Source organism: Peromyscus leucopus, chromosome 2 (assembly GCF_004664715.2).
Source record: "Peromyscus leucopus breed LL Stock chromosome 2, UCI_PerLeu_2.1, whole genome shotgun sequence".
Lineage (NCBI taxonomy): Eukaryota > Metazoa > Chordata > Mammalia > Rodentia > Cricetidae > Peromyscus > Peromyscus leucopus.
The window spans coordinates 92,015,674-92,087,762 of NC_051064.1; the positions used below are offsets into that span (position 1 = coordinate 92,015,674).

At 41.2% G+C, this 72,089-nt stretch overlaps 7 protein-coding genes across 7 annotated transcripts; all 7 read left to right on the top strand.

The window, feature by feature from the left end:
* The first annotated feature begins 3,176 nt into the window (after positions 1-3,176).
* Positions 3,177-6,485, top strand: LOC114688453 (interferon alpha-12-like). The gene has a single exon (XM_037202704.1). The coding sequence runs from the start codon at positions 5,709-5,711 to the stop codon at positions 6,357-6,359; it is 651 nt and encodes a 216-aa protein (XP_037058599.1). The 5' UTR covers positions 3,177-5,708; the 3' UTR covers positions 6,360-6,485.
* Positions 6,486-26,503: 20,018 nt separating this feature from the next.
* Positions 26,504-27,357, top strand: LOC114688460 (interferon alpha-12-like). The gene has a single exon (XM_028863059.2). It carries the CDS (start codon positions 26,711-26,713, stop codon positions 27,281-27,283), a length of 573 nt encoding a protein of 190 aa, XP_028718892.1. The 5' UTR covers positions 26,504-26,710; the 3' UTR covers positions 27,284-27,357.
* Positions 27,358-39,752: 12,395 nt separating this feature from the next.
* LOC114688463 (interferon alpha-12-like) lies at positions 39,753-40,375 on the top strand. The gene has a single exon (XM_028863063.2). The coding sequence runs from the start codon at positions 39,803-39,805 to the stop codon at positions 40,373-40,375; it is 573 nt and encodes a 190-aa protein (XP_028718896.1). The 5' UTR covers positions 39,753-39,802.
* An 8,744-nt stretch (positions 40,376-49,119) lies between these two features.
* LOC114688454 (interferon alpha-12-like) lies at positions 49,120-49,881 on the top strand. Its single transcript, XM_028863054.1, has one exon. It carries the CDS (start codon positions 49,253-49,255, stop codon positions 49,823-49,825), a length of 573 nt encoding a protein of 190 aa, XP_028718887.1. The 5' UTR covers positions 49,120-49,252; the 3' UTR covers positions 49,826-49,881.
* A 9,791-nt stretch (positions 49,882-59,672) lies between these two features.
* LOC114688459 (interferon alpha-13-like) lies at positions 59,673-60,245 on the top strand. Its single transcript, XM_028863058.1, has one exon. The coding sequence runs from the start codon at positions 59,673-59,675 to the stop codon at positions 60,243-60,245; it is 573 nt and encodes a 190-aa protein (XP_028718891.1).
* Positions 60,246-66,182: 5,937 nt separating this feature from the next.
* Positions 66,183-66,755, top strand: LOC114688462 (interferon alpha-12-like). Its single transcript, XM_028863062.1, has one exon. The coding sequence runs from the start codon at positions 66,183-66,185 to the stop codon at positions 66,753-66,755; it is 573 nt and encodes a 190-aa protein (XP_028718895.1).
* A 4,602-nt stretch (positions 66,756-71,357) lies between these two features.
* Positions 71,358-71,992, top strand: LOC114688461 (interferon alpha-12-like). The gene has a single exon (XM_028863060.1). The coding sequence runs from the start codon at positions 71,420-71,422 to the stop codon at positions 71,990-71,992; it is 573 nt and encodes a 190-aa protein (XP_028718893.1). The 5' UTR covers positions 71,358-71,419.
* Positions 71,993-72,089: the final 97 nt, after the last annotated feature.

The following is a 72,089-nucleotide window of genomic DNA, read 5'->3' on the forward strand; positions in this document are numbered from 1 at the left end:
AGCACTCATGAGTAAGAGAGACATTTGGGTGGTGATTGCCCTCAGGGAGCACAGAGGTCATGACTCTGACTAATTAAACACTAGCGTGCTCAGTGTAGTTTGGTACTTACTGTTAATAAAGAAAGAAAGTGGGCTTTCTATGTATGAAACCATTTTGTTGCCAAGAGGCATACTTTGACCTCATCCCTCATGGTATGCCTTTCATGACTTTCTGTTAGCAAATTGCTTTGACTGCAATTGCTACTAAGTGCTGTGAGACTCACCGATGTCGGGTTCCTGGTTCCCCTTCTTCCCTATTCAGTGTGCTGTTGTGTTGCTGGCTTTGGACATACTATATAGAGACTTTATTGTGTTGAGATAGAATCTTTATCTCTATATCTTTCTTTTTTGTTTGTTTGTTTTTGAGACAGGGTTTCCTGTGTAGCCCTGGCTGTCCTGGAACTCACTCTAGACCAGGCTGAACTTGAACTTAGAGATTCACCTACCCCTGCCTCCCAAGTGCTAGGATTAAAGGCAGGTGCCTCCACTGCCTGGGATATATTTCTTTCAGAGTTTATTTTAGAAGTGTGTGTATGTGTGGTATATACAAATGTGGGTGTTCATTTATTTCCATATGTTTATGAGTGGGCTAGAGAGGCTGACATCATCTGTCCTTACTATTGTTCTCTCCACCTTATTTTTTAAGACAGGATGCTCACTGAACCTGGAGCTCTCTCAGCTAGACTGACTGGCCAAGAAGCCCCCAAGATCTTCTATTGCCTTCCTGGGCCAGTATAGGACATACAAGTGCATGCCACAGTGCCTGGCCCTGACATAGATGCTGGGGATATGAACTCAGTTCTTATGCTTGTGCAGCAACCTCTTTATCTACTGAGTCAAGTCCGTAGCCCTTGTTTATAGAGCTTTTATCATATCTTTTTTTCTGAAACTTGATTTTTATCTTCCACCCTATTTTATGATACACTTATTGGTTACCATATGCTGAATTATCTTTGTTTTTCTGGAATGAAACCAAAACACTTTTTTATAATAATCATGATCCATCTGAAAACTGGAAGGGGAGAACTTCCTCCATTTCCATATTTCTTTTCTTCCAAAATACCTTTCACCCCTGCAAATGTATCCACCTTTCACCCCAAGCTTTTTTTGATATGTCCTGACATCAGCCATTAGTTGGGCCCAGTTCATCAAAGCAAAACCTTAACCAGCAGTGAATTTGACCAGGCTACTGACCAGAAACTCCAGACACCAAAGAGTTGGCAAGCTGGGTGACTGAGTCTTTTGCCTTCTTGTCTTGTTTTCTCTTCCATATCAGTCATCTTTCGGGTGCCCCTTCCAGGAGGGAGCTCTTAGCTTAGCTCACCAATTTAGTTCTGATTCAGTGCTTAGGCTTGTCAATGAGGATTGAAAGTCTTTAAATAGCTAAATAAGTCAATAGGAATATGTCATTTTTAAAAGAGGTATTTCAAATATGCACCTAGAGTACACAAGTATTCTACAAATATATGGAAGCCTATGAAAATTGAAGATAAAGAAGACAAAAACTGCTTATAGGATAAGAAAAGGGAGCTGAAGCAGTCTCTGCCAAAGTTTGGGCAGAACACTACTGGAGTCCGTGGATCAGCTTAGAATCAACTTTTCATGGCAGGAAGCCCAGAGAGGCGGGAAGGGCCGAGGGCTCAAAGTAGAATTTCTCTGTGTGCTGGCTGTGGTTCTACATGCCGAAAGCTCCATGTGCTTTTCATTGTTTCTTCCTAAATGAGCTTACAGCAGAAAATTACACTGCTTTACATACTCATATCTCCAGTGACTTAATTAGTCTGGGAATATGGTAGAGCCTGAAAGTTAGGGAAAATGAGGGAATTCTTTGTGGACTAAATTAAGGATTGATTTAACTTTTTTTTAATTTTTTATGTGTACAGATATTTTGCCTATATATATGTGTGTGTGTGTGTGTGTGTGTGTGTGTGTGTGTGTGCAACATGTGTGTCCCTGGTACCCATGGAAGCCAAGAGAGAACATCAGATTCCCTGGGATTGGAGTTACAGATGGTTGTGAGCCACCATGTGGGTGCTGGGAATCAAATGCAGGTCCTCTGGAAGAACAGCCAGCACTATCTCAACCATCTGTCCAGCCTCAAGGATTGTTTTTTTCTTTTTTTTTTTTTTTAAGTTCTGAGAACTATGTCTGACCGGTGATTAACACACTATACAATACACATGTGCTATTTCTTTATTAGTATTACCTTTACTATTTGAAACTATTATGTTGGAGAGATATTCTTTGAACTTACTGTTTTCAGTCAGACATGAGAAATACACTGATTTCCAAGTTTTCTGATGTAGTCTCACTTGATGCAGTGAACTTGATGAAGTCAACACTAGTCAGCTGAGAGCGCAGCTGGGTCTCTGCTGTATGCAGTCTTTTGGTGTTGGGCAGCATGACTTCCTTGAGCTCTGTGAAGGCTGGATTCAGGGCTAGGGACTGATTGCTTTGAGGCCTTCTGTGCTTGGTACCTTGAGCTCTGAGCTTCAACCATCTTTCTTCTGCTCTACCTTATGATCTCCACTCTCCATCTTGCTGGCTAGTTACAGCTTATCACTATTTCCCAGTGGGATGTCACTTCCTTTGGTTTATTTTTTTCATTACATTTATCCATACTTTGTTTTCTTTTTGTTCTTAATCATTGGGGTGCAAAGGAGTTTGCTTTCTGTGAAAGAGGGGGGTAAGGAAGAATGCTACACCTACATGCTGCATAGGGTGACTGTGGTGATATTGTATCCCCCAATATATTGTGCACCCTAATAAACTTATCTGGGGTCAGAGAACAGAACAGCCACTAGGTAGACATAGAGGCCAGAAAATGGTGGCACACACACCTTTAATCCTATCACTTGTGAGGCAGAGATCCATCCAGATCTCTGTGAGTTCAAGGCCACACTGGAAACAGCCAGGCAGGGTGACTCACGCCTTTAATCCCAGGAAGTGATGGCAGGAAGCAGAAAGGTATATAAGGCATGAGGACCAGGAACTAAAGGCTTTTAAGCTTTCAGGCTTTTCAGCAGCAGTTCAGCTGAGATCCATTTGGATGAGGACTCAGAGACACCCAGTTTGAGGAAACAGGATTGGCTGAGAAGTTGGTGAGGTGAGGTTAGCTGTGGCTTGTTCTGCTTCTCTGATCTTTCAGAATTCACCCCAGTATCTGCATCCGGGTTTTTTATTATTAAGACCATTTAGAAATTCATGTTGCAGGTGACTATGCAGCTATTTACCTTGCTGTATTAGCATCCCATTATTGGCATTTAGCATTAATACCACTTTTCTTATTTATAAAGAATTAACTAGGAATTGCTTTCTGAAAACTCAGAGAAATGTTAATGCAATTTGAAAAGTTCAGTAAGATATCACTATTGTATATTTTCGTTGGGGAGTAATATTGTTTCCATATAATAGAAGATTGGTTTGTGGGAATGTAAAAATAATCTAGGCTATTATAATGATTGATAGACCACTAAAACTCAACTCTAACACAATCTTATTCTTTTTTACTTGTTTTACATTTTTCTTGTATATCCTATTAGAATCATCAACACTGAACTCATAGAACATAACTAAAGTATATGCAAGATTAATGCTACAAGCCACAAGCAGTAGTTGACTGAGATTTTCTATTTTGGACGTTTTCTCTGTTCTCATGTGTACTGGTGGCCTATCATTGGCTGTCTTGTATGTATTGCTTATGCTTAACATCAATGCTGAGTGTACTGTGATTCTGGGAATTGTATACGTATTGTTTATATTTTATTAATTTAACTAAGATAATTCAACACTTGAATAACTGTGACAAGTTCTGAAAAGAAAAAAGTTAGCTGTGTCTATATTACAATCTAGCAGCAAGTAAAATTAAAAACTAATGATGGGATGGGGAGTCAGCTGCGTGAGGTAAAGTGCTTGTTGAGCAAGTGTGAGGACCTGAGTTCAGAGCTTCAGTACCCAGGAAACAGCCAGGAGCAGTGGTGCATGTCTACAACCTGGAGCTTACGGAGAGAAGGACAGTGTCAGGGGGCATGATGCTCTGAATGAGAAATCCTCCCTAGGCTTGGCCATTTGCATACTGGTCCCCAGTTGGTTAGGAGGTGTGGCCTGGTTGAAAGTACGTCATGGAGAGAGAGAGAGAGCTTGAGAGTTGAAAGACTCATGCCATTTGGAGTTTGTTTTCTCTGCTTTGGACGTGTGGTTCAAGATAAAAGCCCTCAGCTCCCTGCTTCTGCCACCATGGATTTGCTTGACCGTCAAGGACACTAACCCTCTGGAACCATTAGCTTAAATATACTCTTTCTTCTATAAAGTTTCTTGGTTATGGTGTTTTCTCACAGCTATAGACATGTAACCAATACTCCTGGTACCAGCTTCTGTATCAGTTTCTTTTCTGTTGCTGTGATTTAACACCGTGACCACTACAACTTATGGGAGAAAGGGTTTATTTGGCTTATGGTTCCAGAGAGATACGAGTCAGTTACTGTGGGGAAGCGTGGCAGCAAGGAAGTCTGGTGGCTGGGACAGCAGGCTGAGAGCTCACACCTTGAACTGCAATCGTGAAACAGAGAGAGCAAACTGGAATGGTATGAGTCCTTAAACTCTAAAAGCTTGCCTCCAGTGGCATTATGCCTCCAACAAGGTCACACCTCCTAAGCCTCCCAAAACAGCACCAGCAACTGGGGACCAAGTCTTCAAATGCCAGAGCCTGTAGAGGAATTCTCATTCAAACCACTACCAGAGGGTCATGGGGGCTTGCTGGCTGGCTGGTCCAGTTGAGACGGAGGAGCTCGGGCTCAGACAAGAGACTGTGTCTTAAGAATAAGGAGAAAGTGACAGGAAGACATCCAGTGTCAACCTCTGGCCTCCACATGTACACACATGGGTGAGAGCACCCTCCAACATGACCATATACCATACACGCACACACATGCACTTGGGGGCGGGGGAGAGGAGAGAGAGAAAGTTTAAATAATTAATTTATATACACTAAGAATAAAGTTTAAAAAAGTAACATATTTTAGTAGTTTTCTGCAATTTTGAAAGATGCTTAAAGATTACAATTTACAGATATACAAGTTTATAAATTTATACATTTGTAAATGTAATATGATTCTTTATAGTTTATATAAACACATATATTACATTAGAAGCCACTAAAGCATATAAGTAATTTATACAAGAATAAATTAGAATTTGACAGGAATGAAATATACTAAACATAAAGGGCAAAGTACTTTTATAAAGTTAGAACAAATATCAAGAGTTTTTAAATTTAACTCCACTTACATTTGTTATTTTGTCATTGCGGAGTTTAAAACAAAATTTTGCAGTTTCTTTTATTTCTAAAGCAAAGATATAAAGTACGTAAATATATTATTTTGTGTTTGTTATTGAAAATTAATTATGAGTACAGTTAGGAAGAAATTTCTAGTAAGGCTCTGGAGACAGGAGAGGGGAAAACAAGACAATTGAGAAACACTGCTCTGGACCCAATGTAAATATGTGGAAGAAAATAAAAACAGAAGTAGAAAGTAACGTGGGTGACAATAAACTAAACTTCAGACATTCCTTACTTAAGCCATAGCAACAAAACAAAGGCTGTAGAGAACCTAGAGGAGAAGCTTCAGCACCACAGAGCCCAGGGACCAGCAGCATCTGCAACATTCACAATGGCCAGGCCCTGTGCTCTCCTGACATTCCTGGTGGTGATGCACTACTGGTCAAGCTGCTGTCTGGGATGTGACCTGCCTCAGACTCATCACCTCAGGAACAAGAGAGCCTCCACACTCCTGGCACAAATGAGGAGACTCTGCCCTCTCTCCTGCCTGAAGGACAGAATGGACTTTGCATTCCCTCTGGAGAAGGTAGATGCCCAGCAGATCCAGAAGGCTCAAGCCATCCCAGCCCTGCAGGAGCTGACCCAGCAGGTCCTGATCCTCTTCAGCTCAAAGGACTCATCTGCTGCTTGGGAGACAAGCCTCCTAGACACATTCTGCACTGGCCTCCACCACCAGCTCAGAGACCTACAAGCCTGTCTGATGGAGCATGTGGAGGTGCAGGAACCTCCCCTGAGCCAGGAAGACTCCCTGGTGGCTGTGAGGAACTACTTCCACAGGATTACTGTCTACCTGAAGGATAAGAAACACAGCCCCTGTGCCTGGGAGGTGGTCAGAGCAGAAGTCTGGAGAGAGAGAGAGAGAGAGAGAGAGAGAGAGAGAGAGAGAGAGAGAGAGAGAGAGAGAGAGAGACCTGTCTTCCTTAGCCATCTTTCTGTCAAGATGGAGTCTTATTCTAATACAGAAATGATTCTCACTCCCTGACATTTCAAAGACTTTTCTATTGTAATTTTGTGATGAATCCATTCAATCAGTTGTTAGATATTTTTGAGTAGTAAGCTACATTGTGTTCAATTCTATGGGAAGTAATTATTTTTGATGAACACAAAGATAACCCATCTTCTTAAAATATTTGTTTAATTATTTAAATATGTAAGTTATTTATATATGTATGTGTACTCTGACATTTTGTTTACTATAAAAACAGGTTATTTGTGTTTGTTCAGTTTTTATTTTGCTTTATTCACTAAATTTTATTCTAAATTTTTATTTGTTTTATTTTTGAATGATATCCCAAATATATTTTGTAAATTTGTGAAGAGTAGAACGTATCATTGATTTGTCCTTCACTCTCATACTCAAAATTAAAAACTGACCATAGCTCAGTAGCATGGCCACCGACCATCATGTGGGAAGACATGGGATTGATTCATCAACTGCTTACTGCTCATTTTTACTATGTGTGTTCTACCTCCAAGGAACTAAGCCCAAAGGAAGAGTCCTAAAGGCAGAATCATGACTTCCAGAAAGGCTGGAGAGTTGACTCTCGTCCTTGGAAAGAAGCACCATGCACAGGCTGTTGTCCTGCACTTGCACAATAGGCTAGTGGGTGTCACTGCTGCCTGCTTCCTGCTGCCGCTTCACAACATCCGTTTCCTGGTGTAGGGATGTATGATAGGGAATTCATTTTCACTGCCCTTTTAATCTCCCCTGTAGGAATATTACAGGATCATGTGAGTCCCAAACAAATTCACAGAGTCAGTGAATTTTCAGCATTACACGTAGAAAAAAGTTCTCCGCCTGAAATTGCAAAATGAACCATGTGATTCAGAGAACAAGAGAAATGTATGTAATTCTAGGGCAAAGGGGCCTGGACATTATAAAAGGAACTGAAAATGCAAAACCTGTACCAGCTGTACAGAGAAGAAAATAACTTTATACTGCAATTCTTTTCTGTTTAGAGTGGTTTGTGTGTGTGTGTGTGTGTGTGTGTGTGTGTGTGTGTGTGTGAGAGAGAGAGAGAGAAAGAGAGAGAGAGAGAGATGTTGAACCATTTCAATCTCTCCAAGCCTCAGTTTCGTTTGAATTAAAATGAGGTTAAAGTGTTTCCATAGTTGGTCTGAACAGCAAACAAAAACATGTATTGTAAAGCACTTAGATACTTTTCCACAGCATAGTATTTTAAATATGGTAAATATGGTAGGTATCTGTTAAGAGCTGAACTGGTCAACCAAGATTTCTCTGAGGCCCTGACTTATGGAGAAGAAACATAGTGTGGCTGAGCCAATAATAGCTGGATCCTGAGAAGCCAACTCTTCCTACTGTAAGTGGCTATGGTTGTCAGCCCCAAGGTTGCTGTGTGCTTGATCTATAATGCTCTTGAGATGCCCTGTGTTCCCCTTGTGCAGCATTATTTTATTAGCCTCTTGCTAACTTAGTCCCATTGTATGGTAGTTTCTGTTGACTCTGTACCATTTCTCCCTAGAAAGAGTGTATAAGGTGCCATACTTCTCAATAAGTTTGCTTGTCATAAGATATAGCTTTTGCAAGACCCCCTGATTCCAAACTTCCTCATCTTCTCCATCTTCTATCTTCTTTATCTTTTGATATCATGGTCCTCTCTCTCAGAATCCTATCACTAAAGAACAACCTGTTGGACCAATTCAGGTATCCCCCAATATTTCTTCACTGTATGTGAAAATACTATTTCTCTAAAATCAGAGGGTCTGTGTCCACTACTCAGTAGCTGACCTCAAAGGGAGCAGCTTAAAAAGGCACTATTGTGTTATGAACTCGAGAGAGGCAGAAAGCATCATAGCTCAGGAGAGCTCTTCATTTCAAGGAAGTCTCTTTTTTTTATGTTTAGTTGGGAGATGGAGACTGGATGGGGAAACATCTGGAAGAAAGCACATAAGACCTGTGATGTTCAGTTAGTGATTGGGCCACCTCACCCTTGCCTCAGCAAGGGTGGATTCATTTCCGCAATTCATTTCCACAGCACCAGGATGTAACTCATTCTCGTGTGACCTTTGCCAGCTCTGCCTTTGTCTTTCTGCCTTTTCACATAGAGCTAGCTGCTTTCTCTTCCATCTGGTCTCAGCTCAGTGGTTTCCCTAAAGAGCAGAGCCACAAATAGAAAGCAGAAGTTAAATAAAACGTCTATGTTTTGTGATTCATCACTAGAGAGCCCTCCTAATATCCGTCCCATGTCCTTTAAGGTCACTGCTGAAGTAAGTGTGCAGGATGTAGTGCTTCCACGTAAAGGAAAACTCAGAAGAGTTGTGCCTGGAGAATCGCTGTACCGAGGGCAGCAAGCCAGGCTGGGGACAGATTCTGAGCGTGTAGAAATCTCAACATTGAATAGGGATTTTCTTTGTGAACCAGAGACCAGTTTTTAGTAACCCTAACAGTTACATATTGTACCTTAGAAAAGACTTTCATAGATATATCGCAATATTGAAGTCTTTTACCTATCTTAGTAGCCATCTTTAAAATGATAATTTTTCTAAGAAATAAAAATCCATCTAGGAAGGGTTCTGGAGAAGACTGAAAAACAGCCACTCCTCACATGGGAATAGCTCTAACTTTATGTTCATCTAGGAAGTAATAGCTGGTAGGAATACTGGAAGACAGTTGGTGTCCTGGACCAGTGAAATGTGCAGCGTTCCCTTGCTGATTGAGATACCCAGCACACTTTCCACTTTCTTAGAGCAAAACTGTTCATTGAGAAATCACAGTAAGCATCATTCTCTCCCTCTATAAGTGTCTGATTGCTCTGTTTACTGACTCATTGACTGACACAGTCCAGTAGCCATTTTCCCCTTCCTTGTGGTACCTCCCTTGGTTTCCCCCAAAGAGAACAAAGCCACAACTTAAAAGCAGAAGATGAGTGGAACTTTCCATATTGTAGAAATTCCTAAAGGAGGAATTATTTTTCCCTTTCCTTCAGATGAATAAATTTAAAACCATTTATTTGTATTTTATGTGTATGGGTATTTTGCATGCATGTATGTCTATGCATCATGTGCATGCAGTGCCTGAGGGTGCCAGAAGAGAGCGTCAGGTTACAAATGGCTGTGAGCCTCCATATGGATGCTGGGAATCAAACTCTGGTCCTCTGGAGGAGCAGCCAGTGCTCATAGCTGCTGAGCTATCTCTAGCCCTAATGTAGAATACTTTTTAAAATGACTGACTGTATCTGTTAAGATGATATAACTATAGCTGTAGCTAAAAGGAAATCAGAGGCTGGACCATTTTATGCTTTTGCTTAGACAGTAATACCATAGACATGCTCCACTACCTGCCAGGAGAGGAGGCCCGTCATGGCTGGAGACCTGCTTGTTTTCTGTTTCCATAGAATTCCATCTGTCTCAGAGCTAATAATCTCTCCCATGCAATGGGTTTATTGCTGCAGCAGAATGGACCCATTTGCCTGGCTTATGTATCTTGTAGAAACACTCGCTACTCAGGCAAGCATGTTCTTTTTTGGAAATGGATAGCATTGTGGTAACAAAACATCCAGAATGTGCCCTTTACCACCAGCACACCCAGAGGACAACAGCTTTTGATGTATTAATCCCTCTGGGTTCTGCAGGTCTCAGGTGGGGAGGGAAGACCTGCCCTTCGGGATGTGACAGTACAAGGGAAGCCTCCTGTTTGCTGTGCATTGCAAAGTGCTAAACAGAGGTTGTTTTCATCCCTGCTTTGTAGAACTTCCCTTCTCTTGACCTTGTAATCCAGGGAGCACTCTACCACTTTGAAAGAATGAGCTTGTGTCAGTGCCAGTCTCACTGGGTCCTGAGAGAAAACACAGACGTAGGTAAAGCAGCATTAGAGATTATTAGGATAGCCTGCTGACATCTGTAGACTGCAGAACTCTCAGGCACCAACATGATCTGCAGCACATTGTAACTAAGGAGTTAATGTGACTGCTGAGGAGGACTGGGGTTTTCACTTCCGTTGGGTCCAGCCTGATCTCTGCCTGTGGTCACAGAACAGCTTGTGTATTGCTCCAGCCCTGCTGGTGGGTCAGTGCTGTGGTTTACATGGTGGGGACTTTGTCTCTGACCTTCTCTCTTTCCACCACTTGTAAATGTCAGGGCTCAGGGTGACAGAGACGGATGTGCTTTTAACTCAATTTCATTTTAGTTGATGCTCTAAACCATGAAAATTGTCCATCTTTATGCAGTACTGTGTGACAATTCATACATGTGCACATGCTGTAAAGTTTTATGCAGTTTAAACATGAATCTCCTCAAACACCCTTTCTTCTTGTTTTGCAGAGACAACACTGAAAACCCTTTCTTAGAGATTTAAAATTGGCATGCCATCATGGCTATCTTTTTGTAAATAATATGCAATAACACATATGGTCCTTTCCTTCCTGACCAACGATAACTCTCCCCACAGGTCTTTTTCTTCCAGATTTCCTTAGACATTGCTAACTGTCCCCCCACCGCCCCCTGCCCGAGGGTTGTTGGTCATGTAAGCATGGCTGACTTTGTGATTACTTAACTTCCTTCCACTCTGACCACTTCTATTTTTGTTGCTGCTCATATTATCAACTCATTCTTTCAATATGAATAATTACCCCCCAAAGTTTGAAGGTCTCTGTACTGCCACATGGCCCTGCACTTCTTCATAGCTATATTCTGTTTCATAAGGCAACACTGTTGACTTGTTATGTACCCTCAAAATTATAGAACTAAGAAGGTGGGCTGGATGTGGGTGGGATGAGTTGGAAGAGTATTGACCTGCCTGATCACCGGCATCCCTCAGTAGGGCCAGACTTTACTCTTTTCCTGTAGTTGTGCTGTGAAGTATCTAGTTCATATAACAAGGGGCACAGGATGGCGGGGTGCAGTGACCTGATGAACACAGAATCCTTAGGGAAAGATCAACATGCAGGGTCAGATAGAGCTAACTACCATTTAGAGCCTCAGGACCAAGAGTATGACTATGACCATGACTTGAATTTTGCAGTCTCCTGATTCCAGAGTTGCAGTGTTCAAGAGCCACCAATGTCCAATAAGATACAGAACACATTTAAACAAAGAGCCTTAAACATACAGGTCAACCCCCAAAGAAACAGTTAAGGATGCAGGAGCCCATTCTTCCCCGTTTAGGTGCTTCTGCATCCTGACTCCACCAGAAGATGGAGAGGGCACAGGAAGTTCATTTGCTCAGAAAACTATAGAATGTGGAAGGAAAAAGAGTGACTTAAAACATTTCTAGAACACTCTAAGGGATGGAGCAATGTCATTGGACTATGTGGAGTCAATCATTTAAACATTTTCAATTTTAAAACGAGATGACTGAAGAGGCTTCAGAGAGCACAGTGCCATTCCAGGGAGAAGGCACCAACAGCCAGTGTCCCTAGCAGGGGTGACTCCGACCACAGCAGCCTGTGGACTGTTTGAAAGGAACTATATAGGTTATTCTAGCACCCTTTGCAAACATGCTAAAACACAACAGGTCATCACAATATAGAGATATTTTACTCATGGAGCCCAGGCAGCCCAGGGAAACTCTTAGATAATATGCACAATTCAGTTTCTTTAAAAATACAAGTGCTGTGCAAATCACGTGTGCATACACCTAGGGTCACAGGAACCTTTGAGTACATTTAGCAAGAAGTGGCTCATGGCCTTCCCAGCAGAACAAACACAATTTAAAGATTGTAAAATCATAGTTGCTATTGGCAGCAAAGTCTTTTGGAAAGGTTAATTTATGGATTTTACCTAGTTAGATGAGTTCTCATCCATTGTTAAATGTCTGTAAAAAAAAAAAAAAGGATGACTGCCTATAAAACTGGAGAAACAATACATAGACAAAAATATGGGGGGTGGGGTGGAAACATCATCTATTTTGATGCCAGTTGTAAACAAAGATAAATGCAACCACACTTAGCACATGTATGTGGACAGACACACACATACACATAAATTAAAGCAAGCAAAAGGAAGTATTTTGTCTTATTTCTTACAAACAAAGAAAACCCATTTAGCCTGTTGTTATCCCCACCTCCTCCTCTGCTCTACCAATTTCATGCCATGATTTTCTTGAGCTCTGAATTCTCGTGTGCACCTCCAGTCTCCATTTATTTTAAGAGCTACTGCAGACGAACCGTATTGCAACTCGACCTTAGATCTGTGTTCTAACTTTCAAGATTAATTTTGTCTCTAAAATGTTCTATTGATGAATATCATTCAAGCAGTTTCACAGAGAGGCTGAGTGAATATTCTCCCGGTCATGGTATCTCTCCTGCTAGGTAAGTATATGAGTGAATATTCTCCCGATCATGGTATTTCCCCTACTAGGTAAGTATATGAATATTCTCAAAGACCTCACAGCAATATAAGTTCCATACTTAGCATTATATAAATTTTAATATCATCATAATTGTTATCAAAATTAATGACAAAAGTTTAAGAATCATCTAATTCCTTTTCTTTTATCCTCTAGATTTCTGGAAATAGATGCCTTGAAGGAATATTAACATATAATCCTGCCAGAGGTTAGTGTTGCAGTGAGTGAGGTCAGGTTCCAGGCTTCTGTGAGTTAGCTGGTCTGACTCCTCCTTTCCCTCCTCAAAGCTATTCGAAAATACAAGTGTCTGGTCTTACAGAGGTCACCTGATTGGCATGGGAGTGGCTCTCCTTTTCATCTCTGCCAGATGCTTCCCCTCTCCTGCTGTTGTGGACTTTAGCATCAGCTTTCACCTTGCCTTGTTCTAACTACCCAGCTCTGCTCCACTGTTTCCCCCAGCTTCGATTTCACTCTTTCACAAGCAAAGGTCACTTCCTTTAGCTTTATGGCAACTGAAGTTTCAACATGTTTTTTTTTAGGCCACAAAATCACTACAGAGTTCAGCTCTTTGAAAAGTGGAAAAAAATAAGTAAAAAGTGAAGATAAAAAAAATGGTGCTACTCTTTATCCTTTCTTTTAGTTCCCTGTGTTTTCATTACCTCACTATGAAATAGTGTAACTAAAGGGTAAGTCAACCAATGTCCACCATCAAGCCACGATCACGTTTTTGAAAACATGAGAAAAGTTCAGAGCACATAGTTTTCCCAGATGAAGCACAGGCAGACTGGCCAGGATGTTTCGGCTGCACAGGGACAGAGGAAGACACAGTGGTGGTGATGGTGGGGCTTTGACGGGAGGCATGGGGTATGGGTAATACATCAGACTGCCTGCATGAACATCACTGTCAAACACAGTAAGTAGTCAGTATTTAAGAAGAAGATTGACAAATAAATATTTGTTTAATAAAATAGACTTAGGACAAATTGGACATTTTTTTTTTTTCAGCAGTAGCAAAACCACCTTGTTAGCTTCTGAGCATTCCTGACACTTCAATACCCAGGGACATGGGTCACTATTGAAGACAGAGGCCTTTTACACAGATTAAAAAAAAACAAAAACCTTCTAGAATTCAGCATACTGAGAACCCAAGTGAACGGCACCTCTAGTGTAAGAGTTCTGAAGTCATAGGACAGTGTTGGTGCTCTCTGGGTGGGAGGTGGGAGGAGGGATGCTGAGGACCTTTGTCACTGTACATCAGAAGGTGTTAGTAGATGGGACAGACTCTGTGTGAGTCACATGGTGAGGGGAAAGCAGCGTTACCTTAGGATTAGCATCGTCAGAGAAGTCCTTTCAGAAGTAATGAGTCACCTTCAAAACGAAACACAGCTACCCTCTGCTCCAGATGCTAAAAATGTCTTTGCCATGAATGGTTCAGCAAGTCACTGAATAGCTGCAGAAACCCACAGAGCGGAAGGGGCATCACTCTGCATGCAAAGGGAGGGTGGAAAATGGAGGTGCAGACTGTGGTTAAAGGCCTGTACCTACATCAGACCAGTATTTAAATAGGCAAAAAGTCTACATATTTGCGGCTGCGTGTATAAGTGCGTGATTATGTACATATACACACTTCTGAATACAGACCAAACTATCTTTGGAATGATGATTTCCGTTTGGAATGGAATATCTGGTTGACTGGGAGCATTCACTTTCATTACGAAATGATTATTTTAGGCTTGTGCTCTCAGGTCACATGGAGGACATGCAAATAAAAATAAGGAAGTAAACTGTAGAGAAATGTTCAGAAATGAGAATTGTGTCTGCTGCATAAAAGCCATGTGTGTACAGGCTGTCTTCACAGAAACCAGAGTCTAAGATTCCCCCAGCCTCTGCTCAGCCAGGCCAGGAGCACCCTCATTTCCCCCATGGCCCTCCTGCTCCCCCTCCTGGCCTCCCTGGTGATGTGCATTAGCAGGAAGACTTTTGTGCTCCTGGGCCAACTGAGAAGTCTCCTCTTCCTCTTGCAGGAGTGACAGAAGGGACTTCCAATTCCCAAGGAAGATGGTGGATGGCATCCAGTTCCAGAGGGTCTAGGCCATGTCTTTCCTCCAGCTGAGACTCTGGCAGATGCCATCCTCCAACTCTTCCCCACAGAGAGCTCCTCTGACAGCAGCCCTCCTGGACAAACTCCATGCTGAATTAATTACTTCAGCAACTGGAAGACCTGGTTGGGGAGGTGATGGGAAGGGGAAGGTATGACTTACAAATGCCTTGAGATATTTCAGGGAAATCCATCTCTACCTGGAAGAGAAGAAATACAGTGACCGTACCTGGGAGATTGTTCAGGGTAGAAATCACTCTCCTGATTTCCTTCTCTAGAAGAAGAGAGTCGCAAAGATGGACTTGGGGTCCTCTGGAAACCATTCTTCTTGGGTGCTCTGACCCTTAGACTTGGACATCTACCTGTGTTATTCCAAGTGGTTCCTATTTATATTTTTGTCATATTTGATTTATATGAATTTAGGAAGTACTTTAATAATGTTAAACATATATATGAGAAATATATTCTTAATCAGGGAGATCAGTCTCTCAGAGATGACTGATCTGGTATTTATTTATTCATCTACCTGTCATCTATTTATTTATATTAATCTTCATGTATTTCTAAGAGTTATATGATTTTGTGTAATAACAAATTGATGTCCACATTTCATTAAACTTTGTACTAACTGGGTCACACACTAGAGCTGACCATGTTGTCAGTGACACAGGTGGGTCAGCCCTGAGAGGAGCTTTAGAGTAACAGAGCTGACCCCAACCCCTCATCTGTCATGTGGTGGCATGGGTGATGGAAAGATGACCTCCACACCATTCTGGTGGCAGGCGAGAGAGCTGGCCCTGGGGTCACAAGAGTGAGGGAACTAGCCCTGCCCTATAAGAGCCACAGCACACAGGAAAGCAGGCCCTGTATCCTGCCGAGGCAGCTCACTAAGCTGACCCTGGTGTGTGTGTGTGTGTGTGTGTGTGTGTGTGTGTGTGTGTGTGTGTGTGTGAGGGGTCCCAGGTGAGCCAGTCCTGAGGGCATGAGAGCAGGAGAGCTGAATCCTCCCCATACCTACCACCTACAGCAATCTGGAGAAAGGGCCCTGCACCTTGCCTGGGCAAAATAGTAGAGTTGGCCCTGGCCGATGTGGGGGGTGGGGGGATCGGGATCTGAGGGCCCCAAGAGCAGGAGAACTGGTCCTGCTCCTTGCTGTAGGCTTCATTGGGTGAGGAAGCTGAGGCAGTGCTCATCTGGTTGTGACCTCCCTGGAGGGAAAGCCAGGGAACTGACCAACCCAGCTCCCACCCAGGCCCAGAACCAGGGCTATGAGTTGGCCTACCCCAGCATCCACTGAATCAATGAACTGTTGGAGCATATGAAAGGGAAAAAATCCTACAGATCCAAAACATCAGGATCTCCATGACACAGGACAACAAGGAGTTTTCCAAGAGGAACCCTAGTGAGAGACCATAATCGGTGGTGTAGCAGAAACCAGAGGCCTCAAGCCAGACCATTGACCTGGCAATAAACACAAGTAGAGATAAAGGGACTAAAGTGTGTGTGACTCACTGTGTGACTCACTGGGCCATGCTACAGCTCCCAGGACAAGATTTGTCTTTTCTGTTTTTGTTTTGTTTGTTTTTTCTTTTAAATTTAGTTTTGTTTGGTGGGGAGGGGAGGTCGAATGGGTCGATAAGAGAAAGGGAGATAAGTGGGAGGGATCAGAGTACATGATGTGAAATACACAAAGAATCAATAAAAGTAAAAGAAATTTAATAACTTTTCATGTTATTTACTTGACATTTTGTTTGACTTAACTCATGTAATTAATAACTTCTTATGCCTCATTGAAATCAAAATCACCCACATTTTATAAACCAAAAAATATGGTAATGGTAAAGTAAGATTTATTGCTGTTGCATATGCAAATTAGGAATGTGTCAGTTTTCGATATTTACTTCAAGAACTAGATGTGAGAAAGCAAACATCCTGCTGTTTAGAACCATTGGAATTACAGGAAAGGGAACTATTCACCTCATTCAATATATATCTTAATACTATAAAGAGAAGTAAAGGAAGTGATTGTCTCAAAGCAGAGGTTTAGGTACAAATAATGGCTGGAGTAAACTCTTAAAAAGTGGAACCAGATTTCCTTTGCAAGCTCCTTGAAAAAAATAAATTGCACTTCTGCAGATAAAAAACACAAGGCAAAATTCCTGGGAAACAGTTTTAAAGAAATAGTCCAAGGTGGCACCATGAAATACAGGAGAACACACAAACATACCCCCGAAATGACATTAGAAAACTAATACATAGTTTAAGTGAAAGGGATGGTGAAGAAATAAGATGATGAGAAGACAAAAGCCGAAGTACTGGAATTAGAGATCTCCATGTAAATGCACAGCTGAAAGCCTTCTTGACAGACTAGATAAAACAGAAGAATGAAGGATTTCTGAACTTGAGGATGTGTGGGACAGGATTACCTGAGTGAAGGTTGAATTGTGTTTATTCCAGAAGATGATAAGGGAGATCAGAAAGGAAATTCAATGAAATAATAGCTACATTTATCCTCATGTTTGGAACAATATGGACATCCAGGTAAGGCTTCATTGAGGACCAGGTACAGCTAACTTTTTTCTTTCTGTCACATTTCATACAGACTCTATCTGGAGAGTTTGCGTCTGTGCCCCTGAGTTGGCACGGGGAAGAGGTACAGTGAGTTACCTGGTAGTGCATGGTGACTTTACAGCACTAGGAGTACTTGGGACAGAAGTCTCTCCCACCACACAGAACCGGCCTGTCTGTTCTCACGTGACACTGGCACTGTGATGACAGCAAGCAGACCCTCAGGAACTCCCTTGGACCCATCTTCTCAAACACAATGGCTACAGCTTGGTATTGTTTCCGGTGACATCAGTCTCAGTGATGATTGTGACCACAAACACAGACAAAGCTCCTGTAGTATTAGTTAATGGACGAGATAGCCAAGGAAACAAATGGGACGTGGACACGAGGGTTTGTCATCGTCTTCTCCTTCTCCTCCTCTCCTTCTCCTCTTCTTTCTTCTTCTTTTATTTGTTTTTTTAGACAGGGTTTCTCTGTGCAGCCCTGACTGTCCTGGAACTCTCTCTGTAGACCAGGCTGGCCTGGAACTCACAAAGGTCCACCTGCCTCTGCCTTCTAAGTGTTGGGATTAAAGGCTGTGCCACCACCGCCTGGCAAGGGTTTGTCTTCTTAAACAGTCCTTACATGTTCTTGGTGAGACAGACAGTCTATGGAGGAAAGAGATGACTTCATCTGTTGTTATCGGAAAGGTAGCTGAAAGAAAGGAGATAGTCAAGCCTAAAGAAGATTATGAAGTTTTCCATGCATAAAGTTTGGCCAAAGAGCAAAAATCCACTGACATTTTCTTTGTGAAGTAACATTCTGATTCATTTCAAATTTTGAGACTCCATTGAAAACACAATAAGTACCCTAAAGGAATGCACACAGATACAGTGAACATATAGACTGGTGTCATTTTTCTGTATGTGGTGTGGCAGGGTGACCCATGGAATCGCAAAGAAGGCTCCAAGAGTTTTAATCATAGTCTCCTGAAAAGAAATGGAAGTTCAAATTGCCTGCATTTTTTCTTTTCTACTCATATATGAAAATGTTGTGCCCTTCAAATACATTCTTTCTTCAAATCTCTCTTCTTTAAAACAATCTTGACATCACACTATACTATTATGGCTCAGTTGCTCAATGTAATCATCAATTTGACCCACCCAGGAGCAAATTCAAATAGGCCATGCCAGGCATCAGAGAAGGCAGCTGGCCTAGGTCCCTTCTTGCCATTGTTCATCATCCAGTGTCCTGGATTCTCATGCTTCTACTTGCCCCTCCCACCATTGAACTCTGAACCTCAGCTGCCTGGCTTAGGTGTATTTGGTCATGACTCTAGCCTGGTTATCTTCCACTGATTGTAGCAAGTAAGAACCCAAAACCTCATGGATATTTGAGTACATGGATAGAGTAAGGAAGAGCTACAAAGAGTCAATTTTAAGTACATAGCTGAGGTGTTTTAGCAACTCATGGGTGCTTATGGAAGTATATTCTGATGAAAATACTAAGCTATAATTGTTAAGTCGGATGGAGCCAGTTTTGTGATTGTGTAATGTGTGCAGAGTAGGCAATGTGCTTTTAGTACATGGGAGGAAAAGGAAGTGAAGAGAAAGTCTCTGGCAGTGCTGAGGCAGAACACTAGTGGAAAGGATGGATCTAAAATCAGCTGTGTCTCTATCAGTCTGAAAGATTCCAGAGAGCAAGGCAGGAATGAGGACCAAGTGTTGAGTTTTCTGGGGGCCAATCATGACTTTCCAGGCTGTTTCACTGCCTCCTGTCTCTGGGGACTTAGTGACTGGGAACTGTTAGCTGTTTGAGAATATAAAACATGAGAGTGCTCACAATGTGAAGTGAGGCATGTTTCCCATGTGCAGAGAACAGAGTCTCCTTCACATTGGATTTCTTCTAACAAGGTGCAAGATGTTCCTTGTTACCATTACTTGCTCTGTCTCTTGTCACACAGGACATCCAAAGAGTGTTTGCTAAGATCACTTATCCACTAGAGGAGCATCTAAGAGTGCATATGCTCCCACACAGTACCCTTTATTAGGCACCAGTCCTGTCAAAATGGCTGTTGCCTCTCCCTTGACTCTGTGAAGACTGGACTCAGCAAAGCTGCAGACAGCCCCCTGGGCCAGGCAAGGATTCCTCTTCTGCAAGGCCAGCCCTGCTTTTAACTTTTTTGTACATCTCTTTAATCATCTTTCCTGGGCTGCACTGCATTCCTTAGTTCCCAATTTGACAGGACAAAATGTAGGTAACTTATGCTGCACCATTCCCCCACACACAAAGGGGAAATGGCTTTTTTCAAATTCTTTATCATAATCAACTTATGTTTATTTTGAGCTCCATCATTGGAATCATGCTACCTTTGCTTTCTATTAAAATCAGAAATGAAAATGGGGACTTAACAACAGACTCAGAGGAAATAACAGAATCATTAGGTCATACTTCTTTACTCCATAAAATTGGAAATCTAAGAGAAATGGACAAATTTCTTGATAGATATCTCTTACCAAAGTTAAATCAAGATCAGATAAGCAATTTAAATAGATTGATAAACCCTAAGGAAATAGAAGCAGTCATTAAAATCTCCCAACCAAAAAGAGCCCAGGGTAGATGAGATTAATACAAAATTCTACCAGACATTCAAAGAAGAGCTAACGCCAATACTCTTCAATTATTCCACAAAATAGAAACAGAAGGAACATTGACAAACTCTTTCCATGAGACCACAGTCATTCTGATACCCAAACCACACAAAGACTCAACAAAGAAAGAGAATTGCAGACCAATTTCACTTATGAACATTAGTGCAAAAATGCCAAATAAAATACTGGCAAATTTAATTAAAGAGATCATCCACTGTGGTGATATATTGTGTGCCCTAATAAACTTGCTTGAGGATCAGAAGGCAGAGCCAGCCATTATATTAGAAACAGAGTCAGGCAGTGGTGGCACACAGCTTTAATCCTAGCACTTGAGATCTCATGCCTTTGATTGGGAAGCACACATTCCTTTAATCCCAGGAAGTAATACATCAGGCAGAGAAAGATATATAAGGCATGAGGAAACAGGAACTCTCTTTAGGCTGAGGATTTCATAGAGGTAAGAACTAGCAGCTAGCTGCCCTGCTTGTCTGATCCTTGGGAAAGTTTATTAGGGTAAACAATCTATCACCACAATTCACCATGATCAAGTAGGTTTCATCCCAGAGATGAGGGATAGTTCAACATATGAAAATCTGTCAATGTAATCCACCACATAAACAATCAGATAGAAAAAAACAAACAAACATGATCATCTCATCTTATTAGATGCTGAAGAAGCCTTTGACAAAATCCTACACCCTTTCATGATAAAAGTCTTGGAGAGATCAGGGATGCAAGGGACATACCTAAACATAATAAAAAACAATATACAACAAGCTAATTGCCAACATCAAATTAAATGGAGAGAAACTCAAAGCTAAAATCAGGAACAATACAAGGTTGTCTACTCTCTCCATACCTATTCAACATAGTTCTTGAAGTTATAGCTAACAAAATAAGACAACTAAAGGAAATCAAAGGGATACAAATTGGAAAGGAAGAAGTCAAAGTATCTTTATTCACATATGATATAGTAGTATACATAAGTGACCCCAAAAACTACCAGGGAACTCCTACAGCTGATAAACACCTTTAGTCAAATGGCTGAATACAAGAATAACTAAAAAAATCAGTATTCCTATATACAAATAATAAATAGACTAAGAAAGAACGCAAAGAATCAACACCCTTTACAATAGCCTCAAATAATTTAAAATATCTTGGTGTAATTCTAACCAAGCAAGTAAAAGACCTGAATGACAAGAACCTCAAGTCCTTGAAGAAAGAAATTGAAAAAGATATCATAAAATGAAAAGATCTTCCATGCTCATGGATTGGTAGGATTAGCATAGTAAAAATGACCACCCTACCAAAAGCAATCTACATAATTCCCATCAAAATTCCAACACAATTCTCTACAGATCTTGAAAGAACAATACTCACCTTCATATGGAAAGACAAAAAATCCAGAATAGCTAAAACAATTCTGTATAATCAAAGAATTTCTGGAGATATCAATCCCTAATTTCAAGCTCTACTACAGAGCTATAGTAATAAAAACCACAGGGTATTGGCATAAAAACAGACAGACAGATCAATGGAATTGAATTGAAGACCCAGATGTAAATCAACACACCTATGGACAGCCAATATTCGACAAAGAAGCCAAAATTATACAATGGAAAAAAAGAAAGCATCTTCAACAAATGGTGCTGGGCTAACTAGATGTTGGCATGTAGAAGAATATAAATTGATCCATATCTATCACCTTGCACAAAACTCAAGTCCAAGTGGATCAAAGACCTCAATATAAATTCAGATACACTGAACCTGATAGAAGAGAAAATGGGAAATAATCTCAAACATATTGGCACAAGAGACAACTTCCTGAACAGAACACTGATAGCACAGGTACTAAGATCAACAGTTAATAAATGGGACCTCATGAAATTGAGAAGTTCTTGTAAGTCAAAGGATACCATCAAAAAGACAAAATGGCAAATTATAGAATGGGACAAGATCTTCATCAATCCCACATACTGCAGAGGACTGATTTCCAAAATATATAAAGAACTTAAGAAACTATATATCAACAAACCAATAATCCAGTTTAAAAATGATGTATTTTTTGTAATTTTGTTAGAATTTGTAATTTTAAACAGAGAATTAGAAACAGAAGATTCCCAAATAGCTGAGAAGGATGTTCAACATCCTTTGCCATCAGGGAAATGTAAATCAAAATGGCTCAGATTTTATTTTATATCTGTCTATTGGGAAATATTATTTTAAGGTGTTTTGTCTTTACTTTTGTTGCATTTGTTTAACTCTGTGAAGCTGTTTTACCATGCCTGTCTAAAACACCTAATGGTCTAATAAAGAACTGAATGGCCAATAGTAAGGCAGGAGAAATGATAGGCAGGGCTGGCAGGCAAAGAGAATATATGGAAGGAAAAATCTGGAAGGAAGGAGAAGGAGGAGCCAGAGAAGGAGAAGGGCATCAGGAGTCAGCCACCCTGCTACACAGCAAGCCACAGAGTAAAAGTAAGACTTGCCAAAGAGAACAGGAAAAGCCCAGAGGCAAAAGGTAGATGGGATAATTTAAGTTAAGGAAAACTGGCAAGAAACTAAGCCAAACTAAGGCTGGGCATTCATAAGTAAGAATAAGCTTCTGTGTGTGATTTATTTGAGTTGGTGTGGCCATATTGAAGGAAGTGTGTCACTGTGGGGTGGCCTTTGAGGTCTATGCTCAAGCTATGCCCAATGTTGGTACAGACTTCTGTTGCTGCCTGCAAGTCAACTCTCAACTCCTTCTCCAGCACCATGTCTGCCTGCATGTCACCCACCATGGTAATGGTACAAACCTCAGACACTGTAAGTTTGACCCAGTTAAATGTTTTCCTTTACAGGAGTTGCCATAGTCACGGTGTCTCTTTACAGCAATAGAAACCCTAACTAAGACACAAACTATGGGGACTTTTGATATTGGACTGAATGCATTTTGCATTATGAGGTGGTCATAGCCTTTGAGGGAATGGGAATGTTATGGCTTAAAGATGATATATTTTGTTCCTGAGTTGACAAGGAATGGACTTTTAGTGTTTAATATTCTTAGCAAAGTTGGCAGGACCTCAAGTTGTGAATAGATAGGCAGCCAGGTATGTCTATGAGGAATTACATAGATCAGGCTAATTGATATGGGAAGACACATCCTAAATAAAAGCAGACCATCCATGGGTTGACACATACACTGAATCAAAATCAGGAATCACACTGAGCATATTAATCCATCCTCTGTATCTTGACTCTAGATGTAGTGTGACTGTCTCAAGTTCCTGTCACTATGACTCCCACTCCACGAGAGACTCAATCTATAAGCCAAAATAAATACTTTCTCTTTAATATAAATTTATTATTTTAAAAATTTGCAAATAAAACGCCATACTTTTAAAAGGAGCTTTTTCAGCTCCACAGCAACAATGCAAGTAATTACTATAACACCTTTCTGAGCTTCCTATTGTGATCCACTGGCCCATGTCTGGCTACATGCCAATACATATTGCATTAGTGACTATAGCTTTGTAGTGTGTTTAGAAATGATGAAAGATGAAGTTTCTAGATTTTCTACCTCAAGACTAATTTGGCTACTCTGATTCTTTCAGAATCTATATAAATTTTAAGAATACTATGTTCTAACCATGCACCAAATGGTTTAGAAATGAGGGGTTCATGATATCTATAGATTGCATTGGATAGTCTGAACATTCTTCCAATATTAGGTCTTCTAACTCATAACGTTAGATGCTTTTCCATCTTATTGAATCTTCTTTGATTTTCTCGACAATGTTTTCTACTTTTCTTGTACAAGTCTATTTACTACATGGGTACATTTCTTTCATTTTTATTAGTTTTGATGATACTCAAAATAGGATATGTCCTTTAAATTTATGACACAACAATTTGGTTTCACACAGCTATTACAAGCTCTTGGCCTATGCTTGACAAGGGCAAGAAAATTGCATGATTGAGGAATAAGACTATTGTCCCTGAAGCACATTGTGTCCAACAGGGAGAGCATATGTTTACAAACATAGCTCTTAACAAAACACTGGGCTAGGTGTTTTCTCACTATAAAAACATAGATGTCAGATTAGGAATGAGGTGATTCTGCTAGGTAATACGTAGCTCTAGGCAGATGCTAAAACTCAAGCTGCCCTCACAGTTGGAATCCCAAGAGCTATAACCACCTCATGGAAGCCAGAAACACTGATTTGATGGCAAGCTCATTATGCAGTGTTGATGTTCATGAAGAGAAACTGAAAAATATGAGGGATATTCTTTATAGTCCTAGACAATATGGGTCTGGGGAACCAAAATATTTTGTCATTCATGAATTCCTCTGTCAGACATAAACTTTTCCAGTACTAGGTTTGGACCTAAGGGTGCCACAGCCACAATAGAGGGCTGTTATTGAAGAGCTGATCCTCTACAGATATTCCCACACTAATCATTGAAAATGCAGAAATAATAAAACAAAACAAAACAGGAAATTAGCGGAGCAGTGGTGGTGCATGCCTTTAATCCCAGCACTCGGGAGGTAGGGCAGGGGATCTCTGTGAGTCCGAGGACAGCCTGGTCTACAGAGTGAGTCCCAAAGCTACACAGGGAAACCCTGTCTCAAAACAAAACAATAAAAACAACAAAAACAAGGTACATGGAGGTCCTAGGGAAAACATCAACAAATAAAGCCAGTCCTAAAAGTTGCTTCTCTGGCACTCCTGGATACTGATACAGTCTCGAATATAGGAAAGAAACACTCACTTAATAAGAAGTGGGTTGCTTAAAAACCTATCACATTTCCTTGCAGAAGTTTAATTGCAATTCAAACCCACGGAAAGAATCAATTTGATGATATTTTATGAATTGTATGCTGTCACTGGCCATGATATCATTCTTGATGGCACAAAAATTATATGGTGTGTGTGTGCGTGTGTGTGTGTGTGTGTGTGTGTGTGTGTGTGTGTGTGTGTGTGTGTGTGTGAATACCTTAGGTAATATAACAATTTGAAGTGTCAAAAGGTGTACATCATCAAATAGAATCACTCTTCCTTTCAGTCCTCCCCTTGTTCCTCCTTCCTCACTCTGAGAGATCTGCCCCCTCCCACTTTTCTTTTCCTATTTTCCTCACCATCCCCCCTCTCTTCTCATCTTTTTCTGTCCTTCTTCCTCTACTTTACTCCTTCTATTTTTCTTCTCCTCCTTAAAATATCTTTCTGAATATATTCTTACAACCCCAAACTAACTGTGTCTAAAGCTAGCCTTGTGCTCCTGATCATCACGCTAAGTATCCCACTTCTTAAGCACAGAGATTACACGGAGGTCACTACCCTAGGTGTAAAATCTTATTTCTTGCTACCTATTTCTCTTGGTTTACTTCTGTGTCACAAGAGAAACACTGGTCAAAGAAGATGAAAAAGTATCTAAAGAATGTGTGGTGAGCAGAGGCTTTAAAAACTTCCTCTCCTTGGTTCTTTGGTCTCCTTGTTTGTCATGAGGTGGCATTTGGTGATGCCTGGGCTTTCCATGGTCAGCAGGGTGGTTTGGCTGATGTTTGAGCCATGAAGCATCTGAAGATGAGGTAGTATTTTTAAATCTTTATTTTTTTTTTACATCTGGTATATACATGTGTATCTATAAATGTGTGTGCACATGTAAGTTGGTGCTTTGACATGAAGTTAAAGCCAGTTGTGAGCTGACTAATGTGGGTGCAGGGAACTAAACTCAGATCCTCTGCAAGAGCAGTATGTGCTCTTAACTGCTTAATCATATCTCCAGCCTATGCCTTGAGGCAAAGTCAAAGGTACTCTAGTAAGGTTAAAAACTCAGTATTCTTGAAGATTTACCCCAATTCTGGTCATCATGCCTCTATCTCCTGAGTGATGGATGTCGTATGTGTATCTCTATATCCAGTATGATGCACTGAAAATCAAAGACAGGGTTCCATGTGTGCTAGAAAAGAACTCTCTTACCTGAACTACATCGCCAGCCCTGTCCATTAGGTTTAAGGGATTAAACGTGAATACTATATAAATCATAATTGAATTCTACTTAAATTTTTTAAACATTAAAAATATACAACCACAAAAAATTACTTAATCTTTTATAAATAGTTAGTAACCAGAAAAGACAAACTTTATTTATATATGAGTTAATGAATTAAGAAAATGAAAAATGAATGTGAAGAATAATTTATTAACTTATAAACATTGAATGAATTTGAATTATATCATTACCAGTATTATAATTAATTATTTATAAAAATAAATTTGTGACAAGACTTACCTTATAACTTATGTAATATATGAAGGAAATAAAAATCAGTCTGCAAATTTAACTGTAAGATAAATTCTAAGCTTTTAAGTATACTTTTTGCCTGAAATTGTTTTAATTCTTTGTATTAGATGAGCAAATTTCATACATTTGAAGTGCACCAGTACCTTCAAAGTTAACAAAAATTAATTTAAGAGAGAACTTCTAAAATGGATTTGTTGAGAGGAGCAGGAAAAATTGACACAAAATGAAAGCCAAAATAGCTGAAAAAATTCCCAGACACCAGCAGAAAAATGAATGAAAGTGAAAAGAGAATTGGAAGTAAGGGGAGGCCATTCTGAAAATGGAAACCAGTGTTTTTCCCTATTTAAGATAGAAGTGCACAACATGGACTTCAGAGAACCTAGAGGAGAAGGTTCAGGACCACAGAGCCCAGAGGACCAGGAGCATCTGCAACATTCACAATGGCCAGGCCCTGTGCTCTCCTGACATTCCTGGTGGTGATGCACTTCTGGTCAAGCTGCTGTCTGGGATGTGACCTGCCTCAGACTCATCACCTCAGGAACAAGAGAGCCTCCACACTCCTTGCACAAATGAGGAGACTCTCCCCTCTCTCCTGCCTCAAGGACAGAATGGACTTTGCATTCCCTCTGGAGAAGGTAGATGCCCAGCACATCCAGAAGGCTCAAGTCATCCCTGTCCTGCAGGAGCTGACCCAGCAGGTCCTGATCCTCTTCAGCTCAAAAGACTCATCTGCTACTTGGGAGACAAGTCTTCTAGACACATTCTGCACTGGTCTCCACCACCAGCTCAAAGACCTGAAAGCCTGTCTGAGGCAGCAGGTGGAAGTGCAAGAACCTTCCCTGAGCCAGGAAGACTCCCTGGTGGCTGTGAGAAACTACTTCCACAGGATCACTGTCTACCTGAAGGAGAAGAAACACAGCTCCTGTGCCTGGGAGGTGGTCAGAACAGAAGTCTGGAGAGCCCTGTCTTCCTCGGCCAACCTGCTGGCAAGACTGACTGAGGAGAAGGAATAATTCCTGAACTAAAGTGGAGAGGACTCTCCTAGACTAGGACAGTGTACAGCACTGCACCAATTCTGCTCTCTCAATGCTTTCACTCATTTCGACATCTTTCAATCAACCTTCCTGGATGTTTCATTAGTTATGAGCAATTCTGTATTGTGTATTGTATACACAACTGTGTAATATTGTATAGGTATTAGCATCCAGATTCATCCAGTTATTTGTATTTATGTGTATAAATATTTACTTAAGTATAAAATTTAAGTTATACTATCATGTGAAATTTTAAATTTTCTTTAATATAATAAAATACTTTATATGTAATAAAATTATTTTTCTGTGTTCATTAAATTTTTATCATATAAGACTTATATTTTTCCATTATTTATAGTTTCTCATTTTTATTTCTTTAAACTAACATTACAAAGTAAGAGCTACATACATTGGTAGGATACATGTGTAAATTGTATGGTGTTTAAATATAAGCAGACCTAAACATCTTTTTAATTTTCATGTCTTTACATTTAAAAATCCTAAATTATTCTCTAGTGTTTCATAATACATACTACATGACTGTTCTTTGTAGTTGATATGTTGTGTAATAGTGAAGGAGAATATATCTTCATATTAAATTGTGATAGTGAAAATTTTAAACTTTGTGTCTCCTCTTTGGTAATTTCATACATGAATACTACATATTTAGATCATATGCACACTCTTTTTCCTGCCTCTGACTCTTTCTAGACCTCCTCACCACATTCTCATCCTAATATCATACCTTGTTTCACATCTTTGTCTTTTTATTGTTGTCCAGTTAGTGTTTCCCATATTTGCACATGTATAGGGTGATATTCAACTAGTCCCATTAGTAATTTCCACATTTGCACAGGTATAGGGTGATGGTCACTGAAGAATAAGCCATCTACCATGGGCCACACCACTGAAGAAAACTGACTCTCCCTCAGTGGCCATCAACTGCCAGGGATCCTCAGTTAGGGTTGGGGAATTTGAGTCCCTTCCCTCTCTATGCTGAAGGGTTGACTGGCTTGATCTTGTCTACACTCCTTTTCCCACAATCACAGCTACCCTGAGCTCATGAGTGCTATAGCCCTGTCGTATTCAGAAGATGTTTTTCAGCAATCTTCCCCAACCTTTGGCTCTACAGTCTTTCTGCCCCTTCTTCTGCAATGTGCCATGAGTCTTGGTTGGGGAAGGAGGCATGATAGTAACGTTCCATGTAGGGGTGAGCACTCATAGTTGCTTATGCTCTGCCATTAAATTATGGGAATTTTTATATTAACTACCATATTCTGCATAAGGAAGTTTCTTTGAAGATGGTCAAGTATTTCACTAGCATTTAAATGTCAGTATTTTAAAGGGTCTCTGAAACTGTGGCCCTTTGGCAAAATAGCTTCTCTAACCTCCCAAGTCATGAGTTCTTGGCCATGTTTGCAGTACAAGGCACGAGTTTCCTCTTTTGAAGTAATCCAGATGTTCCATTAAAATGTTTTTGGTTACTCCTGTAACATTTATGCCACTATTGTGCTAGTGAGCATAGCTCTCTCAACCAGTCACTATCTTAGCTCACAGGGTACACAGTTGGATAAGGTATTTCATGGATTCTGCCCTAGCAGCATGAAAAATACCTTCCCACTGTGATAGGTAACCAAAAAAGGGGAACCTTCCAGGTTAGTATCAAATTGGATCCCCAATATCCTGTGATCAAAATGTATGGTGTCTTTGAAATAATATGGATTCAGTGTGACATTTGCATCCATGAGTGTTGTAATGTACTTTTCATATATTTACTCCTCTGTAACCCAAACACTTTACACTGGTCCTCTTTTTCCAAAAAAAAGGAAACTGGTCAAAATCTATGCCATATCTATATCTATATTTGTGGATTGCAATATGATATAAAACATATACCATTATCTTTTCAAATATTTCCATTAGAATAATGTTCTTTATATCTATCCATATTCATATAAATCATATAATATTTCCAATTTATATCTGAATATCTTCTACTACATATTGTAGGTATATCTTGTATTTTCTCCTTTTTTATTTTTTCCTATATCTGACATAGAAGATAGAATTGACACATGCATATATACTGTATATAACTTTTAAATATCCTTTCAACTTTTGATATACATTTAGGCTAAGTAAACATTTTGTCTATTGCGAATGCTAACATATTAAACATGAATGTACAGATGTTTCTATTGTAAGATCACTTTGTTCTTTCTGATATATACACGTGTGGTACAGCTTATCATACGGTAGCTCCATTATTAGCATATGTGAGGAAAATTCACAGTGACACTCAGCACTAATTAACATCCCTACCACCAAAATAAAGTTTCTACACACCTGTATTCTCACCAGCATTTACAGAATGATAGCCATTCTGCTTGGGGTGAAATGAAACATGTATGTAGTTTTGATTTGAAATTTACATGGTAGCTAATGATGCTGAACATGTTTCAAATGGGCATTGGCACTTTGTGCTTGCCCTTTTGAGAACTATCTCTTCTTTCACGTGCCTGTGAATTAATGGAATTATATGTTCTTTTAACATTTTAACATTTTTATTCTTTCTAGTATCAAATTCCTTGTCAGATGAATAGTGGAAATGCTTTTCCTTCCTCCTTATAGGCTATATTTTCACTTAGGCCATTGTTCTTTTGCTATGTTGAAAATTTGAAATTTTAGATATTTTTTGTCCAGTTCCCATTTCTCACTTCTTGCTGCTTTTTGGGCTGTCTGAGGCCTTTTCACAAAGCCCTTGTGTATAGCTACTATGAAGTGTTTTCTCTAAGTCTGTCTTCTCAACGTCAAAGTTTCTGCACTTACATTCAGATCTTTCATCATTTTGATTGATTGTTGTACCGAGCAGCAGATAGAGACCTAGTTTTATTCTCCCAGCCACAGTTACAGAAGAGACCCCCAGCCCCAATGTGTGCTGTTGGTAATTCAGGGGACTCAGGTGGATGCAGCTGTGTGTACTTATTTCTGGACCAACTGTTGCATTGCACTGCTCCTCGTATCTCCTTCTGTATTAGTGTCCTGCTGTCTTGATTACTGTAATACTGCAGTGCATGCAATCAGGTACTGTAGTACCCCCAACACTGCGCTTTGTGCTTCCATGTGCATTTGAGGACTGACGTTTCTGTTTGACTGCCATGTTGTTAAACTTTATTGAAACTGCATTAAATCTTAGGTCACTTTGAAAACACAGTCATCTTCATATTATCACTTCTTATTTCACAGCTTTAGGACTTCCCGGGTGCTATATTGAACGTTACTAACATTACTGCTATTGCTTCCCATCTGAGAACAAAAGTCTCTTTCTATCTTTTGCTTTCATGAGAACTGACATCATATTTTCATTTCTATGCTAAGACCCAAAACTGACTTTTACTCTCTAGGAAAACCGAAAAGACAAAAGTGAATAAATCAGTAAATAACTAAATAAACAGCTAACTATCATGAAATTAGAATGGATGCTATCTACTTGTGTAATTTTATTCTATCATCATTATGGAGTAAATGTAATGAAAAGACAGAAGTGCAGAAGCCTGTCATTAAATGAACACCTCAAAAATACAGTAAAATTAAATGAAAAGTTATATACAGTTCAAATATACAGTTTTCCTCTCTGGAAGAATAGTCTGATTGTCTCTACCATGAGTTTTGAGTTGAGTGGAGATGGGGATGCAAGGACCTTAATCCCTTACTGTAATCAAACTGGATAAACATCCTTGGGCTTGGTTTCTGTATAACTGTAATCAAATGCTCAGCCATCAGTATATCTTATACACCCATCCAATCATTTCCAACAACAAGCATTTGATGATCAAGTGTGGATTATATAAAGAGTATTTGAGGGAACAATTAGTACTTATCTACTATGAATGAAATTAAGAAAAGCTGGAAAATGTTTACAGCAATGTAGACAAAACGCTTTGTTGATGTTATTGTCTGGGGATTCTTGACACTCTGGTCCCTGGAAACGTGAGTCACTACAGAAAACAACACATGAACACATGAACACACTGAAGATAAGAGCAGTAATCCTCTAGGATTTATGGTGCTGAAATCCAGGCAGACACCATATCCAGTATGAGAGCTGACATCATTAGGGTGTGGTGAGCACACTCTCAGGGATGTCTGTACAAAGGAAGGGCAGAGGGTATTGTGTCCCTGTGCAGCAGTGAGTGTGAGTAGACTCAAAAGCCACTGAGTGAGTCACATGGTGCTTGGAAAATGGCATCACGTTGGCATCAGTTTCTCCACACACAGATGAAGAAGGAACCAGCATTCAGGGTAGGGGTCATTGCTACAGATTGAAGAACACTGTGGACATCAGTGGTAAAAGGTTAGACAGGGAGGGAGATGTCTACATTAGTCCTGACTTTGGGGGAACAGTGAGGCACAACCCCATGTCCTTCAGGTATTGGTTCATAAGAGAGAGCAATATCAGTGAAGCTCTGTTAACTGTGATGAGTCACCCATGGGAATAAACAGAAAAACGTCTTCTGCTTCTTCATACTGAGGAGTCTCTGTGTTAGGAAGGCTCTGCCCAATCTCTACACAGTAAAGGAAACTCATAGACTCTCTCGTGGCTGTGAGGAAATACTTCCAAAGGATCACTGTCTACCTGAAGGGAAGAAACACAGCCCCTGAACCAAAGTGGAGAGGACGCTCCTGGGCTAGTATCCTGCACCTCACTGCACAAATTCTGCACTCTCTCAATGCTCTCACTCATTTCAATATCCGTCAACCAACCTTCCTGGATGTTTCATCAGTTATGAGCAGTATCGCATAATATTGTAGAGACATTTGCTTCTAGATTCATCCAGTTATTTCTATTTATATGTGCAAATATATGTGTAAAAATTTATTTAAGTATGAAATTTAAGTTATAATACTATGGGAAATTTTACATATCCTTTAATATAACTAAACATTTTCCTTTTATGGAATAAAATTATTTTTCTGTGTCATCAAATATTATTAGTTTTGTATCTATGCATTCTTATATACTTTCATAGTATAAATTTTATTAAAACTAACACATTACAGCATAAAAATTGAATCCATTTATAGGGTACATTATGCTGGTTAGTTTTATGTCTACTAGATTCAAGCTAAAGTTATCTGAATGGACTGAATATCAAAAGAAATGCCTCCATGTGATGGATCTTTAAGTAAGTGTGTAGGGCAATTTCTTAATTAATACTCAAGGGGAAGGTCCTGTCCCATTCTGGGAGGTTCCATCCTTAAGGGGATGGTCCTAGCTCTGTAATAAAGCAAGCTGAGAAATCCATCAGAAGCAAGCCAGTAAACAGTACCCTTCCATGACTTCTGCATCAATGCCTTCCTGCCAGTTCCTGACCAGCTTGAGTTTTTGTTCTGTCCTCCCTTGATGTGCTGTGGACGTGTAAACCAAAACCACCCTTTCCCCCTCCAAGTTGCTTTGGTCATAGTGTTTCATCAGAACAATAACCCTAAGACAGAAATTGGTACCAAGATTAAGGGGGCATTCATGTGACAGATCTGATCATGGGTTTTGGGAAAGATTGTGCAAAGACTTTGGAACATGGGGCTAGAAAAGCCATTGAGTGTTCATAGCTTGGTTATCTGTTCCATGGGAGCTTGGAAGATAAGAATGTTGAGAGCTGCCAGGCAGTGGTGACACATGCGTTTTATCCCAGCACGTGGGAGGCAGAGCCAGGCAGATCTCTGGGAGTTCAATGCCAGCCTCATCTACAGCATGAGATCAAGGACAGGTACAAAACTACACGGAGAAACCCTGTCTCAAAAAACTAAAAAAAAAAAAGAATCTGATCTTGTTAGCCAGCAGAAATAATCAGCTGTGATTAACATGATACCAAAAGCATTACAAGGAAACCTTGGTTTTACTGAAACATTTGATGTTGGTGAGAACGAGCTGAGAAATCAGGGGAGGTTAAGAAAAGACCACCGTGTAAGAATCATTGAGCTGGTGCTGGTTTGGAGGGATGAGGTGTCAGCAGATTATCTGAAGGTTGACACTCTGTGGTATAGCTAGAGTCCCTCAAAAGAGCCCTGAGAGGCTAATCGTGAAAGTGCAGCCCTATTTCTGCAAGAGACTCCAGCCTATTGGAGATGCCAGTACCTTAGGATGTCCACAAAGCTAGCAGCGGGTGTGTATTGGAGCTGATCTGAGCCTAGAGATCAAGCTGTGTGTGCTGCAGGGGGTGATCTGGAGAAAAGACCCAAGTCCTTTGGAAAAACACAGAAGATAGTGAGTGAAACCCAGATATTGGTCATTGAGTTCTTCACACTGTTGGAGTTTGATTTGGCTTTGTTCAGATTGTGACTGTGTTCTACTTCTTCCTTCTTGAAATAAGAAAGTGTTTAATTTATTTTTGATATTTAGAGGAGCCCACAATTGAGATACCTTGAGTTTTAAGAGAGAATTTGGATATTTTTAAATTTTTTATACCTTCATTAATTTGTATTTTATGAATGTTTTCACCTCATGTATGTCTGTTTGTGATATGAATGCCTGTTTCCTGTGGAGGTCAGAAAGGAGCATCAGATCCTATTGAAAAAGAGTTACAGGTGGCTGTGAGCCACTTTGTGGGTTCTGGGAATCAAACCCAGGTCCTCGGCGAGAGCAGTCAGTGCTCTTCACTATTGAGCCCCCCTCCTCTCCCTGAGTTTGGATATTTTAAAGAGACTTTAAAATTTTAAGTGAGTAAATGCTTAAAAACTGTGTCACTCTTAAAACATGGACTATTTTGTATTGTGATGTTCATATTAATGTGACTGTGGGGATGAACAAGAAAAGGAAAGGCTGGGCCATAACAGTGATGTGTTTCCGTGTCTTGTTGACAAGGGGTCAGGTGTGTTGGCTAGTTTTATGTCAATGTGGCAGAAGCTAAAGTCATTTGAGAACAGAAATCCTCAGTTAAGGAATTTCCTCCACCTGCTGGGGTTATACACAAGTCTGTGGAGCATCACTTAGTAATGATGTAAGGACTGGTGCCATTCCTGAGCTCATTGTCCTAGCTGTGTAAGCACACTGAGCAAGGCCTGAGGAGCGAGCCAGTAAGCAGCACTCCCCCATGGCCTCTGCATTAGCTCTGCTTTCCAGTTCTTGGCCCTTTTGTGTTCCCGACCTTTGATGATGAACTGTGATGTGGAAGTGAAATTCTGGTAAGCCCTTTCCTACCCAAGTTGCTTTGGTCATGGTGTTTCATCACAGCAATGGGCACCCTAATTAAGACAATGTTAAAATTTTGTGGTTCTTAAATATAAGCAAATCCAATCATCTTGTCATTGCCATTCCATTGTAGATAAAATTACTAGACTCTTGTCCTCTAGTGTTTATAAAATATATAGTGAAGTAGCACTCTATGTAGTCAATATGTTGTACAACAGTAAGCTAGAAAATCTGGCTCCTATCAAATTGTGACTTAGAACAATTTTTACAATTTGTATCTATTCTTTGGTAATTACATATATCAATGCAATGTATGTATATTATATCCACCATTTTCTCACTTCCTTAAATCTTCCTAGAGATCCCCATCATATTCTCATTCCAACTTCATGTCTTTTTTCTTTTCTTTGTTTTCCTTTTAATACAGCCCATCTACACCAATTAGTGCATCTCATATTTGCATATGTATAGGGTAATATACATTGAAGAATGGGTCATCTACCGTAGGTTACACTACCATTGGCCATCACTGCCAGTGGGACTTCAGATTGGGATGGAGCATTGTGAATTCTTTCCCTGTAAAAGCTGGAGTGTAGACTGGCTTCACTTGTGTAGATCTCCTGCACACAATCACAACTGTCTTGATTCCATGAATGCCCTGTCATGTCCAGAGATACTTAGCAGCAATCTTCCCCAACTTCTGCCTTTACCATTTTTTTCTGCCATTTCTTCTGCAATATTTCTTGGGCCTTAGTTAGAGAAGGAGGTGTGATATTGACATTGCCTGTTGCTTAAATGAGTAGATATACCCATCTCACACTTCTCATTCATTGATGGTAAAAGCCTAAATCTTTACATTTCTCCAGAACAGAGTGTTTTTCTGTGTATATAACCAGCATGCTATGCAGTAGTAAACCAGAATATAGTGATATGTAAAGTAAAGCATTTATGTCCAGCTTTAAATTAATTATATGGTAAAGCCTTTTTGTCTGACTTTGGGTGAAATATTTCAGTAAAGCCTTTGCTGTGTTTGGGTTGATCAGCAGAGGCTGAGAAATTATCTTGAAACTGTTTAAGCCTTGAAGAAATATTGTCTCTCTGGAGAACCTGCACTTGGTGCTCTGTGAGAGCTTACAGCTGCAATGACCTAGGTCCTAAGATACTCCTGGCAAACCTGGAGTTCATACTTTTGATGATGGCCAGCCATAGTCAAAAGGGAATGAGATTTGAGTGGGTTGTCTGTTTTCATGGACAGCAAGAACAAGTAAACCATGGTAGTTAGAACCTTTCCTATCCAATGTCAACTTTGTATATGCTTGAACAAAGTAACTGGAGTGAGCAAGCTGGGTGTCAGTCTTTTCCTAGAAGCTGAACCCCTCTGCTCCTTTGGAAAATGAAGGCTTAGCATCTTGTCGAGCTTCTCCCTGTACTGCAGCAGCTATGAAGATATCAAACAATACCAGAATGTCTTGCTCCTGTGAAATTATGACTTAGTCCTCTTTGACCAACGGTTCCAGGGTTGTTTGCCTCTGGCTTCCCTGACCTATTGTTCAACTCTCAATGTTTGTGTATTTAACTGAAAACCAACATCTTTCACATGACCAACTATAGTCTAACCTTCTAGAATTTATGATACTTAAACCAAGAAGATATGACTTCCAGTATGAGTTCTGACATCATCATTGAAGCCCTCTCTCATGGAGTAAGGTTTTAAAAAAAAGGAGTGCTGAGGATGAGATTTCGCTTTGCAGCAGAGAGTGGTAATGAACTTGAGAGCTACTGAGTAAGTCCCATGGTATTAGAAGTAACACCATCCTGGGGTCAGGCTCTGCACACACATACACACCAAGGAGGAACCAGCACAGCAGGTCTGGGTGATTGTCACAGGTTGAAGAACACTGTAGACCACAGTACAATGGGGGTGAGCAGAAAGGGATATGTCAACACTGATCTTGACTCTGAGGGATCAGGGGAGCACAGCCATGTGGATCTTGAGAAGAAGAATTTGTTCTGAGATGAGATATGTCAGAGAACCCCTTTGTAATGAGTCACCTTTGCAAATAAAGAGGAAAAGCATCACCTGGTCCTCCATTCTGAAGAGACTGTGCTATGAAGGCTCTGACAAATCACTACCCAGTTATGGAAGACCAAGGGGCTGTGGATTCTCACTTTCCACTTAATGTAAGCAAGAAAAGTAAGGACAAACTGTTGTCGCTCCAAGATAAATACACACATATTAAATGAATTAAATAATTCTCTCAGGCTCTCTCTGTCTCTGTCTCTGTCTCTCTGTGTGTGTGTATGTGTGCATGTGGGTGTGGGTGTGTGCCTGTACATGCACATGTAAGTGTGTGCAGGTTTTTCTGCTCTGGTACAAAGCTTTGTACTGGCAACTGAGTAATAATGGATTTTCAGACTGAGTCCCAAGCTAAGGGACTCTGCTATCAGTAGACCATCCCTATAAACATGCTTAACAGCTTCATACATTTCTTTCACCTTCCTAAATATTTGATATTTACAAGTTAGTTGTGTTACCCATGTGCATCCACAGAAATGACAGAAAGACAGACTTCCTGGATAATGATTCCAAGACAGACATCAGAAGGCCATGGACTGAGGGGAGGAAAGGGCACTAGGAAGTTTCTGCACAGCCAGCCAGGGAAATTATCACCAGGGTCAGTAGACACAGAGATGAGGGGACATGTTTCCAAAGAAATTATCAACAGCAGAGAAGCAAATATTGCAGGTAGATGCAGTTTGGAGGTGAGGGGAACAGTGACTCTAATGTTCTCTACACAGAAGGGCTTTTACATAACATAAAACAAATATAACATTATATTTTGTGGTTATTTAAATTAATAAATTTATTATTTACAGAATGAAGACAAAGACTTTGATCTTACACACACACAGAAATAACCCTGCAGATCCCTAGCTGCTGAAGGAGACGTTGAGGAGCTAGAACTGCTTCTCTTATGATTTGACACAAACATTGTTTATAGGGACTCAACAATGCTACAGTGTCCTGTGCATGAGGATAAACATCACATGCTGATTAAAATGATTATAAATTTGGTATGATTGTAATAGTACTCATGGCACAGTATTTGAGAACATAAGCCTTTGAAATCGAGTGTTCAGATACTTTACCTGTATGTTGTGGTTTGGATATGGAGTGTCTCTCGAGGTTTCCTGTGCTGGAGGCTGGTTCTCATGGCAGCAGTGTTCATAGGGAACATGAGCCTTCATCATCCTCAAGGAACAAACTGTATCAGTGAAAGCCTGCTGATTGTTGGAGATGAGTGGACTACTAGGTAGTGAGACTTTGCTGGAGGAAGGTTGGGGCTCCATCTAAGGACACACTTCGTCCCTGTCTGCATTTTGGCCACCATGAAGTGAGTGACTTGTGAGTCCCACTGTCTTCCTACTATGCAGTGGATCCAAAAATCCATGCAGTTAACCTTCAAACTTGTGAGACAAAATAAGTGAAAATTAACCTTTGACATTTTTAATAGCTTCTCACTCTTGTGTATGTATGTGAGTGTGTCTATGCATGTATTTGTGTGTGACTATACATGTGTGTCTGTCTGAGTGTGTGTGCATGTGTGTCTGTGTGTGTGTATGTGTGTTTGTGTATATATGTGAAAGTATGTATGCTAATGTGTGTATAAGGATGTGCATGTGTGTTTCTGTGTGTTAATTTGTGTGTGTTGTATATATATGTGGAATATGGGATTGTGCATATTTGTGTGTTTGTGCAAATGTGTGTATGTGTGGAAATTTGTACATGTGTATGAGTTTTTATGTTTGAATGATGGTATGTATTTGTATGTGTTGGAATGTGTACATTGGTGTTTGCTTGAGTGTTTGGGTGTGTCTCTCTGTGCACATGTGTTGAAAATCTGTCTTATGTGTGACTGTGTGTATACATGTGTAGTGGAGTGTGTTTATGTGTATTTCCATTGTGGGAATATGTTTATGTGTGTGTGCATATGTGTGCCTATGTGTGAGTGTGGATTGTGTGTGTATTTGTGTGTAATATGCATGTATTTGTGTGTGAATATAGATTCACATTTGTATAAATGTGTTTTTATGTGTATGTGTGTAAGCATGTGTGTGCATTTGTGTGTTTGTGTATGCCTGTGTGTGAGTGTAAGCATATGTGTATGTGAGTGTGTGTGATGGTATGTGTATAACTGTGTGATTGTGCTTGTATGTTTGTGTACATGGTTTTGTGACAGCATGTGGCTGTATGTATCCATATTGATGAATGAGGGAGTGTGTATCTGTGTGAATGTATAAGTGTGTGATGGTTTGTGGTGCTGTGTGGGCATGCATGCATTGAGGACATGTGCGTAGGTACAAATTTGCCAAGTGTGAACTTGTGGTCAGAGTCCAGTTTATTGGAGTCAGTTTCTCTATTTCAACCGCTGGTTCCAGGAATCAAACTCAGCTCATCAAGCTTGAATAGCAAGCCTTTACACATGGAGACCTCATGATGGCATGACAATCATTTGGTGAATAATGAAGATACACTGATGGTGCAATTAACATCTTATATAAATTAATATTAGAGCTAATAAAAGCAATTTGAAGAAAATAACTTAATAAAGCCTTTAAATATTGCAAAATTTTGAAGTATTTCATTAGCCTCAATGCTTTTTTCTTTTTTGGTTTTTTTAGACAGGGTTTCTCTGTGTATCCCAGACTGTTCTGAAACTCACTCTGTAGACCAGGCTAGCCTTGAACTCAGAGATCCACCTGCCTCAGCCTCTCAAATGCTGGGATTAAATGTGTGCACCACCACCATCATGGGCATCAATATTTTAATTTAGACACAATTTGGATCACACTTTACATTGTGATTTAAACATATATGTAAATAATACAAATAAGACAGAAATTATGGTAAAATGAATTTCAACAACTTTTAAATACAATTTTTAGAGAAAATTTTGTCTTTACAATAGATGTGTAAATTTCAAACAAAGAGTAGATCTCTGGTGTAACAGCTAATGACAGTTCTATTTAGAAAAAGAAAGCTGGAAAACAGCTTTCTGAGAGCAGCAGTGAAAGGGGAAGCAAAGATGAAAACCACAACGGTGATAAAAAATTCCCAAGAGAAGCAGAGAGAATGAGTTAAACACAATGAAAGACAACTGGAAAGTAGGGGGAGTGCATTCAGAAAATGGACACCAGTGTTTTTCCCTATTTAAGACAGATGCACACAGCATGGTCTTCAGAGACCCTAAAGGAGAAGGTTCAGGACCACAGAGCCCAGAGGACCAGCAGCATCTGCAACATTCACAATGGCCAGGCCCTGTGCTCTCCTGACATTCCTGGTGGTGATGCACTTCTGGTCAAGCTGCTGTCTGGGATGTGACCTGCCTGAGACTCATCACCTCAGGAACAAGAGAGGCTCCACACTCCTGGCACAAATGAGGAGACTCTCCCCTCTCTCCTGCCTGAAGGACAGAATGGACTTTGCATTCCCTCTGGAGAAGGTGGATGCCCAGCACATCCAGAAGGCTCAAGCCGTCTATGTCATGGGTGAGGTCACCCAGCAGGTCCTGACACTCTTCACTTTGGATGAATCATCTGCTGTTTGGAATACAACCCTCCTAGACACATTCTGTGATGAGCTCTACCAGCAGCTCAAAGACCTGCAAGACTGTCTGATGGAGCATGTGGAGCTGCAGGAACCTTCCCTGAGCCAGGAAGACTCCCTGGTGGCTGTGAGAAACTACTTCCACAGGATCACTGTCTACCTGAAGGAGAAGAAACACAGCCCCTGTGCCTGGGAGGTGGTCAGAGCAGAAGTCAGGAGAGTCCTGTCTTCCTCAGCCAAGCTGCTGGCAGGACTGACTGAGGAGAAGGAGTAAGTCCTGAGCCAAACTGATGAGACCTCTCCTGGGCTACAACACTGCATAAATTCTCCTTTTAAAACTCTCATTTATTTTTGACATGAATTCAACCAACCTGACTACATGTTCTTGCAAAACAGAACAAATTTTATCTATATGTAAGGGCATTTGTTTCTGCATCCATTTGCGTATCTCTGTGTATTATGTCTATATTTATTTTACTATTTATGTAATTTAAGATAAAACTTGGAGTATTATATTTTCTTTAATGTAGCAACCATCAGATGTAATTAAATTATTTTGAATCCCATTCAATTTTCCTGTATAAAACACTTTGATTTTTTAATTCTGTAACTTTTAAGATTTTTCCAGTCTTTTTAAGTTGATACTCTAAACCATAAAAATTTTACAAAAGAACAGAGTATTGAAAAACTGCAATGGATGCAAGTGTTCACAGCATAGAGTTTAGACAAACCCTAAATCTGTCCCTCTGCTTCTCCCAGTATATAGTATTCTCTGTATGTAAAGCCAGCATACTACCTGGTAGGAAGCCAGAGAATCTGGCTCCTGTCACATTGTGACTGAGTCTTCTTTGACATATTTCCCAGAGGAATCCTCCCTCTGACTTTCATGACCTCCGGAACCTTTTTTCTACTCTCAACTTCTATGAGTTTAACTGTTTTGGGTTTCAAATATCAGTGAGATCATGTACAGTGATAGGAACAGATATCAGAAAAATGATTAGCCTGCCTGAATACCACAGACAACATACCAAGAAGAAATCAGGAAAACAACCCCATTCATAACAGCCTCATGAAACATCCCTGAAATAAATCCCACCAGGGAAGTGAAACTCCTCTAAAATTAATCCTTTGCAACACTACTATAACATCTCAATTTTCACGGGTTTTTCTTCTCCTCCTCCTCCTCTTCCTCCTCCTCTTTCTCACCCTTCTTCTCTTGGAGCTTCCAGTTGTGCATGGATACACGGCCATCGCCTGGAGCCTAGGTAGCCTCTCTGAGGGGCCCAAACACTGAGGACAACTGAATCTCTCTCTCAGAAGCTATCAACTGCCACAGTTCCTCAGCTAGAAGAGAACATTCCTCCATTTTCCAAGCTGGGATTTTGTCCAGCCTGATCTTGTCCATTCGGTCATAGCAACCCTTGGTTTATTAGGGCAACTGTCCTGTTGTGTCTGAGAACACTGCTTTGCTGTGCTCATCATCCACTGCCTCTGGGTCTTACAATTCTTCTGCTCCCTCTTCTACAATGATACTCCAGGCAGGAAGTCATCGTTTTATTTTGTGTTCATGGATCAGTTGTAGGACTTTGTGTTTATTGCCATTGACTGTGAGAGGCTTCTGTGGTAAGGGAACTGCAGGAACTCTCCAATAGACATATAGTTATAATGTGAATTCAGGTATTATGACACCACAACACTGCTTTTATTCTTTTCTATCTTCACCATTCCATATGTGCTTTTTATGTTTGTTTATGATTTTTTTTGAGACAGGGTTTCTCAGTGTAGTTTTGGTGCCTGTCCTGGATCTCGCTCTGTACACCAGGCTGTCCTCGAACTCAGAGATCCACCTGGCTCTGCTTCCCGAGTGCTGGAATTAAAGGCATGGGCCACCACTGCCCAGCCCATATGTGTTCTAAAATTGATACTTCTGGGAGAAACATAACTTAAATTTTTATTGTGGGGCTGGAGAGATAGCTCAGAGGTTAGAAACACTGGTTGTTTTCCAGAGGTCCTGAGTTCAAATCCCACATGGTTGCTCACAAACATCTGTAATGAGATCTGGTGCCCTCTCCCAGCCTGCAGGGATACAAGCAGGCAGAACACTGTATATGTAATAAACAAATCTTATAAATAAATAAAAATGTAATTAAAAATTTTGTATTGTGTCGTGGATTTAATAGGAATGTCCCCCATTGACCAAGTGTTTGAATGCTTGGCCCATGGGGATTGGCACTATACGAGGTGCAACCTTGTTGGAGTAGGTGTGGCCTTGTTGTAGGAAGTGTGTCACTGTGGAAGTGGACTTAGAGTTCTTATATGCTCAATCTAGGCCTTGTGTGGCAGTCTCCTTCTGCTGCCTTTGGATCAAGGTGTAGAATTCTCAGGTCCTTCTCCAGTACCATGTCTGCCTGCATGCTGCCATGTTTCCTACCATGAAGTTGATGGTGGGAACTGAAGCTGTAAGCCAGCCCCAATTAATTGTTTTCCTTTATAAGAGTTGCTGTGGTCATGGTGTCTCTTCACAACAATAGAAACCTTTACTAAGACAGATTGCATTGAACCTGAACATCTCTAGGATATGGAGTCACTTTCATAGCACCATTGTAGTTAATCAACACAGATCTTTTCCACTGAATCTTAGTAGGTAATGTTGTTGCTGCTGCTGTCTCATTTGGATGACACACCGTTTCCTTTCTTCAGCTTCATTTCCAATGACATCATATTTTTTGGTTCATTGCCACGGCCAACATCAGGGTTTTCTTCCTAGGAAAGTAGCAAAGAGAAATACAGCAGATGTGAAGACTTCTATCATGAAACCAACACGTCAAGAAAAGAGAGGAAGAGTGACTGGAAAAGTATAGACAGTTGAAGTACTGAAAGTATTCGCTGTCTTTGAAAATAGCCGGAACCCCTCTACAATTAGTCACATTGGAAATGAAATCAATAAGGAATTGATGGTTTACAAATACTTTATATAGGGATCAGTGTCCTAGCACAACACTGAAGGGGATGTATGTATAAACATATATATTATATATGATGCACTATTTAGTAGCAGCTCATGCTATATATAATAATGTACATATATATGTGCACACAACTTTCTTTCTGATATACTGCCAGTCCCTCCCTGCTTTCCCAGACCCCAATCTTTTAGCCTCATAACCCTGATTTCCTCCTCCCTGATGTGGGAAGACACAGTGTTTGCTCCTCATTCTTTCCTCATCAACTAGCTCTGCCATTCTACAACTGATATCTATTACATCTTGCTTTCTGGCTATTATATTTATGGAAATGCATAACCACCAGCTGAAATAGAATATGAAGCGATTCAAGTTTTGTGATAGAGTTTCCTCTTTTTTTGATTTGTTTTATTTAAATCAGAGTGTTCTTCTAAAGAACTAATGCTAACTATGGCCAAAAACAGAGAGAGGGGTAGGGGGAAGGGTAGTGTGGGGAGAGTAAGAGGCAGTGGGAGAGAGAAGGGGAGGGGGAGGGGGAAGAGGAGGGAGAGGGGCAGGGACAGAGGAAATAATCTGCCATGCTGGCAAACATTTAGAGAGGAAGAGAGCTCCCTACTGGCCATCACTGTCAAAGAAGAAACAATTTAACTCTGGTGTGTTTTCTTTAGAAATTATATTTCTCAGAAGAGTTTTCCCACAACTAAAACAGGAATTTTCCCCAAAAGAACTGACATCAGTTTGGAAGACTCAATTCCCTTCACTTCTCATTTGAGGATGGGAGCACCCTCCCAGGTCCACAGGGGTCATGCCTTCTGGACAGTGGTCTGCTCAACATGCACAAAACAGTCACTAAGGCTTTTTCCCCTCTAGTCTTCTCCAGAGCAGGTTCTCTGGAGAAGGAGGAATCTGTATATAGTCCCCTCAGTTGATAATTACAACCAAGCTCTGTGTCTGACCTCACATCATTTTGACCAGTAGGTAAAACATTTGTAATGTGTCATGTAACTGAGCAAACCATGCCCCAGCTAGGAATGATGTAAAATAATGTCTGAACACTCAAAGGAGATTCTCCCCCTGCTGCTCTGCCTACTGAGACCAGCAACACTGGGCTTGGGAAATGCACTGACTTATGACTGTTGTTTGAACAGTGACTTCAAAAGTTCAGGTTACCTCTCCAAGATAGAACATGTCACAAGGGGAACCTGAATCCTTGTTACAGACAATATTACAGTCACTCTTAACCGGTACAGAATGAACTAGCCCTTATTCAAATTGGATTGAAGTCTGTGTTTTGCAGGGTCATAGATCAACAGCCCAGAGTATCTTGACCCAACAGCCTCTTTGCATTCTTCAGTACAGATGTAGTGAAGAAGACAATGTCCATCTGTAGGTTCAGCTGCCAGGGAAACCCTAGACTTCCATCCACTTCATACACACATACACACACACACACATACACACACACACACACACACACACACACACACACACACACACACACATATATATATAGTACTTTGGGAATTTCACATCATGCACCCCAATCCTGCACCCCGCCCAGCACTCTCATATCTATCACTAACCCCTTCAGCATTGAACTCCGACAGAAATTAATTAAAAACAAAATGAAACAGACATAAAATTCCACCTCAATCCACTGTCTTTCCCACTTCCACAACTCTTCTTCATTTGTCCTAATGACATCAGGAGATTCAGTATGTCACACAGTATACCTTTTTCTTCAGTCAGCCTCACCCTCAAATGTTCTTTGCAATGAGTCATTGGTCGGGTTCAAGACTTCTGGCCTCTGGCCCACCATCATCACTGGACCCTACATAAAGAAACTCCCCTCATATACTGTTATTGCCCCAAGTCAGTCATAGAGATGCTGCGGTTATTGCTGTGTGATGTTCTGTATGTTAAAAGTGTTGCTCTGATTGGTTAATAAATAAAATACTGATTGGCCAGTAGCCAGACAGGAAGTATAGGGGGAAGAAGGAGAGAGGAAAATTCTGGGAAGTGGAAGGCTGAGGCAGAGAGACACTGCCAGCCGCCGCCATGACAAGCAAGATGTAAGGTACCAGAAGGGCAAGCAAGAGTCATGTGGCAACTCATAGACTAAGAGACATGGGTTAATTTAAGGTGGAAGAATTAGATAGCAAGAAGCCTGCCACGATAATACAGTTTGTAAGCAATATAAGTCTCTGTGTGTTTATTCAGTTGAGTCTAAATGGCTTTGGGACAGGCCAGTGAGAGAGATTTTTCCTGACCGCAGGCCAGGCAGAACTGGAAAAAACTCCAGCTACAAGTTAATGTTCTGTAGGACCAGTCATCAGGTCATAAATGGGATAGATGATGGTGGGGGGGCAACCCAAGGGCAAGTATGTGGGTCTAAGTGGTACCTGAGCTCCTCATTTGGGCAGCTGGGACCAGCCTCCTCAGGTCGGGGTTAGAGACAGCTTTCCTACACCAAATCCATTGGGGCCTCCTCTCCTGTGCCCACAGTGAGGGGTGTGGTACTATACATCCCAAGAGGAACTGAGGCAGCTCTCCTGTTGCAGTGTCCAGTGAGGGGCAGGGCTAGTCATTCCAGGGCCAGTGAAGGGCAGGATGGGCTCAGCAAGGCTCTTGGATTTCAACATGTACAGTTCTTATGGACCTCTGTGGTGACAGTGGCCATGGACATCAACACAGACACCAGTGCAGCAGGACTATGGACCCAGACATGGCCTTCAGCAGTAACTCAGGCCAATATGTCTCATCAACTCCTTCTTTTTTTGTGATATATATTTTTTATTTTACAATACCATTCAGTTCTACATATCAGCCATGGGTTTCCCTATTCTCCCCCCTCCCACGCCCTCCCCTTACCCCCAGCCCACCCTCCATTCCCACCTCCTCCAGGACAAGTCCTCCCCCGAGGACTGTGATCAACTTGGTAGACTCAGTCCAGGGAGGTCCAGTCCCTTCCTCCCAGACTAAGCCAAGTGTCCCTGCATAAGTTCCTGGCTTCAAACTCATCAACTCCTTCTTAAGAGTAACTTGTCAACTACAAATTCCTTCCTTCTGTCAGGTCTAGCCACTCAACTTCATGGTCAGGAGAAATTTGTCATTGTCACTTTGTTTGTGGAACATGCCCACATGAAGGTTGCCATGTTGGAGTCATCAGGAGAATCACAGGAATAGATAAAGGATTATCCAATATATAGGGACACACACTGTGGAGTGTGTATAAGGGGAAAATTGATTGATACCAAGTTGATCTGCAGAGCTTGTAATTGTAGAAGACTTCGTCAGGGAGTGTGATTATGGATAAACCAGAGTCTGTGTGTCATTGTGAAACATCTTTTAGACATGACTTTCTGCATTCTTTCCTTGGTCCTTATTTTGAAGGTAACTTTAATCATCTTTATGTTTACATAATAGAATAAATTACTTTAAAGCAGTCCCATACTATCACCATGCCCAGAAAATATGTACAGCCATATCATTTTCTACATGTTAGATATAATAACCTGCGTTGGTTCAATAGAATTGGGGAATCAAGAGACAGGAATAAAGAAACTGACACAGGACCATGATGTGAGGAGAGCATCTTAGATAGTTTCTATTGCTGTGAAGAGAAACATGACCATGGCAACTCTTGAAAAGCAAAACATCTGGGGATCCTTCACACTCTGACCTCTGGTCATGTGTTTACTGCTGAACACAAAAACCTTTTAAATGAATCCACTGAAACCATAGCAGTGATCTTCAAGGATTTATGAGGCTAAAAACGAAGCAAACACCACTCTGTGTATGAGTACTGATGTCATCAAGATATGGTGAGCAATCTCAGGAAATGGGGCACAAGAAGAGGGCTGAGGACACTGTACCAATGTGCAGAAGAAAATTGTTGCTATTGCTTCCCCACTGGAATGACAACACTTCCTTCTTTTGATTTCATTTCAAGTGACACCACAATTTCAGTTCAATGCCACCAATAATGTCAGTATCTTCTCTCTAGGAAAGTGTAAAATAAAGTAACAAAATATTCAATGCAAAGAAAATTCAAAAGACAAATGACATCCACCATGGAGCCTCCATCACCATAGAAAAATTAAATGAATAATTATACACATTGGCAGTACTGAACCTCTATTATGTGGTAGAATCCCTCAAGGCTCTTCTGCTCATTTTTCCAATGGACAAAAACAGAGTGTGTGAAGTATCCACTACTAAAGTAAAACTGGATAAATATCTGTAAGTCCAAACTTCTGGGTAACTAACAGGCAATCAGAGTCACAGCTATCACTGTGTCTTCTGGTCTGTATTTCCACCTCCCAACTTCACACACAGCAAGCACTCAGTGAAAAATATTGATCAGAAAAGTAGTATTGGGAAAAAAATACCTCAAACACTTATATCTTACAAGGAAAAAGTGGGATATTTACACTTTACTACAGATCTTAGAGTCTTCTGATGTTGACATCTGGGGATTCTTGAGATTCTAACCTCTGGCCATGTGCACACTGCTCAACAAAAAAGCATTTCTGATGAATCCACTGAAATGAGAGCAGCTACCTTGTTGGATTTAGGGTGCTAAAAAGCAAACAAACACCACAGTGTGTGTGAGTGCTGATGTTATGAAGATATGGTGAGCACTCCCAGGGAGTGGGGTATAAGCAGATGGCTAAGGAGGCTGGAGAGATGGCTGACAGGTCAAGAGCACTTACTGATCTTCCAGAGGTCCTGAGTTCAATTTCCAGAAACAACATGGTGGCTCACAAACATCTGTAATGAGATCTGGTACCCACTTCTGGCCTAGAGTCACATGTGATGTATACATAATAAATAAATAAAAAAATCATTTAAAAGAAGAAGAGGAAAGGAGGAGGAGGAGAAGAGGAAGAAGAGGAAGAAGAAGAGAACTGAGGACACTGTGCGGCAGAGCATGTGAGTCGACTCAAACTCCACAGAAGTCACAGGGCAAGTATAGAAAAGGCAGCAATCAGGGATCACAATCTTTGAGTCAGACACAGCTAGAAAAATATACATGCTGTTTTGGGTAATTGGCTTTGGTAGAAAGATCCTCCATACAAGAATGGTGGGCAGAAAGGGAGATGTATCCATGGATCCTGACTTTGCAGGCAGTGTGAAGCACAAACCCAGGCTGACAAAATAGGTCCATGACAGAGAGAAATTTCAGAGACACACTGTTAACTGTAGAAGTCACAATGGCTATAACCCAGAGAGGCCCGGAATGGTCTTCATTCAGACGAATGGTCTCCTGGAACACTAAATGGCATCCCTTTCCATCTTAAGGTCAGAGGACACCAAAAGTGGCAAAATAACGCCGAAAATTTTTCTTAGAGCAAAGCATAGATGATACATTTTTATGAGTTTTTGTGAACATATGTGTATGTGCAGCGAAGATGTGGAGTGAGAGAACAACTTCCATGAATAAGATTTCTGCTCCCTCCATGAGTTCCAGGGATGAACATTAATATCTCAGTCTTGATCAGGAAGCTCTTATTTATTGTGCCACAACAACCACCAAATAGATACCTAATATACAATACAAACCAAATTTGATCCTTCATATACTTAAGAACTCAAGTGTATTAAGATAACTAGAATGAAATAACTCAACCTCGCAAACCTAACCTACATACACAAGAATTTCACATGTGCCATTGTTTCAAATAAAACCTGTAGACTCACAAAAAATTAGATGAAACAAAATTGACATTACAATTAAAGTAGCTATATTAGGAAATAAATATGAAGCACAAAATTCAACTGCAGCATGAAATTCAAGAAATTTCCAGGCCAGTATTAGAGGTAAGGTTTTACACTTCACAGACAAGTGATTTCACACAGGAAAGGTATATCTGTAATATAAATATCAAACATAATTTCTTTCAGGAATAAACTCTAGAGGAGGTTTTTTGAGGGGGAGCATTAAAAGTAGAAGCAATAATGAAAATAAAAATGGTGAGAAAAAAATGACCAGAAACAAGCAGGGGATTACTGAAAGAAAGTGAAAAGTACGTGGTAGAGTACTCAGAGGGCATTCAGAAAATGGAAACTAGTGCTTTCTCTTATTTAAGACACATGGACCCAGCCAGGATGGACTTCAGAGAACCTAGAGGAGAAGGTTCAGCACCACAGAGCCCAGAGGACCAGCAGCATCTGCCACAGTCACAATGGCCAGGCCCTGTGTTTTCCTGATGATCCTGGTGGTGATGCACTACTGGTCAAGCTGCTGTCTGGGGTGTGACCTGCCTGAGACTCATCACCTCAGGAACAAGAGAGGCTCCACACTCCTGGCACAAATGAGGAGACTCTCCCCTCTCTCCTGTCTGAAGGACAGAATGGACTTTGCATTCCCTCTGGAGAAGGTGGATGCCCAGCAGATCCAGAAGGCCCAAGCCATCCCTGTCCTGCAGGAGCTGACCCAGCAGGTCCTGATCCTCTTCAGCTCAAAGGACTCTTCTGCTGCTTGGGAGACAAGCCTCCTAGACACATTCTGCACTGACCTCCACCAGCAGCTCAGTGACCTGCAAGCTTGTCTGATGGAGCAAGGTGAGGTGCAGGAACCTTCCCTGAGCCAGGAAGACTCCCTGGTGGCTGTGAGGAACTACTTCCACAGGATCACTGTCTACCTGAAGGAGAAGAAACACAGCCCCTGTGCCTGGGAGGTGGTCAGAGCAGAAGTCAGGAGAGCCCTGTCTTCCTCAGCCAAGCTGCTGGCAGGACTGACTGAGGAGAAGGAGTAAGTCCTGAGCCAAAGTGGAGAGAACTCTCCTGGACTAGGATCTTGCAACTTACTGCTCAGATTTGGCCTTCTCCAAGAACTCTTTGATGTTGACATCAAGCTTGCCTGGATAGTTATCCTAATATTGGGTTATATTGTGTTGATCTGTAAGGGCATTTGCTTATTGATTCAGATGTTTTGTTTGTTGTTTAATTTATTTGTTTTATTTATTTATTAGATTTTCTGCTTGTTTGTCTATCTACATGATTTTAGTTATTTTTTTATACCATAGAATTTTATATTTCCTTTAATATTCAAACCTTTATTGTTAATTTATTTCTTCTATTCAATAAAATTTTTACTATACATGATTAATCTTATGTGTCATTCACATGATCTTTTAAAAACTGTTTGATGCTTCTAAACTCATTCTGTACATCATAAATGTAACACAACTGGATGTGGTAGGAAATAATACTGAAGCAATGTGTACTGCTTAGACTTAAGAGGTGAGTTGGTGCAGCCATCTTGTAGTTCCTTTCACTGATAATAAAAATCATAAATCTCTCCATTAGACAGTACTCCTCTGGATGGATAGCCAGCATGCTGTAGAGAAGGCAACCAGAACATCTTGCTTGTGTTCCATTGTGCCTTAGTCCTCCTGAACTACAATTCTCCCTGACCTCTCTGGCCTCCCTTAAATATCATTTGACTCCCAACTTCTATCAGATGAACTCGATTGGATTCCAAAGATGAGGGAGACCGTAAAGTCAAAATAAAATAAAGTACAAAACAAATGAGGATCTTCCTACATACCATTAAAAGAGTGAGACATGAGAAAAGAAAGAAATGGAATGTCAGCCCCGTCTTGGTGATGGCTTCAATTGCTGAGACAAAATATCATGACCTAAAGCATTTTGAGGTAGAAATATTTTATTATAGTTCAAAATCACAGCACATTCCATCATTGAGAGAGCTTTAGCAGGAACTTCAACAGGGCAAGAACCTGAAGGCCGGGCCTGATATAGAGGTCATGGAGGAACACACTGTCTCCTGCCTTCATGCCTCAGGGCCTGCTCAGCCTGCTTTCAAATACTCATCAGGACCAACTTCCCAGGGGCTGGATCACCCATAGTGGGCTGGACACACCTACAGCATCATCAGTTATTAAAATGATTTAGAGACTGGTCTCCAGTTTGATTCCGTAGAGACATCTTCCCTGTTGAGATCCCTTCTTCCCACATAAACCTATCTGGTGACAGGTTGAACTTAGAATTATCCAGGATAAATTCCCTTCATAACAGCCTCAAAAAACATACCCTGAAATAAATCTAACAATGGGAGTGAATGCAAATCTTCTAAAACAACACAGCTCATCCCTCTCAATTTCATTTGGTATCTTTTCTTTATTTTAATATTTTTATTTCACATACTAAGCCCAGGTGTCATTCCCTCCCCTTCTCTGGTCCGCACCTTACCGGCATCAACCCCGTGACCCAACAATTTCTCTGAGGGTGGAAGGCCTCCTTTGGGAGTCAACAAAGTGTAGCATACCAAGTTGAGCATAGCTCCCCACTACTTCAAGGCTGATCACGGTGTCCCAGCATAGGGTTTGGTCTCCCCAAAGCCAGTTCTTGCACTTGGGACAAATCCTGGTCCCACTGCCAGAGGCCTCATGAACAGATCAAGCCACACAAGTGTCAGCAGAATTCAGGAGGTCTATTTGGGTCCCATGCAGGTCCAGCAGCTGTCAGTCCAGTGTCCCTGAGCTCCCACTAGCTCAGGTCAGTTGTCTCTCTGGTTTTCCCCATAATGATCTTGACTCTCTGCCCCCCTTTGCTTGTAGGGTCCCTCCTCCCTCTCTTCTATTGATCTCCAGAAGCTCAGCCCAGTGTTTAGACTTGGTTCATTGAATCTGTTTGCTAACTGTTGCCAGGTGTGCATGGATACACCGCCATCTAGTGGACAGGGGCAACCTCTTAGGGGCCCCATGACTGAGGATAACTCAATCTTCCACTCCCAGCAGCCATCAGATGAAAATAGTTTCTCAGCTGGGGCTGGGATTTCCTGACATCCTCCCTGCTTGAAACTGGGATATTGTCTGTCTCCATCATACTCAGACTGTGCACGCCGTCACAGCTGCTATCAATATGGACCCCCAGCTACTATGTTGTGTATACAAACCCCTGTTTCCTACAGTCAGAAAGTGTCTCAGGGAATCCCCATTTTCCTGCCAGCTTTGTGTAAAGAGTACTGCCCTATGGAAGCCAGGAAAGCCATACTGATCTTTGCTCAGACACCTATTCCCTGTACATTGATCACTTGTAAGAGTCTGTGCCCAGCCACCTATTTGCAGAAGAAGCTCCTCTGAGGAGCACTGAGAGATGCACTTATCCTCTGTGAGTTGTAGAAGGTGATGTACAAAATCAGGCCTTTTGACACCACAGCCATTGCTCTTATTCTTGACATTCCTGCTCTCCAGCAGCTTCCTGTTTCCACAGGTGTCTTAAGATTGATGTTACCGGGAAGAAAATCATTGAAATTTTGATTATGATTGCATTGACTGTGCAGTTCACGTTCCTGATTGCACTCAGTTTGATGAAAAATTACTTTATTTTATGGCCATTGAACTTTCAAGTTGAACACTCTTAACATTGTTGCTATTGCTTCCCCACTGGGATGACATCACTTCCTTTGTTTTGCTTTTTTTTTTTTTTTTTTTTTTTTTTTTGGTTTTTCGAGACAGGGTTTCTCTGTGTAGCTTTGTGCCTTTTCCTGGAACTCACTTGGTAGTCCAGGCTGGCCTCGAACTCACAGAGATCCGCCTGGCTCTGCCTCCCGAGTGCTGGGATTAAAGGCGTGCGCCACCACCGCCCGGCATTGTTTTGCTTTCATTTCAAGTGACACCACAATTTCCGTTCAATGCCACCCACAACTTCAGTATCTTCTCTCTAGGAAAGTGGAAAAAAGAAACAAAATATTCAATGCAAAGAAAATTCAAAATAGAAATGACATCCAAAATGAAGCCACCATCACCACAGAAAAATTGTATGAAAAATTATGCAGATTGGCAATACTGAAACACTTCTATGTGATGAAATCCCTCAGGGTCTTCTGCTCACTTTTCAAATTGACAAAGACAGAGTTTTGCATAATCCACTCTTAAAGTAAAACTGGAGTCCAAACTTCAGGGTAACTAATAGCCAATCAGAGGCACTGCTATCACTGTGTCTTCTGGTTTGTATTTCCACCTCCTATCTTCAGGCACAGCAAGCACTCAGTGAGCAAATATTGATCACAAAAGTAGATTATGGAAAAATCTCAAATACTTACCTAGTGCTTATGTCCTCAGGACAAACTGTGACATTTACATATCACTGCAGATCACAGGGCCTTCTGCTGTTGACATCTGGGACTTCTTGACACACTGATCTCTGGCCATGTGTTCACTGCTGAACTCAAAAGCCTTTCTAGTAAATCCTCTGAAACAAGAACAGCCTTCTTCTAGCAATTATGATGCTAAAAACCAGGTAAACACCATACTGTGTGTGAATGCTGATGTCATCAAGATATGATGATGACTCTCAGGGAGTGAGGTACAAGAAGAGGGCTGAGGACAATATGTCCCACCATGCAGTAGGGAGTTTTTGTAGAATCAAACTTCACTGAAGAACTCACAGGGCATTTGGAGAAAAGGCACATCCAGGGATATCAATCTCTAAACTCATACAAACCTAGAATGAAACCTCATTCTGTGTTGGTGTAATTGTATAGGTTAAAGAACTCTCAATATGTGAAATGTGGACAGAGAAAAGTATACATGGATGCTGACTGTGAAGCACATCCCCATGATTGACAAAACTGGTCCATGAGAGAGAGAAATTTCAGAGAAACACTCTTAACTGTATAAGTCATACTGGCTATAACACAGAGAAGCTCTGTCTGTTCTTCATTCTGCTGAATGCACTTCTGCAGTACTAAACAATGAAATAAACCTACAGTCCAGTTCAGTGTTCCTGTTTATCCTAAGGACAGAGAAACAACAGTGTAAATAATACGCTGAAACTTAGTCCTCAGAGCAAAGCATATGATAAACTTTATGACAGTGTGTGTACATATATGTATAAAAATGAGTGTGTAGGCATATGTGTGTGCACATAAGTGTGTGTGACTACTAGTGTGCAGGCTAGATCATGCCACAGCAAGCATGTGGAGTAAGAAAATATCTTCTATGAATCAGTTTTTCACTCCCACTATGGGTTCGAGTTTTGTTGGGCAGCCCCATGGCAGGTCTTGGGAGCACAACCAATCAGCACTGGGTGAGATGGGATAGTGTGTAGCATGGGGACAAAACTGTTGTAAATCCCAGATTATCAAGTGCACAAGAGCGGCAGACTGGATGGGATTTCATATCCTTAACGATCCCTTCAGGAGGAAGGCCCCTGTGGCCTCACAGGGGGCCGTTCTCCATCAGGCCGGAGCCCCACAGTGCACTGGGTCAGGCATGCTCAGAGCTATGTGAGGCCCCAGGCAACCACTGCCTTCCGAATGCCATGTTGCAAAGTTTCGACCAGAGGCTCCCTGCAAGGGGGCCTGGCCTCAAACCTGCCATGTCTGGCCCCTTGGTGCTCATGGCCTGTCCTAGCTCCCAGCAGCTAGGTGGTGCCCCCAGTGCCCATGGCAGCTCCTGGGCCACCTGACTGCCACTGCCAGACAAGTTTCACAACAGTGCTCTGCCCACCTGCTGCTGCATGTGCTCTGGGTCAGAGAGCAAGGAATCAATGGGGGACAGAAGTAGTCTCAGTCTGTCCCAGTTCAACCAAAGGGACTCTCTGTCCCTTCTGCTGGCCATCCGGCCCCAAAGGCTGTCCATGTACAGTTTTTATCTGGAGTCACAACACATGCATAAACCAGGCATAAAACATGCACACTTGTGTCCACATTTCTCTCATATTCACAGATTTATATAGGCAGGACATTCCAAAAAAAGGCGAACAATTTTCCCAGGGATACAGTGTCATCTGATCAACTCAAAAACTCTAAAATAAGAGTCTACAGTTCTTGTTAGTCAGGAAAAGAACAAAATTACAACACACAGCATAACTAAACAGCTCTCCTGGCACCTGGAGACAAAACCAAAGGGAAGATGCTGGCCTCGTGCCTTCCCGGTCTATACAAATCAAAATCAAATACAAACCAACCAAAGGAATTCAAACTCATCCAAAGAACCTTCTGCAGGTACTTCCTTACAAAAGGATATTCAAATGAAAGTAAGCAAGAAAACACAAACACAATCACAGAATCACAGAAAACTTGTTGGCCAGCGTCAGCCTCTATGGTCAGTGTTCTCAGCTGGCTTGAGGGATCCTGGCAAGTACCCAGATGTAATGCCAAGATGGAGAGGAACCCCTAAAGACCACCAGAGTCCAAATCACTTATGTAAGAGACCAAATCACTTATGTAAAAGTGAAGAGCCTTTATTTTCAAGCTCGAGCTTAGACTCTGTCCACAACAGCAGTCAGTGAGGGCAGAGAGCCCAGAGCCCAGGCACGGTGGTTTTTTTTTTTTTTCTTTCTTTTTATCATAGCAAAGGTTGGGGTGAAGGGATTTCCAGGGTTCAGGACCCTGATTGACTGACATTTTTCTAGGGATATAGGGAATGTTTGAAATGTTAGCTATTTCCCCTTAGATTCAGGCCCTATTGGGTGGGGTCAGCTTATGGCTTTTCCTGGGTCCAGATGTTGACTGCTAGAAGCTGTCTCTGGACCTCAAAGTCTGTCATGGCAGCTGTGAGGTCAAGCTATTTTGCTATCCACCACACATTTAGATGATTTGATATACCCATCTCACACTTCTCATTTATTGATGAAAAAGAAACCATTACATTTCTCTAGTATAGAGCACTTTTCTGTATTTATATAACCAGCATGCTGTGCAGTAGTAAGCCAGAATGTCTTGCTCCTTTCAAATGGTGACTTAGTCCTCTTTGACCAAATATTACCCAGACTTTCTTACTCCTGACTTCCCTGACCTATTCCTATTGTTCTACTCTCAATTCTGTGGGTTTAACTGAAAACAAATATACTTCACATGAACAGCTAGAGATGAAAGCAGTAATCTTCTAGGATTCATGAAACTTAAACCCAGAGACCAGGACTTCCAGTATGACTTCTGAAGTCCTCCTTCAAGCCCTCTGTCATGGAGTAAGTACAAGAGGGAGGGCTGAGGATGAGATTTCACTGTGCAGCAGAGAGTGGTAATGAACTTGAGAGCTACGGAGTAAGTCCCATGGTATTAGAAGTAACACCATCCTGGGGTCAGGCTCTGCACACACATACAAACCAAGGAGGAACCAGCCCTGCAGGTCTGGGTGATTGTCACAGGTTGAAGAACACTGTAGACCTCAGTGCAAAGAGGGTCAGCAGAAAGGGAGGTGTCAACACTGATCCTGACTTGGAGGGACCAGAAAAAGCACAGCCATGTAGTTCTTGAGAGGGACAATTTATTCCTGAGATGAGAAATGTCAGAGAACCCCTTCGTAATGAGTCACCTGTGGAAATAAAGAGGAAAAGCACCATCTGGTTCTCCATTCCGAAGAGAATGTGCTATGAAGGCTCTGACCAATAAATAACTACCCAGTTAGGGAAGAACTTTTGCACATACGTATGTGTGCATGTTTTTGTGCACAGACACAAAATTGTGTTCTTGAAATGGAGGACTATGATGGTATTTTATTTGTACTGAAATGTGATTTTATTTGTATGTTAATAAATGAAGTTGCTTGGGGGTCAGAGCTAATAGCAAGCCATAGCAGAGGCTGTGTGTTCGTGGCGCACGTCTTTAATCCCAGCACTTGGTAGAAGAGCTAGGTATATCTCTGTGTGGTCAAGGATGGGATGTGGGCTAGGGGGAAGGGGAGGGGGGTAGCAGAGGGGAGAAAAAGGGAATCTGTGGCTGATATGTAGAGCTGAATGGCATTGTAAAATAAAATAAAAGGGGAAAAAAGGATACAGACAGCATTGAAGACACATGCCTTTATTCTTAATACCATAGAAGACCTGGAGGGCTGTAGAAACAGGCAGTGATGAGACAGTCATGTGTTTGGATTTACAACCAATGAGAAGGCAGAACAGAAAGACTATATAAAGACAAACACACAGGAAGCAGCTCTCTTTTTCAGAAAGGTCTCTTGGCTACCTGCAGCAGGCAGGTAAGGCTCTTAGCTCTGAAATCTTGGCTTTCTTCTTTACATTGGTTCTGTGTTTCTTATTTAATAAGACAGTTGGTTACATCTAGAGGACTGATGAACTTTCAGACAGAGGCACATGACAAAGAACTCTGCTCTCAGTAGATGATCCGTATGAACATGCTTAACAGATTGCTACATTTCTTTCACCTTCTTAAACATTAGAAATTCACGTTAGTCCTGTTATCCATGTGCATCCACAAGAATGACAGAAAGACAGACTTCTTGAATAAGGATTCCAAGACAGATATCAGAAGGCCAAGGAGACTGAGGGGTGGAAAGGGCAATGGAAGATTATGCACAGCCAGGGAAACCATCCCCAGGGTCAGTAGACACAGAGATGAGGGGACATGTTTCCAAAGAAATTATCAACAGCAGAGAAGCAAATATTGCAGGTAGATACAGTTTGGAGGTGAGAGGAATAGTGACTCTAATGTTCTCTATGCAGAAGGGCTTTTTACATAAAGTAAAATATATACAACACTTTTGTTGTGGTTATTTAAATTAATCTATTTATTATTTACAGAATGAAGACAAAGACTTTGATGTTCCACACAGACAGAAATGACCCTGCAGATCCCTAGCTACTGTAGGAGACATTGTGGAGCTAGAACTGGTTCTCTTATGATTTGACACAAACATAGTTTATAGGGACTTAATGCTACAGTGTCCTGTGCATGAGGATAAATATCACATGCTGATTAAAATGATTATAAATTTGGTATGATTGTAATAGTACTCATGGCATAGCATTTGAGAACCTAAGCTTTTGAAATGCACTTTACCTATGTGTGGTTTGGATATGGAGTGTCTCTCGAGGTTTCCTGTGCTGGAGGCTGGTACTCATGGGAGCAGTGTTCACAGGGAACATGAGCCTTCATCATCCTCAAAGAACAAACTGTATCAGTGAAAGCCTGCTGATTGTTGGAGATGAGTGGACTACTAGGTAGTGAGGCTTTGCTGGAGGAAGGTTGGGGCTCCATCTAAGGACACACTTCGTCTCTGTCTGCATCTTGGCCACCATGAAGTGAGTGACTTGTGAGTCCCATTGTCTTCCTACTATGCAGTGGACCCAAAAATCCATGCAGTTAACGTTCAAACTTGTGAGACAAAATAAGTGAAAATTAACCTTTGACATTTTTAATAGCTTCTCACTCTTGTGTATATATGTGAGTGTGTGTCTATGCAAGTATTTGTGTGTGACTATACATGTGTATCTGTTTGAGTGTGTGTGCATGTGTGTCTGTGTGTATGTATTGTGTTTGTGTATATATGTGAGAAAGTATGTATGCTAATGTGTGTGTAAGGATATGCATGTGTGTTTCTGTGTGTTAGTTTGTGTATGTTGTATATATGTGTGGAACGTGTGATTGTGCATGTGTGTGTGTACAAATGTGTGTATATGAATTTTGTACATGTGTGTGAGTGTTTATGTTTGAATGATGGTATGTATTTGTATGTGTTGGAATGTGTACATTGGTGTGTGCTTGTATGTTTTCATGTATAGCTGTGTGTATATGTGTTGAAAATCTGTATTAAGTGTGAGAATATGTATATGTGTGTGTCTGTGGGCATGTATGTGTGAGTCTGTTTATGTGTGCATATTGTGGGAATATATGTATATGTGTGCATGTGTTTGTCTATCTGTGAGTGTGGATATTTGTTTGTTGGTATATGTATGTGCATAATTGTGTGCTGGTGTATCAATGCTCTCCTCTGTCTGTGAGTATGTATCTGTGTTTGATGGTATGTGTGTGAGTGTGTGTTTCTGTGTTAGTGTGTATTTGTGTCATGGTTGTCATTTGGGGGGCTCTGTTTGTACCTTCATACATTGAGTGTGTGTTTGCAGGCACAAGGTTGTCAAATTGTGAATGAAGTGATTAGAGCCCACCTTATAGGAGTCAGTTTCTTTATTTCAGCAAAGGGTTCCAGGAATCAAATACAGCTCATCAAGCCTGAACAGCAAACCTTTACTCACCGAGGCCTGATGATGGCATGAAAATCATTGGATGAATAACTAAGATACAATGTTAATTCAATTAACATTTTATACAAATTAAGAGTAGAATTAATGAATGCAATTTGAAGAAAATAAGTTTTAGTCTATAAACATTGGAAAAATTTAAAGTATACCATTGCATCAATACTTTAACTTAGGATCACTTTTTGCATCATACCATACATTATAACAAATATTGATTTAAATGACAGAAGTAAAAAATATAAAATGAATTACAATAACTTTGAAATACAATTTTTAGAGAAATATTTTGTCTTTACAATAGATGTGTACATTTCAAACAAAGGTTGTCTACTGTGGAGTAATAGTTAATGATGATTCTATTCAGAAAAAAAAAACTGTAAAACAGCTTTCTGAGGGCATCAGTGAAAGAGGAAGCAAAGATGAAAACAAAAGTGGCTTAAAAAAATTCCCAAAGCAATCAGAGAATAAGTTAAAGAAAGTGAAAAGACAATTGGGAAATAAGGGGAGGGCATTCAGAAAATGGAAAGTGGTGTTTTCCCTATATAAGACAGATGCACACAGCATGGTCTTCAGAGACTCTAAAGAGCAAGATTCATGACCAGAGAGCCCAGAAGACCAGCAGCATCTGCAACATTCACAATGGCCAGGCCCTGTGTTTTCCTGACATTCCTGTTCATGATGCATTACTGGTCAAGCTGCTGTCTGGGGTGTGACCTGCCTCAGACTCATCACCTCAGGAGCAAGAGAGCCTCCACACTCCTGGCACAAATGAGGAGACTCTCTCCTCTCTCCTGCCTGAAGGACAGAAAGGACTTTGCATTTCCTCTGGAGAAGGTGGATGCCCAGCAGATCCAAAAGGCTCAAGCCATGCAGTTCCTGGGTGAATTGATCCAACAGGTCCTGACCCTCTTCACCTCCAATGAATCATCTGCTGCTTGGGAGACAAGCCTCCTAGACACCCTCTGCGATGAACTCTACCAGCTGCTCAATGACCTGCAAGACTGTGTGATGGAGCAGGTGGAGGTGCAGGAACCTTCCTCGAGCCAGGAAGACTCCCTGGTGGCTGTGATGAACTACTTCCACAGGATCACTGTCTACCTGAAGGAGAAGAAACACAGCCCCTGTGCCTGGGAGGTGGTCAGAGCAGAAGTCAGGAGAGCCCTGTCTTCCTCAGCCAACCTGCTGGCAAGATTGACTGAGGAGAAGAAGTAAGTCACCAAGTGGTGAGAAATCTCCTGGGCTATAACACTGCATAAAATATCCCTTAAAGACTCATTTATTTTAACATGAATTCAATCAACCTACCTAGATGTTTCAGCAAAACAGCATGAAGTTTATCTATATGTAAGGGCATTTGTGTCTGCATCCATTTGAGTATCTCAGTGTATTTATTTTACTATTTATGTAATTTAAGTTATTTAAATTAAATCTCATAGTTTTGTATTTTCTTTAATGTAACAAACTATCACATGCAATAAAATTATTTTGAATCCCATTCAATTTTGCTGTATACAACACTTTTGATTTATTAATTTGGTATTTTTTCAAAATATTTCAATCTTTTTAGTTGATACTCCAAACCATAAAAATTTTACAAATGGACAGAGTATTGAAAATTGTACTGGATACAAGTGTTCACTGCATAGTGTTTAGACAAACCCTAAATCTGTCCCTCTATTTCTCCTAGTATATAGTATTCTCTGTATGTAAAGCCAGCATACTGCTTGGTAGGAAGTCAGAGAATCTTGCTCCTGTCACATTGTGACTGAATCTTCTTTGACACATGTTTCCCAGAGGAATCCTCCCTCTGACCTCCATGACCTCCGGAACCTTTCATCTACCCTCCCAGGTCCACAGGGCTCATGCCTTCTGGACAGTGGTCTGCTCAACATGTACAAAACAGTCACTAAGGCTTTTGTTCCCTCTTGTCTTCTCCAGAGCAGGTTCTCTGGAGAAGGAGGAGTCTGTGTGTAGTCCCCTCAGTTGATAATTACAACCAAGCTCTGTGTCTGACCTCACATAATTTTGACCAGAAGGTAAAACATTTGTAATGTGTCATGTAACTGAGAAAACCATGCCCCAGCTAGGAATGATGTAAAATAATGTCTGAACACTCAAAGGAGATTCTCCCCCTGCTGCTCTGCCTACTGAGACCAGCAACACTAGGCTTGGGAAATGCACTGACTTATGACTGTTGTTTAAAGGGTGACTTCAAATGTTCAGGTTACCGCTTCAAGGTACAACATGTCACAAGGGGAACCTGAATCCTTGTTACAGACAATATTGCAGTCACTCTTAACTGGTACAGAATGAAGTAGTTCTTATTCATACTGAATTGAGATCTGTGTTTTGCAGAGTCACAGATCAACAGCCCAGAGTATATTGACCCAACAGCCCCTTTGGATTCCTCAGGACACATAAGGGAGGAAGACAATGCCCATCTTTAGGTAAAGCTACAAGAGTAACCCTAGAGATTCATCCACTTCATATATACATATATATAATACTTTGGGAATTTCACATCATGCACCCAAATCCTGCAACCTTCACAGCACTCCCATATCTATCACTCACCCCTTCAGCATTGACCTCCGACAGAAATTAATTTAAAACAAAATGAAACAGACATAAAAATCCACCTCAATCCACTGTCTTTCCCACTTCCTCAACCCTTCTTCATTTGTTCTAATGTCATCAGGAGATTCAGTATGTGACACAGTATACCTTTTTCTACAATCAGCCTCACTCTCACATGTTCTTCGCAATGAGTCATTGGTCTGGTTCAAGATTTCTGGCCTCTGGAACACCATCATCACTGGACCCTACATATAGAAACTCCCCTAATATCCTGTTATTGAACCAAGTCAGTCATAGAGATCCTGGGGTTATCGCTGTGTGATGTTCTCTATGATAAAACTGTTGTTCTGATTGGTTAATGAATAAAATACTGATTTGCCAGTAGCCAGGCAGGAAGTATAGGTGGTACAAGGAGAGTAGAGATTTCTGGGAAGTGGAAGGCTGAGGCAGAGAGACACTGCCAGCTGCCACCATGACAAGCAAGATGTAAGGTAGCAGAAGGCCAAGAACCATGTGGCAACTTATAGACTAAGAGACATGGGTTAATTTAAGGTGGAAGAATTAGATAGAAAGAAGCCTGCCACGATAATACAGTTTGTTAGCAATATAAGACTCTGTGTGTTTACTCGGTTGACTCTAAATGGTTGTGGGACAGGCCGGGAGAGAGATTTGTCCTGACAGTGGGGCAGGCAGGACTGGAGAAAACTCCGGCTACAGGTTAATGTTCTGTAGGACCAGTCATCAGGTCATAAATGGGATAGATGATAGGGGGGGCCAACCTAAGGGCTAGGATGTGGGTCTAAGTGGTAGCTGAGCTCCACATTTGGGCAGCTGGGACCAGCCTCCTCAGGTTGGGGTTAGAGACAGCTTTCCTACACCAATTCCCTTGGGGCTTCCTCTCCAGTGCCCACAGTCAGGGGTGTGTGCTATACATACCAAGAGGAACTAAGACAGATCTCCTATTGCAGTGTCCAGTGAGGGGCAGGGCTAGTCATTCTAGGATCAGTGAAAGGAATGGTGGGCTCAGCATGGTCCTTGGATTTCAAAATGTACAGTTCTTATGGAAGTCTGTGGTAACAGTGGCCATGGATATCAACACAGACACCAGTACAGCAGGACTATGGACCCAGACATGGCCTTCAGCAGTAACTCAGGTCAATATGTCTCATCAACTCCTTCTAAAGAGTAACTTGTCAACTACAAATTCCTTCCTTCTGTCAGGTCTAGCCACTCAACTTCATGGTCAGGAGAAAGTTGCCATTGTCACTTTGTATATGGAACATGCCCACATGAAGGTTGCCATGTTGGAGTCATCAGGAGAATCACAGGAATAGATAAAGGATTATCCAATATATAGGGACACAAACTGTGGAGTGCCTATAAGGGGAAAATTGATTGATACCAAGTTGATCTGCAGAGCTTGTAATTGTAGAAGACTTTGTCAGGGAGTATGATTATGGATAAACCAGAGTCTGTGTGACATTGTGAAACATCTTTTAGACATGACTTTCTGCATTCTTTCCTTGGTCCTTATTTTGAAGGTAACTTTAATCATTTTTATGTTTACATAATAGAATAAATTACTTTAAAGCAGTTCCATACTATCACCTTGCCCAGAAAATATGTACAGCCATATCATTTTCTACATGCTAGATATAATAATCTGCTTTGGTTCAATAGAAATGGGGAATCAAGAGACAGGAATAAAGAAACTGACACAGGACCGTGATGTGAGAAGAGCATCTTAATTTCTATTGCTGTGAAGAGAAACAAGACCATGGCAACTCTTGAAAAGCAAAACATCTGGGGATCCTTGACACTCTGACCTCTCGTCATGTGTTTACTGCTGAACACAAAAAACTTTCAAATGAATCCACTGAAAGCATAGAAATGATTTTCAAGAATTTATGGTGCTAAAAACGAAGCAAAACCACACTGTGTGTGAGTACTGATGTCATCAAGATATGGTGAGCACTCTCAAGGAATGGGGCACAGGAAGAGGGCTGAGGACACTACCAATGTGCAGCAGAAAGTTGTTGCTATTGCTTCCCCACTGCGATGACATCACTTCCTTCTTTTGATTTCATTTCAAGTGAAACCACAATTTCAGTTCAATGCCACCAACAACGTCAGTATATTCTCTCTAGGAAAGTGGGGAAAAAAGTAACAAAATATTCTATGCAAAGAAAATTCAAGAGACAAATGATATCCACCATGGAGCCTCTATCACCACAGAAAAATTAAATGAATAATTATACACATTGGCAGTACTGAACCTCTATTATGTGGTAGAACCCCTCAAGGCTCTTCTGCTCAGTTTTCAAATGGACAAAGACAGAGTATGTGCAGTATCCACTACTAAAGTAAAACTGGATAAATATCTGTAAGTCCAAACTTCTGGGTAACTAACAGGCAATCAGAGGCACTGCTATCACTGAGTCTTTTGGTCTGTATTTCCACCTCCCAACTTCAGGCACAGAACGCACTCAGTGAAAAATATTGATCAGAAAAGTTGTATTGGGAAAAAAACTCAAACACTTATATCTTACAAGGACAAACTGGGATATTTACAATTTACTACAGACCTTAGAGTCTTCTGATGTTGACATCTGGGGATTCTTGAGATTCTGACCTCTGGCCATGTGCACACTGCTCAACAGAAAAGCCTTTCTGATGAATCCACTGAAATGAGAGCAACTACCTTGTTGGATTTAGGGCACTAAAAAGCAAACAAACACCACATTGTGTGTGAGTGCTGATGTTATGAAGATATGGTGAGCACTCCCAGGGAGTGGGGTACAAGAAGACAGCTAAGGAGACTGTAGAGATGGCTGACAGGTCAAGAGCATTTACTGATCTTCCAGAGGTCCTGAGTTCAATTTCCAAAAACAACATGGTGGCTCACAAACATCTGTAATGAGATCTGGTGCCCACTTCTGGCCTACAGTCACATGTGATGTATACATAATAAATAAATAAATAAATAAATAAATAAATAAATAAATAAATAAATAAATAAATAAATAAATCATTTAAAAGAAGAAGAGGAAAAGAGGAGGAGGAGAAGAACACGAAGAAGAGGAAGAAGAAGACAGCTGAGGACACTGTGCCACTGTGGGGCAAAGCATGTGAGTTGACTCAAACTCTACAGAAGTCACAGGGCAAGTATAGAAAAGGCAGCAATCAGGGATCACAATCTTTGTTTGTTTTTATTTTTGTTTTGTTTTTTTGAGACAGGGTTTCTCTGTGTAGCTTTGTGCCTTTCCTGGAACTCACTTTGGATACCAGGCTGGCCTCCAACTCACAGAGATCCGCCTGCCTCTGCCGCCCGAGGGCTGGGATTAAAGGCGTGTGCCACCACCTCCCAGATAAGGATCACAATCTTTGAGTAAGACACAGCTAGAAAAATATACATGATGTTTTGGGTAATTGGCTTTGGTAGAAAGATCCTGCATACAGGAATGATGGGCAGAAAGGGAGATGTATCCTTGCATCCTGACTTTGAAGGCACTGTGAAGCACAAACCCAGGCAGACAAAATAGGTCCATGACAGAGAGAAATTTCAGAGACACACTGTTAACAGTAGAAGTCACAATGGCTATAACACAGAGAAGCCCGCAATGGTCTTCATTCAGACGAATGGTCTCCTGGAACACTAAACGGCATCCCTTCCCATCATAAAGACAGAGGACACCAAAAGTGGGAAAATAACGCCGTTTTTCCTTAGAGCAAAGCATAGATGATACATTTCATGAGTTTCTGTGAACATATGTGTGTGTGCAGCAAAGATGTGGAGTGAGAGAAAAACTTCCATGAATAAGATTTCTGGTCCCACCATGAGTTCCAGGGATGACCATGAATATGTCAGTCTTGATCGGGAAGCTCTTGTTGGTTGTGAAATAATAACCACCAAATGATCATTCAATAAATATCTAATACAAAATACAAACCAAATTTGATCCTTCATATACTTAAGAACTCAAGTGTATTAAGACAACTAGAGTACAATAACTCAACCTCGCAACCCTAACCAACATACACAAGAATTTCACATGTGCCATTGTTTCATATAACACATATAGACTCACAAATATTAGCTGAAACAAAATTGACATTACAATTCAAGTAGCTATATTAAGAAATATATGAAGCAAAAACTTCAACTGCAGCATGAAATTCAAGAAATTTCCAGGCCAAGTATTAGAGGTAAGATTTTATGCTTTACAGACAAGTGATTTCACACAGGAAAGGTATATCTGTAATATAAATATCAACCACAATTTCTTTCAGGAATACACTCTAGAGAAGGTGTGTTGAGGGGGAGCATTAAAATTGGAAGCAATAATGAAAATAAAAATGGCGAGAAAAAAAATGACCAGAAACAAGCAGGGAATTACTGAAAGAAAGTGAAAAGTACATGGGAGAGTACTCAGAGGGCATTCAGAAAATGGAAACTAGTGCTTTCTCTTATTTAAGACACATGGACCCAGCCAGGATGGACTTCAGAGAACCTAGAGGTGAAGTTTCAGGACCACAGAGCCCAGAGGACCAGCAGCATCTGCCACAGTCACAATGGCCAGGCCCTGTGTTTTCCTGATGATCCTGGTGGTGATGCACTACTGGTCAAGCTGCTGTCTGGGGTGTGACCTGCCTCACACTCATCACCTCAGGAACAAGAGAGTCTCCACACTCCTGGCACAAATGAGGAGACTCTCCCCTATCTCCTGTCTGAAGGACAGAATGGACTTTGCATTCCCTCTGGAGAAGGTGGTTCCCCAGCAGATCCAGAAGGCCCACGCCATCCCTGTCCTGCAGGAGCTGACCCAGCAGGTCCTGATCCTCTTTAGCTCAAAGGACTCATCTGCTGCTTGGGAGACAAGCCTCCTAGACACATTCTGCACTGACCTCCACCACCAGCTCAAAGACCTGCAAGCTTGTCTGATGGAGCAGGGTGAGGTGCAGGAACCTTCCCTGAGCCAGGAAGACTCCCTGGTGGCTGTGAGGAACTACTTCCACAGGATCACTGTCTACCTGAAGGAGAAGAAACACAGCCCCTGTGCCTGGGATGTGGTCAGAGCAGAAGTCAGGAGAGCCCTGTCTTCCTCAGCCAAGCTGCTGGCAGGACTGACTGAGGAGAAGGAGTAAGTCCTGAGCCAAAGTGGAGAGGACTCTCCTGGACTTGGATCCTGCACCTCACTGCTCAGATTTGGCCTTCTCCAAGAACTCTTTGACGTTGACATCAAGCTTGCCTGGATAGTTATCCTAATATTGGGTTATATTGTGTTGATCTGTAAGGGCATTTGCTTATTGATTCAGATGTTTTGTTTGTTTGTTGTTTTATTTATTTGTTTTATTTATTTATTAGTTCTTCTGCTTGTTTGTCTATCTACATGATTTTAGTTATTTTCTATACCATAGAATTTTATATTTCCTTTAAATTATCAAACCTTTATTGTTAATTTATTTTTTCTATTCAATAAAATTTTTACTATACATGGTTAATCTTATGTGTCATTCACATGATCTTTTGAAAACTGTTTGATGCTTCTAAACTCATTCTGTACATCATAAATGTAACACAACTGGATGTGGTAGGAAATAATACTGAAGGAATGTGTACTGCTTAGACTTAAGAGGTGAGTTGGTGCAGCCATCTTGAAGTTCCTTTTGTTGATGGTAAAAATCATACATCTCTCCTTTAGATAGTGCTCCTCTGGATGGATAGCCAGCATGCTGTACAGAAGGCAACCAGAACATCTTGCTTGTGTTCCATTGTGCCTTAGTCTTCCTGACCTACAATTCTCCCTGACCTCTCTGGCCTCCCTTAACTAACATTTGACTCCCAACTTTTATCAGATGAACTCGATTGGATTCCAAAGATGAGGGAGACCATAAAACCAAAATAAAATAAAGCACATCAACAAATGAGGATCTTCCTACATACCATTAAAAAAGTGAAACATCATAAAAGAAAAAAATGGAGTGCCAGCCCTGTCTTGGTGATGGCTTCAATTGCTGAGACAAAATATCATGATCTAAAGCATTTTGGGGTAGAAATACTTTATTATAGTTTAAAATCATAGCACATTCCATCACTGAGAGAGCTTTAGCAGGATCTTCAACATGGCAGGAACCTGAAGGCAGTAGCTCATATAGAGGTCATGGAGGAACACACTGTCTCCTGCCTTGATGCCTCAGGGCCTGCTCAGCCTGCTTTCTAATACTCTGCAGGACCTCCTGCCCATAGTGTGCTGGACACACCTACAGCAGTCATCAGTTATTAAAATGATTTACAGACTGGTCTACAGTGTGATTCTGTATAGACATCTTCCCTGGTGAGATTCCTTCTTCCCACATAAACCTATCTGGTGACAGGTTGAACTTAGAATTATCCAGGGTAAATTTCCTTCATAAAAGCCTCAAAAAACATACCCTGAAATAATTCAAAAAAGGGAAGTGAATGCAAATCTTCTAAAACACCACAGCTCATCCCTCTCAATTTCATTTGGTATCTTTTCTTTATTTCAATTTTTGTCATTTCACATACTAAGCCCAGGTGTCCCTCCCTCCCCTTCTCTGGTCCTCACCTTAACTGCATCAACCCCATCACCCAACAACTCCTCAGAGAAGATAAGGCCTCCCTTGGGAGTCAACAAAGTTTAGCATACCAGGTTGAGCATAGCTCCCCACTTCTTCAAGGCTGATCAAGGTGTTCCAGCATAGGGTTTGGGCTCCCCCAAGCCAGTTCTTTCACTTGGGACAAGTCCTGGTCCCACTGCCACAGAAGTGTCAGACTTATTCAGGGGGCCTAGACGGGTCCCATGCAGGTCCCCCAGCAGTCAGTCCAGTGTCCCTGTGATCCCACTAGCTCAAGTCAGTTGTCTATCTAGTTTTCCCTATTATGATCTTGACTCTCCTTCCCCCTTGCTTCTAGGATCCCACCTCCCTCTCTTCTAATGATCTCCAGGAGCTCAGGACTAGCAATCTCTTTGCTAACTGTTGCCAGTGGTCCATGGATACACCGCCATCTAGTGGACACGGGCCACCTCTCAGTGGCCCCATTACTGAGGATAACTCAATCTTCCTCTCCCTGCAGCCATCAGTTGAAAATAGTTCATCAGCTTGGACTGGGATTTCCTGACATGCCCCCTGCTTGAAACTGGGATTTTATCTGTCTCCATCATACTTAGACTGTGCATGCAGTCACAGCTGATATCAATATGGACCTGCAGCTACTATATTGTGTATACAAACCCCTGTTTCCTACAGTCAGAAAATGTCTCTGGGAACCTGCATCTTTGTGCCAGCTCTTGTGTAAAGAGTACTGCACTATGGAAGCCAGGAAAGCCAGACTGATCTTTGCTCAGACACCTATTCCCTGCATATTGACCACTTGGATGTGTCTGTATCCAGTCATCTATTGCTAGAAGAACCTCCTCTGAGGAGCACTGACAGATGCACTTATCCTCTTTGAGATGTGGAGGGTGATGTATGAAATCAGGCCTTATGACACCACGGCCCTTGATCTTATTCTTGACATTCCTGCTCTCTAGCAGCTTCCTGTTTCCACAGGTGTATTAAGATTGGTGTTGCTGGGAAGAAAATAATTGAAATTTTGAGTGTGATTGCATTGACTGTGCAGTTCACGTTCCTAAATGCACTCAATTGGATGTAAAATAACTTTTTTTATGGCCATTGGACTTTCGAGTTGAACACTCTTAACATTGTTGCTATTGCTTCCCCACTGGGATGAAATCACTTCCTTTGTTTTGCTTTCATTTCAAGTGACACCACAATTTCAGTTCAATGCCACCCACAACTTCAGTATCTTCTCTCTAGGAAAGTGGAAAAAAGAAATAAAATATTTAATGCAATGAAAAATCAAACAGAAAAGACATCCCCCATGGAGCCTCCATCACCATAGAAAAATTGAATGAAAAATTATACACATTTGCAGCACTGAAACACTTCTATGTGATGGAATCCCTCAAGGCTCTTCTGCTCATTTTACTGATGAGCAAAGACAGAGTGTGTGCAGTATCCACTACTAAAGTAAAACTCCATAAATATCTGTAGGTCCAAACGTCTGGGTAACGAATAGGCAATCAGAGGCACTGCTATCACCATGTCTTCTGGTCTGTATATCCACCTCCTAACTTCAGGCACAGCAGCAGACAGTGAAAAGTACTAATCACAAAATTAGATTTTTGGAAAAACCACAAATACTTATCTCTTACAAATGTAAACTGGGACATTTACACATCACTGCAGATCACAGGGTCTTCTGCTGTTGACATCTGGGGATTCCTGACACTCTGATCACTGCTGAACATAAAAGCCTTTCTAATGAATACACGGTAATGAGAGCAGCAATCTTCTAGGCTTTATGACCACAAAAAACAAGCAAACACCACACTGTGTGTGAGTGCTGATGTCATCAAGTTATGGTGAGCACTCTCAAGGAGTGAGTTACAAGAAGAGGGCTGAGGACATTGTACCACTGTGGAGAAGAGAGAGTGAGTCGACTCAAAAGCCACTGAAGAAGTCACAGGACACTTAGAGAAAAGGCAGCAATCAGGGATCACAGTCTCTAAACTCAGACACAGCTAGAAAGAATGTGCATTCCATTTTGGGTAATTGTTGTTGGACGAAAAATCCTCCATATGGGAATTTGGAGCAGAAAGGGAGATGTATCCATAGATCCTGACATTGAAGGCACTGGAAAGCACAACCCCAAGGCTGACAAAATTGGTCCATGACTGAGAGAAATTTCAGAGACACTCTGTTAACAGTAGAATTCACAATGGCTAGACCACAGAGAAGCCCGGAATGGTCTTCACTCAGACGAATGGTCTCCTGGAACACTAAACAGTTCACGAAACCTACAGGCCAAGACAGCATCGCTTTCCATCTTAAGGTCAGAGGTCACCAAAAGTGGTAAAATAATGCCGAAACTGCCTTGGAGCAAAGCATAGATGATACATTTTATGAGTTTTTGTGAACATGTGTGTGTGCAGCAAAGATGTGGAGTGAGAGAACAACTTCCATGAATAAGATTTCTGGTCCCACCATGAGTTCCAGGGATGACCATGAATATGTCAGTCTTGATCGGAAAGCTCTTGTTGATTGTGCAATAATAACCACCAAATGATCATTCAATAAATACCTAATATTCAATACAAACCAAATTTGATCCTTCACATACTTAAGAACTCAAGTGTATTAGGACAACTAGAATAAAATAACTCAACCTCACAACCCTAACCAACATACACAAGAATTTCATATATGCCATTGTATAATATAACACATATAGACTTACAAATAATTAGTTGAAACAAAATTGACATTACAATTCAAGTACCTATATTAAGAAATTAATATGAAGCACAAAATTCAACTGCAGCATGAAATTCAAGAAATTTCCAGGCCAAGTATTAAAGGTAAGGTTTTATACTTTACAAGTGAGTGATTTCACACAGGAAAAGTACATCTGTAATATAAATATCAACCATAATTTCTTTCAGGAACAAACTCTAGAGAAGGTTTGTTGAGGGGGAGCATTAAAAGTGGAAGCAATAATGAAAACAAAAATGGCGGGGGGGGGGAATGGCCAGACACAAGCAGGGGATGACTGAAAGAAAGTGAAAAGTCCATGGGAGAGTATGGGTGTGCAATCAGAAAATGGAAACTAGTGCTTTCTCCTATTTAAGTCACATGGACCCAGCCAGGATGGACTTCAGAGAACCTAGAGGAGAAGGTTCAGGACCACAGAGCCCAGAGGACCAGCAGCATCTGCAACATTCACAATGGCCAGGCCCTGTGCTCTCCTGACATTCCTGGTGGTCATGCACTTCTGGTCAAGCTGCTGTCTGGGATGTGACCTGCCCGAGACTCATCATCTAAGGAACAAGAGAGCCTCCACACTCCTGGCACAAATGAGGAGACTCTCCCCTCTCTCCTGCCTCAAGGACAGAATGGACTTTGTATTCCCTCTGGAGAAGGTGGATGCACAGCGGATTCAGAATGCCCAAGCCATCCCAGCCCTGCAGGAGCTGACCCAGCAGGTCCTGATCCTCTTCAGTTCAGAGGACTCATCTGTTGCTTGGGAGACAAACCTCCTAGCCACATTCTGCACTAGCCTCCACCACCAGCTCAAAGACCTGCAAGCCTGTCTGATGGAGCAGGGTGAGGTGCAGGAACCTTCCCTGAGCCAGGAAGACTCCCTGGTGGCTGTGAGGAACTACTTCCACAGGATCACTGTCTACCTGAAGGAGAAGAAACACAGCCCCTGTGCCTGGGAGGTGGTCAGAGCAGAAGTCAGGAGAGCCCTGTCTTCCTCAGCCAAGCTGCTGGCAGGACTGACTGAGGAGAAGGAGTAAGTCCTGAGCCAAAGTGGAGAGGACTCTCCTGGACTAGGATCTAGCACCTCATTGCTCAGATTTGGCCTTCTCCAAGAACTCTTTGAGTTTGATATCA

Bases quoted from the DNA above. Each gene is read 5' to 3' on its own strand.
- LOC114688453 (XM_037202704.1), top strand. From the start codon at position 5,709: ATGGCCAGGCCCTGTGCTCTCCTGACATTCCTGGTGGTGATGCACTAC.
- LOC114688460 (XM_028863059.2), top strand. From the start codon at position 26,711: ATGGCCAGGCCCTGTGCTCTCCTGACATTCCTGGTGGTGATGCACTTC.
- LOC114688463 (XM_028863063.2), top strand. From the start codon at position 39,803: ATGGCCAGGCCCTGTGCTCTCCTGACATTCCTGGTGGTGATGCACTTC.
- LOC114688454 (XM_028863054.1), top strand. From the start codon at position 49,253: ATGGCCAGGCCCTGTGTTTTCCTGATGATCCTGGTGGTGATGCACTAC.
- LOC114688459 (XM_028863058.1), top strand. From the start codon at position 59,673: ATGGCCAGGCCCTGTGTTTTCCTGACATTCCTGTTCATGATGCATTAC.
- LOC114688462 (XM_028863062.1), top strand. From the start codon at position 66,183: ATGGCCAGGCCCTGTGTTTTCCTGATGATCCTGGTGGTGATGCACTAC.
- LOC114688461 (XM_028863060.1), top strand. From the start codon at position 71,420: ATGGCCAGGCCCTGTGCTCTCCTGACATTCCTGGTGGTCATGCACTTC.